Below are 72,089 nucleotides of genomic sequence, written 5' to 3'. Positions count from 1 at the left end.
TATCACCATGACTCAACAAAATTGCGCTGTGGGATTTCTTGATCATGTTCATCTTTTCTTTTTTCGTTAACGCAACGTCCATAGTTGTTACTCCCTTCAACGCTTCCAAATAAACCTGTTGTACCAGTAGGGCTTTCATCTTCAAGTGCCACAGACCGAATCGTTCACTCCGGTGAACTTTTCAATCTCATACTTTATTGAAGGCATGTTCTCCATGCTCACGCACAAATTTGTTGTGAAAAACAATACCAAGAACAGAGTACAATAAGGAACACAATGTGAAGCAAGAAGAACAACAATGATTGACTATAACTGCTATTCTTTACTTTCTCTTTGTTCAAGATTACAAGTTTTATAAGAATATCTCACATCTATCTTTCGTACTTGTTTATTTTCTTCGACCCAATAGAGTTCAATCTAATATCTCACATCTATCTTTCTTACTTGTTTATTTTCTTTTTCTATTATTTGTAGTTGCTCCATGAGAGGACTTGCTTAATGCTTTCATGTATTTAGTTTTTATCCCCTCCTTAAAGATGGTGGATTTATTAACATAAATGTCGTTATAGGTTCTAGTTTAACTATTTTATCTAATTGATTTACTTCTTTTAATCTAACAAATATTTCTTCCAAATCTTTTGTTGTTATGCTTCTATTATTTTCTTCATATTTTAAAAGAGTTTCTAATTGATAAAGAATTTTCCTAATTTTTTAAATATTTATATCTTTATCAATATCTTTATCTCTATTAATATCATCGAGTGTTTCTTGTATATTATTTGTTTCATTAAGGCCATTTTTTTATTTTATTAAATTTATAATCTACAATTATATTGATATTTTTATTAATAAATTAATATTCTTATTTATTACGTTCATCGTATTATTTAATTCTTTATATATCACATCAATTTCTTTCGATGATGTTATTATTTAAATTTTCGTGGCTATTTCAACTTTTTCTAGTAGTTAGATTTATCATTCCATTAATTAAATTCATTTTGAATTCTGTGTGAAAACTGAATTATGATAATGGTTGAATTGTTAGTTTAAATAATTTTGTCTTTTTCAATTGTTGTGATTTTTAATAATCTAAGTTAACTGTAGCATTAACTTAATTCAATTGTATCTTTCATAACACTTATGTTATCTTTCACTTTCATTTGTTATCAGTGCATTTGTTTGTAAAATTCTGACACTCATATTGGTTGTTTGTATAACCACGTGTTTTCATACAAAATATTCTACTCATCTACTATGAGTGTAACTACATGGTCCTCTCTCCCATCTTTCCTCTTAGATCAGTTGTATGTAATGCCGTTAATGTATCCAATAACTCTTTTATCATTTGCTTTGTATTGAATTCTCACACACACAACCAAATAAATCACAACCGTCCGTTATAATTTGATGGCTAAAATGAAAACCTTTCACTCTCACCATGTTATATATATTGCACATTATTAGAACTCACTGCTAAAGACAACAAAGTTCAACCTTTATCAAATAAAATGCATACAAGGACACTTTATTCTAGAGTAAATCATGCCTTTTGATCAAGTGTCTTAGCTCTTTTATATTATAAAGAAAAATGTCTTAGCTCCTTTTATATCATAAAAAAAATCATTCACTATCATAATCTTCAAAACACCACACTAATAAAAATAATTATATCAAGTTCAATCATTGGCCATCTAAAACATGAGCAAAATAAACAACTTAAAAGGGATGTGTATGTGTCCATATTAGTGGCAGCCGCCCTAATTAAAGGATTGGATGAAGTGACAAAATCTATCTACCCACCAAATTAGTTAGCTTTTGATGTGTGAATCTTCTATTCCTTTCATACAATTTGTTCATGTTCAAACAATGAAAAGGAAGTAAGTAAGACAAACTAGAATTCATTTAATATATCTCTATATTGGATTTTGATATACAGAAATAAAGATTGATTAGCTTATACACTAGTTGAATAGTCAAGTAAAGTTGTGTTAGAAAAAGAAAGGAGAGCTGATAAAGTGAAAGAAATTATATAATACCAACCATGGAGTATTATATAAAAATTAAAGCATTTTTTATAAGCTTTGGATTTTTATGAGATGTGTTTTCACATTGTAGTGGTGGGGTTCTTCTTTTGAACATCATAGATATCTTTTACGGAAATTTTTTAAATTTTCAAAAAGATAAACTTGGGATAATAAAAATTGTAGTATTTAGTAATTAAATAAGATAATTAATAAAAAATTGAAAATTAAAATGATAATATGTTTTAAAAACTGAAATTCTGGTAAGACAGAACCCGGATGTCATATACGATGTCGTGACATCTGGTCTGTCATCAGTTTAGCTGAGGCAGTACATACAGATCCCTCAATTATTTATTACTTCTAACATCCAGAAGTCTGGAAGTGTTGGAATCACAGAGATTCTGTGTTAGCACAGTCATTAAATAACACACTGATGTCAGGCACGATGTTATGACATCCAAACTGAACTTACAAATAAACAATGCAGAAACATAAACAACACAACAAGAATTGTTCACCCAGTTCGGTTCAATCAACCTACTCTGGGGGCATACCAAGCCAGGGATGAAGTCCACTATTAGCAGTATCAATTCAGAGCTAAACTCCCAGTTTACAACTCCTCACTTAATCACTACCCAATGACCCCTCTACCTAGGTTCTCCCTAGATATGGAATATCTCCATTCCACTCCCAATCATACCAATGATGTCTAGCAGTCAACACCTCAGCCACTGCATTGACGGCTTAATTACCAACATTCAAAACACACAAATAAACATATCTTAGAGTTGCTTCAAAGCTTCCTCCAAGCACACAACTCCACTCATTGCTTTACAACTTCTGAGTGAATAAAACAAACCTCTTACCTACAGGCTTCGAGGCACAAATCAGTGACCTTCCCACAAACCGGGAGGTTCACCTACACGGCTAACCCTAATAGTTACATCTTTCTAAACGCCGGCTAGCTCCCTAAACTAGGTTACAAAGTTTCCTATTTATAACCTATTCCCAACTGGACTTGGGCTTACAATCACAACATTATTTGCTGTTACAAATCACAGAAAACTTTCTGCTAAAAACAAGGTCTTCAATCATAAGTTTCCTAATTTATCTTCATAATTGGAAACTGCATAATTCTCCAATATTCTAATCTTGATTCTCTTGACCTTTAAACCTGCCACATAGGATTGCATAATATTCCAAAGAATATTCTGCATCTTTTAAAACCAAAACTGAATCTTTATATTCCAGCTCAGCAGGCGCGTGACAGCTAAATATAACAGTAACTGCTGTCAAATACTGATGTCACAGAGCATGTCGTGACATTCCATGTTCTGCATAAATTACAGCAAACAGTATTCTTCACTTCAATTCTCAGCTTCTCACATATCAGGGTGCCAAAAAGACAGCCCATGATTTGTTCTATTACTGATGTACAATCAGCACAATCTTTAGTTTCCCAAAATAAAGACTGAGATAAATAAGGAAACATCATAGAAATAGAATAGAAAATGTAGCAGCTACTGCTGTCAAACACTGATGTCATGACGTCGAGCATGACATCCAACTCACAGCATGTATTAGCTTACACAACCAGAACCTGCATAACCTTTAACACTACACACCACATGTCATGACCTTAGTCAAGACAACAGAATACACATGAATGTTTTACCACAAAATGCAGCCAATCAAAACATCTACAATCTCCCCCTTTGGCAAATTTTTGGCTAAAACATTCTGTCACCACAGCAGCACAAAAACAACTAGCAAACTACCAGTTATGCAGAATTGCTAAAGCACATCAAAACATCAGACCTGCTGAATAAGTTCCACAAGCTACACTATCACATAACATGAACAAAAACAACTTGTTCAATATGATTTGGGGTGACAATCTCTTCTCCCCCTGTTTGGCCATAAATGTTGCCAAAGCAACGTACAGCTCCCCCTTAAAAGTTACTCTGCATGACATGACCACGACACACACAAAAAAAACACCATCTGATAATCTTTAGATACCACTTCGCCACCAGCTCTGATACCAATTGAAATTCTGGTAAGACAGAACCCGGATGTCATATACGATGTCGTGACATCTGGTCTGTCATCAGTTTAGCTGAGGCAGTACATACAGATCCCTCAATTATTTATTACTTCTAACATCCAGAAGTCTGGAAGTGTTGGAATCACAGAGATTCTGTGTTAGCACAGTCATTAAATAACACACTGATGTCAGGCACGATGTTATGACATCCAAACTGAACTTACAAATAAACAATGCAGAAACATAAACAACACAACAAGAATTGTTCACCCAGTTCGGTTCAATCAACCTACTCTGGGGGCATACCAAGCCAGGGATGAAGTCCACTATTAGCAGTATCAATTCAGAGCTAAACTCCCAGTTTACAACTCCTCACTTAATCACTACCCAATGACCCCTCTACCTAGGTTCTCCCTAGATATGGAATATCTCCATTCCACTCCCAATCATACCAATGATGTCTAGCAGTCAACACCTCAGCCACTGCATTGACGGCTTAATTACCAACATTCAAAACTCACAAATAAACATATCTTAGAGTTGCTTCAAAGCTTCCTCCAAGCACACAACTCCACTCATTGCTTTACAACTTCTGAGTGAATAAAACAAACCTCTTACCTACAGGCTTCGAGGCACAAATCAGTGACCTTCCCACAAACCGGGAGGTTCACCTACACGGCTAACCCTAATAGTTACATCTTTCTAAACGCCGGCTAGCTCCCTAAACTAGGTTACAAAGTTTCCTATTTATAACCTATTCCCAACTGGACTTGGGCTTACAATCACAACATTATTTGCTGTTACAAATCACAGAAAACTTTCTGCTAAAAACAAGGTCTTCAATCATAAGTTTCCTAATTTATCTTCATAATTGGAAACTGCATAATTCTCCAATATTCTAATCTTGATTCTCTTGACCTTTAAACCTGCCACATAGGATTGCATAATATTCCAAAGAATATTCTGCATCTTTTAAAACCAAAACTGAATCTTTATATTCCAGCTCAGCAGGCGCGTGACAGCTAAATATAACAGTAACTGCTGTCAAATACTGATGTCACAGAGCATGTCGTGACATTCCATGTTCTGCATAAATTACAGCAAACAGTATTCTTCACTTCAATTCTCAGCTTCTCACATATCAGGGTGCCAAAAAGACAGCCCATGATTTGTTCTATTACTGATGTACAATCAGCACAATCTTTAGTTTCCCAAAATAAAGACTGAGATAAATAAGGAAACATCATAGAAATAGAATAGAAAATGTAGCAGCTACTGCTGTCAAACACTGATGTCATGACGTCGAGCATGACATCCAACTCACAGCATGTATTAGCTTACACAACCAGAACCTGCATAACCTTTAACACTACACACCACATGTCATGACCTTAGTCAAGACAACAGAATACACATGAATGTTTTACCACAAAATGCAGCCAATCAAAACATCTACAATCTCCCCCTTTGGCAAATTTTTGGCTAAAACATTCTGTCACCACAGCAGCACAAAAACAACTAGCAAACTACCAGTTATGCAGAATTGCTAAAGCACATCAAAACATCAGACCTGCTGAATAAGTTCCACAAGCTACACTATCACATAACATGAACAAAAACAACTTGTTCAATATGATTTGGGGTGACAATCTCTTCTCCCCCTGTTTGGCCATAAATGTTGCCAAAGCAACGTACAGCTCCCCCTTAAAAGTTACTCTGCATGACATGACCACGACACACACAAAAAAAACACCATCTGATAATCTTTAGATACCACTTCGCCACCAGCTTGATTAGAATACAATAAGTCACCCTCAATGGGAGATCTATATTACAAGATGCACTCTTTCATAGATAGCTCATAACTTCTACCACAAGCTCCAAGAGGTGAATAGAAAACACCTCCTTTTTGTCTTCAACTTATTACTCTTCTGCTCAAAAGTAATTTGTCTAAGACTATCCTCAAGAATAATCAGCTGCCATATGTTGATTATCTTGATCCTTCGAACCCACTTCTGAGATGAACCAAATGTCAACACATTGTGTTTTAACATCTAGCTGTTGAATTCAGCTCCTTCTTCTGCCACTTGAAAGAACTTCCTCCCTTTACAGAACCAGAGTTCAATGCTCTCATAGACCTGATTGTGAAACCAAGTTTGAGTACGCAACCTCCATCCTGCAGTTATGCAGTTATGTCATCCAAGCTCACACTTTTATGAATCCCTGCTTTTTTTCCAACAACATCAGACACTCTGATGCATGAGTCATCAGAAGGACTAGTTAGAGACTAATCCTCTAGCTGTACCAAGGATGCCACTTCCTTGAGCAAAGCTATTTCCATGATGTCAAGAATACTGCCACTTGTTCTTGACTTCACAGTGTGCATTAGCCAATGCACTTTCTTACCTAGATCAGAAATAAACTGATCCAAGTAACCACCATCAAGATTATGATGTCTTCTTCTTCTTGTGCACTCCAAAGCTGAACATGTTTCTTGCCAGGAAACCTTTTTCAGTGATCACATGCTTCTGCTGCCACCAAAGAGATAGATCTTAAAACAATTGCACTATCCTTCCTGTACATGGTCTTGAAGAAGAGATGTTCCAACATCTTTAAGAACATCAGTTATCTTGAACTTCCAAGGATAATCAATTAAATACTTGTACTTTGCACAAATATCAATTGATCTTAAATCCTTTCCCAGTTAGATTCACCCTTAGGAAAGAGAGAGATGAATCTTTCCTTACAAATGTGTCACACAACAACCAGAACCCATGTGACACCGTTCAATAGCCAATTAAACACAAGGCTGAATCAGACGTGGGGAGGTTAACCAAATCTCCCCCTCAAACAAGCAATCATGGAAACTCCACACAGCTTATCCATGCATTGTACATAAAAGTCTCATTATACAACATCCCTACTAGAGGCAACTAACTCCATGAGTTATACCTATACATACTTCATACACCAGTTGAGGATACTATACTTACATAAACCATGGTTAACAGAGATACCATGCAGCGGAAAACAACTAAAATTTATCCTCAATAAACCTCAGGCCTAAAACAATAACCTTTGCATCAGTCAGCTACACATCATTCATGATTAAATATATGCCATATCTCAACAAGGTTTCTGGAACAGATTCACTTATGACATAACTCCTGAAAATACCTCAGATTCCACACAGTAATCTGACTCCCTTGAATCATCACACAATATTCAAAACCATATTTCACTATGCACGATACACAGTATTCAGTTTTCAACACTAACTGTTCTATGGTTAAGAAAACAATTCACACATCTGGTTCCTTTGATCAAAAGGACATACCAGATACAAGCTCATCTTTGGATTTTCATAGAGGTCTTGAAAAGAAAACCTGAATGAATCCTTTCACTTACACTGAGCTCTTCTTCCAACTCCCATAAGCTTATGCCTGAAATAAACTAACATTTGGGATGGAAGGTTCAATTGATTGTATTCTGACCAATCAACACAAAAAGCAGATGTCTCCTCTTCCAGATCAGGAGTAGGTTCCAAACAAATGTACTCACACTACATAAGTTCAGCACCAGAACATCTGTTCTTCAACTGGTAGCTGCAAACCAGTATGCCATCAGTTCCTTCTTCTTGGAACACACAATTCTTGACAATCTTGAAGATCATCAAACAACTTTGCAGATGAATATGAGGAACACTGATCATTTGAACCTCTTCAACCTCAATAACCATGCCTTTATGAGTGGACTTGAGAAAAGATCTCAAGTATCTTTGACACTTGTACTAAAGTTGAGAACAATCTGCTACAAATTCTGTTGAAAACCATATAACCCTAGAGATCTTCTTTCAAAGATAGGATTATGCATCAGATGCTATGCAGCAGAAAATAGTCATATATCAACAGAGATTACACAATGCTTACTCCCAGAACCAGTTGTAAGCATGACATCCAAGAATTGCAGCTGAACAATCCAACGATATGCTTGCTTCTTCTTCAAGCAACACAACAAGACCTAACCAATATTCTGACCAGAAAGAAACAGATAAGCACAAAGAATACCTTATCATTAACTTCACTCCCGCATGAAGGTTTTGACAATATTCTTCTCTGTACCCTGCTATATGCTGAATAAAACGCCCCAAATTCTTCACTCCCGCATGAATCATTTGGATATCAGTAACACCATCTTCCCTTGCCAAGAGAATACACCTGTTATGGTCAGTTTGGTCCAGTCTTCCACACATAGGTCCATCCTCCACTTCTAGGGACCATTCAATATGAACATGAATGTTCAAACAATCAACTACCTCCAACAACCAGAAAGTATCTCCCATGGATCTCATCCAGAAACAGACAGGATGCCTGCTCTGATACCAATTGAAATTCTGGTAAGACAGAACCCGGATGTCATATACGATGTCGTGACATCTGGTCTGTCATCAGTTTAGCTGAGGCAGTACATACAGATCCCTCAATTATTTATTACTTCTAACATCCAGAAGTCTGGAAGTGTTGGAATCACAGAGATTCTGTGTTAGCACAGTCATTAAATAACACACTGATGTCAGGCACGATGTTATGACATCCAAACTGAACTTACAAATAAACAATGCAGAAACATAAACAACACAACAAGAATTGTTCACCCAGTTCGGTTCAATCAACCTACTCTGGGGGCATACCAAGCCAGGGATGAAGTCCACTATTAGCAGTATCAATTCAGAGCTAAACTCCCAGTTTACAACTCCTCACTTAATCACTACCCAATGACCCCTCTACCTAGGTTCTCCCTAGATATGGAATATCTCCATTCCACTCCCAATCATACCAATGATGTCTAGCAGTCAACACCTCAGCCACTGCATTGACGGCTTAATTACCAACATTCAAAACACACAAATAAACATATCTTAGAGTTGCTTCAAAGCTTCCTCCAAGCACACAACTCCACTCATTGCTTTACAACTTCTGAGTGAATAAAACAAACCTCTTACCTACAGGCTTCGAGGCACAAATCAGTGACCTTCCCACAAACCGGGAGGTTCACCTACACGGCTAACCCTAATAGTTACATCTTTCTAAACGCCGGCTAGCTCCCTAAACTAGGTTACAAAGTTTCCTATTTATAACCTATTCCCAACTGGACTTGGGCTTACAATCACAACATTATTTGCTGTTACAAATCACAGAAAACTTTCTGCTAAAAACAAGGTCTTCAATCATAAGTTTCCTAATTTATCTTCATAATTGGAAACTGCATAATTCTCCAATATTCTAATCTTGATTCTCTTGACCTTTAAACCTGCCACATAGGATTGCATAATATTCCAAAGAATATTCTGCATCTTTTAAAACCAAAACTGAATCTTTATATTCCAGCTCAGCAGGCGCGTGACAGCTAAATATAACAGTAACTGCTGTCAAATACTGATGTCACAGAGCATGTCGTGACATTCCATGTTCTGCATAAATTACAGCAAACAGTATTCTTCACTTCAATTCTCAGCTTCTCACATATCAGGGTGCCAAAAAGACAGCCCATGATTTGTTCTATTACTGATGTACAATCAGCACAATCTTTAGTTTCCCAAAATAAAGACTGAGATAAATAAGGAAACATCATAGAAATAGAATAGAAAATGTAGCAGCTACTGCTGTCAAACACTGATGTCATGACGTCGAGCATGACATCCAACTCACAGCATGTATTAGCTTACACAACCAGAACCTGCATAACCTTTAACACTACACACCACATGTCATGACCTTAGTCAAGACAACAGAATACACATGAATGTTTTACCACAAAATGCAGCCAATCAAAACATCTACAAAAACTATACTCCTCTAATCCTATTTATAAGAGAAAATTATTTTTTTAAATTATGTTTAAATTGTAATTTTAATTCCTTTATTTTATTTTTTTTAATTTTGATTTCTCTATTTTAAAAATTACTATTTTAGTCTATTTTTAAGTTTTTTGTGTAATTTTTCGTATCTCAATTTTTTTTCTGCAAAATTAACTCCTAATTTTGTCCATTTTTCAAAAAAAAACTCAAAAAAAACCAAAATTATAATTTTAAAAATGAGAAGACCAAATTAAAAAAAATAAAATATGAAAACTAAAACTGTAACTAATTAAGATAAAAAAAATTATAAATAAAATCGGATTGATGAGTACAAATATCTAAAGTTGTTGTTTACCTAAAAAAAGATATTGTGTACAGTAATGTTTTAGAGTGTAGTGATTGGATGTATTATTTTGTCAGTAGGAGCATTGGGATGGGTTATTGTGAGAGGTCCTTGTGAGTTTCTTTACACATAAAACTAAGTTTCAGAGTAACTATTTAGCCTTGACTGACAAGGCTTCTGTTTCATGCTGTCTTGCTTGCTTTGTGAAATTCCAAGGCATGTTCTGTTTCTACAGTCCCATAACAGGACATTAATCGATAAACACTTGTAAGCCCAAGAAATTTATATCCGTTGCAATAAAAGAAAAAAATAAATCATTTGATAATTTTTTTTAAAAGGCAAAAAGAAATACTTTCATAATTAAAAGACAAATTCTACTAGCATATTCTTAATTGAAAACTTTAAGGGCATATTTGATGCGCACAATAAAAAACAGGATATATTTGTATCATATTGTATTTCAATCCAGTACACAAAAGGATATGATAAGTTAATCATGAAACTTATCATATCCTGTCCCACTAGTTCAAATTGTTATATTGAATATGAGCTGAGTTAGCATCCGGTAGGATAGGATAAGAAAATGATTTACCAATTTATCTCTATAAAATATAATTTAAAATAAAAAGTTAAATATGATAAAATATAAATAAAAATTAATTTAATATTAAATTAAAATATTAATAATTAATTTAATAAAATAAAAAATTAGAGTATTTAAAAATAAAATAATTTTTAAAATTTTAAAAATATGAATACAAATTTTATATTTTATCAAATTAAATATATGTTATTGCAAGGGTAATTTTGTCATTTACATACTTTATATATATATATATATATATATATATATATATATATATATATATGTGAGATATTGGATCGAACTCTAGTATTGTCGAAGGGTAGCTTCTTGGTTCGACAGTTCGACAGAGTTAAGCATGAAGTCGAAGGATTGTTCACATGCTGGTGTCGAAGTGTGCATGCTGTAGTCGAAGATGGGTCTAGCATGCAGATGTCGAAGATGCTAGGGTTGTTAGCATGTTAAATTAGGTTTTAGTGTTTAAACCCTAATTTGTTAAGTTAGCTTGTTTATTAAGTTGGCTTGTGTAATGGGCCTTGCTGAAAAAGCCCATTAGTTAGTATGTTAGGTTTTATTATAAATAGCATACTAGTCTCTCATCATTGCTATGCTGCAAATCCTAATTAGGGTGAGAGAGGTTATTTGTTATTCTTGTAAACTTGTAATCTTGTTTTAAGAGAAAGTGAAAGAATAGCAGTTATAACCAATTCTTGTGTTCTTCTCCTATCTAATTCCCTATTATACTTTGTTATTGGTATCGTTTTTCACAACAAATTGGTGCGGTGAGCGTGGATAAGATGCCTTCAACAAAGTATGAGATTGAAAAGTTCACCGGAGTGAATGATTTCGGTCTGTGGCGCTTGAAGATGAAAGCCCTACTGGTTCAGCAGGGTTGTTTGGAAGCGTTGAAGGGAGAGGCAGCCATGAATGCAGAATTGACGGCAGCGGAGAAGACAAATATGATCGAGAAAGCACACAGCGCAATTTTGTTGAGCCTTGGTGATAAGGTTCTCCGGCAGGTATCAAAGGAGACGACGGCATCAGGGTTATGGGTGAAACTTGAAAGTTTGTATATGACCAAATCGCTGGTAAATCGACTCTACCTGAAGCAAGCTTTGTATTCATTCAAGATGATTGAAGACAAAGTATTGGCTGAGCAGTTGGATATGTTCAACAAGCTGATTCTTGATCTTGAAAATATTGATGTGAAGATCGATGATGAAGATCAAGCGCTGTTACTATTGTGTTCTTTGCCTCGATCACATGCTCACTTCAAAGAAACTCTCTTGTATGGAAGGGAGTCCCTGACGTTTGAAGAAGTTCAATCAGCCTTGTACTCTAAGGACTTGAATGAACGAAAGGAGCATAAACCTTCGACTGTTGGCGAAGGTTTGGCCGTTAAAGGAAAACTCTTACGAAAGGATGGTAAGTTCGACAAGAAGAAAGGCAAAAGCCAGTCGAAGACTTACAGTGGCGAAGCATCTGGCATTCGATGCTACCATTGTAAGAAGGAGGGTCACACAAGAAAGGTGTGCCCTGAACGCTTGAAATATCATGGAGGTAAGGATAATGGCAACGCTGCCATTGTTCAAGATGATTTCGAATCATCTGATGTTCTTGTGGTTTCAAGCAGTGACTCTAAGAAGGAGTGGATTATGGATTCAGGCTGCACTTGGCACATGACTCCAAACAAAGACTTGTTCGAGGAATTATGTGATCAAGATGGTGGATCAGTATTGCTGGGAAACAACAAGGCTTGCAAGATTGCAGGTGTTGGATCTGTGAGATTCAAGCTCCATGATGAGTCAATAAGGTTGTTGACTGAAGTCAGGTATGTTCCTGATTTGAAGAGAAATCTGCTTTCTCTTGGTGAATTCGACAAGAAAGGATATGTTTTCCAAGGAGAGAAAAGTATCCTAAGAGTCATGAAGGGTTCGAAGGAAGTCTTGAGAGGCGTGAAGAAACAAGGCTTGTATACCCTTGAGGCTGAAGTTGTAAGTGGTTCGACAAATGTTGCATCCATGAAACCTTTGTCGAAAACAGAAATCTGGCACATGAGATTGGGCCATGTCAGTGAAAGGGGTCTGGTCGAATTAGGGAAACAAAATCTGCTTGGTGGAGACAAAGTCGAAAAGCTGAAGTTTTGTGAACCCTGTGTACTTGGAAAATCTTGCAGAGTGAAGTTCAACAAAGGCAAACAAAGAACACATGGACCCATTGATTACATCCATGCTGATCTTTGGGGGCCTGCAAGGTGTCCATCACATTCAGGAGCAAGGTTTTTTCTATCCATAGTAGATGATTATTCCAGAAAATTATGGGTATTCATCCAGAAGACTAAGGATGAAACTTTTGAGAATTTCAAAAGTTGGAAGACTCTGGTTGAAAATCAGACTGGCAGAAAGGTCAAGAGGTTGAGAACCGATAATGGCCTTGAATTTTGCAATGAGGCATTCGACAGTTTTTGTGCTGCCTCTGGTATTGCAAGGCATAGAACTACTGCAGGTACTCCACAGCAAAATGGTTTGGCTGAAAGGTTTAATCGAACTATTTTGGAGAGAGTCAGATGCATGTTGACTAGTGCGGGGTTAACAAAGGTGTTTTGGGCTGAGGCTGTTTCGACAGCAACATATCTGATAAACAGATGTCCTTCGACAGCGTTAGATATGAAGACACCTGAAGAAGTTTGGTCGGGACACCCACCAGATCTCGACAAACTGAGAGTATTTGGCTGCGTAGCCTATGCTCACATTAGGCAAGACAAGGTCGAACCTAGAGCTCTGAAATGCATGTTCATGGGATACCCTGAAGGAGTCAAAGCTTACAGGCTATGGTGCCTAGAGCCAGGTCACAGGAGGTGTATCACCAGTCGAGATGTAGTTTTCAATGAAGCTGAAATGGCTTTTAAGAAAACTGATGATGTTGGTCGAAGTACAGAAACATCTGACGAAGAGCTGGAACAGGTAGAGATTCCTGTTGAGGTGGAGCATGTTGATGCTGAATTGCATATCCCAGATGAAGTCGAAGAAGAAGCAGAAGATGCTGAAGTTGAGGAAACTGACGATGACTACCTATTATCGAGAGATAGGTCGAGAAGAGTCATCAAGCCACCTCAGAGACTTGGATATGCAGATCTTATAGCTTATGCCTTAATCTCTGCAAGTGAGGTTCTAGACGAAGAACCTAGAGACTATAAGGAAGTTATGAGGAGTCGAAATAAGACTGAATGGCTGAAGGCCATGGATGATGAGATGAAATCTCTTCATGATAATCATACTTGGGAACTGATCAAGAAACCTGCTGGGGCAAGGTTAGTCAGCTGTAAATGGATTTTCAAAGTTAAGGAAGGAATTGAAGGAGTGACGTCGAAGAGATACAAGGCAAGGTTAGTTGCAAGGGGTTTCACTCAGAAAGAAGGTGTCGACTTCAATGATGTGTTTTCTCCTGTTGTGAAGCATAGGTCCATTCGAATGTTGCTTGCCATGGTGGCACAGTTCGATCTTGAACTGGAACAGATGGATGTGAAGACTGCGTTCTTGTATGGTGATCTAGATGAAACGATCCTGATGAGGCAACCTGAAGGGTATGTCGAAAAGGGGAAGGAAGATTATGTGTGCAAGTTAAAGAGATCTTTGTATGGGCTGAAACAATCTCCTCGACAGTGGAATAGGAGATTCGACAAGTTCATGGCACACATAAGTTTCATTAGAAGTCAGTTCGACCACTGCGTTTACTTCAGATTTCGACCTGGTAATTCATTTGTTATTTTGTTGCTTTATGTGGATGATATTCTCATAGCAAGTAACAGTGTCGAAGATGTGATGAGGGTGAAGGCTGAACTCAATAAGGAGTTCGATATGAAGGATCTGGGAGCTGCTTCCAGGATTCTTGGAATTGACATTCGAAGAGATAGAAAGAAGTCGAAGTTATGCATATCTCAAGAGGCATATCTACGGAAGATTCTTGAAAAGTTTGGTATGTCGAATTCGAAGCCAGTTGTGACTCCAACAAACCCTCAATTCAAGCTGAGTATTGATCAGTGTCCCAGTACTGATGTCGAAAGAGCCTATATGAATAGCATCCCATATGCTAATATAGTTGGTTCTTTGATGTATGCTATGGTCTGTACTAGACCCGACATAGCATACGCAGTAAGTCTTGTAAGCAGGTACATGGCGAATCCTGGAAAGGCTCACTGGCAAGCATTGAAGTGGATTTTAAGGTACATAAATGGGTCTCTGAATAGAGTCCTAATTTATGGTGGAGCCTTGGGTGAAGATAGTAAAGCAGTAATAGAAGGATATGTCGACTCTGATTATGCAGGTTGTATGGATTCCAGAAAATCTATTTCTGGATATGTTTTCACTATGTTTGGCACAGCAATTAGTTGGAAAGCAACACTTCAGAAGGTTGTTGCTCTATCAACCACTGAAGCGGAGTATATTGCCCTAACTGAAGCTGTGAAAGAAGCATTGTGGCTTGAAGGTTTTGCGAAGGAGCTGAAACTTCAAGGTCGAGGTATCACTGTTAAATGTGATAGTCAAAGTGCAATACACCTGTCGAAGAATTCAGCCTATCATGAGCGAACTAAGCACATTGATGTGAGGCTGCATTTCGTCAGAGGAGTAATCGAGCGTGGAGAAGTCCAAGTGCTGAAGGTTTCGACTGAAGACAATGCTGCTGATATGATCACCAAGACATTGCCGAGTTGCAAGTTTTTCCACTGTATGCAGTTGATAAAGCTGCATGAAGAAAGCTAGTCTGTTCCTTGACGCTGTAGAGTTAGGTCCAAGGTGGAGATTTGTGAGATATTGGATCGAACTCTAGTATTGTCGAAGGGTAGCTTCTTGGTTCGACAGTTCGACAGAGTTAAGCATGAAGTCGAAGGATTGTTCACATGCTGGTGTCGAAGTGTGCATGCTGTAGTCGAAGATGGGTCTAGCATGCAGATGTCGAAGATGCTAGGGTTGTTAGCATGTTAAATTAGGTTTTAGTGTTTAAACCCTAATTTGTTAAGTTAGCTTGTTTATTAAGTTGGCTTGTGTAATGGGCCTTGCTGAAAAAGCCCATTAGTTAGTATGTTAGGTTTTATTATAAATAGCATACTAGTCTCTCATCATTGCTATGCTGCAAATCCTAATTAGGGTGAGAGAGGTTATTTGTTATTCTTGTAAACTTGTAATCTTGTTTTAAGAGAAAGTGAAAGAATAGCAGTTATAACCAATTCTTGTGTTCTTCTCCTATCTAATTCCCTATTATACTTTGTTATTGGTATCGTTTTTCACAACAATATATATATATATATATATATATATAAACAAATTAAAAATATTCATGATCTTTTTTAAGAAAATTGAAATTATTTATTTAATAGTGTCAATGAATTTTTTTTAATTGTAAAAAAATATTTTTTTTACCAATTTATAAATTTTAAAATATTTTATAAAATAATTTTTAAAAATTTAATTATTTTACAAGGGTATATATAAAAATTATATATATATATATTATTTAAAATTATATATATATATATATATATATATATATATATATATATATATATATATATATATATATTTATATTACTTGAAATTATTTATTCACTAGTATCAATGAGTTTTTTTTAATTATTAAAAAATATTATTATTTTTTTTACCAATTTATTAATTTTAAAATATTTTATAAAATAATTTTAAAAAAATAGTTATTATATATATATATATATATATATATATATATATATATATATATATACACTATCTCGTATCTTGTGTGAACCAAACACATGATATAATAAGTTTTATCATGTCTTTATAATATCCTATCATTATCCTGCTTGATATCGTATTATGTCTCTATTATATCCTACGCACAAAACAAATCCTAAAAAGTATGATTTAAGGTTAAATATCAATGTCATAATAAATACATGCAAAAAAGTATATAAAAGATTCTATTAAATAAAAAAAGTAGGGTAATGCTAACGAGTGCCCCGGGGCACTGGTTAAGAGATTAAAAAGGTAAGTTGAACATTGTTTAATAAAGTAAAAATATATAATTTTACCTAAAATATATGTATTCAATGCATTGAAAACATAAATAATTAAGTTTTTTAAAAAATATTGTGTGTATTTAATAGATTGAATCTAGAATATTTCTTTTATTTGAAATGCTTAACCAGTGCCCTAGGGCACTCGTTAGCATCACCAAAAAAGTATATAGAAAAGTATATAATAGATAGCTTCATAAATAGACATAAATCATCCCCAATAGCATAAACACTTAAAAATAGTTTCAATTCTATAATAATACATCGCTTTGAATAATTTTATACTTTCAAATGTTTCAATTTTTAAAAATGTGAGTTTTGATCATCTATCTTTTAAAATTAAAAAAAAAAAATTAAAATCACATTTAAAAATTTAAAGAGTGAATCTATATTAGTCTTTCTTTAATATTTTTGTCAAACTAATTTTTTTTCTTGTTTTAAACCGTGACTGGACTACTACGTTGAATTTTATTTATTTTTATTTTTTAAATATTTAATTGATTATTATTTTTAATTTAATTTGTAATAATGAATTAATAATATAAAAAAAGCAAAAATTGTTTATGAAATTATGAATTAATAATATAAAAAATACCAAAATTATTTCTTATAAGGAGTTGAACTCAATCCCTTTAAACCACGTCTTATATCTTTACTACTAGACCATCGTACATACAAAATTTGTACCAATATGGTCTCGAACCCAAGTCCCTTCAGATTAAATAAAAGTCAATTTAAAACAATAGAAATTGATTTATCTATTTCTAATTAACAGTCACTTTATAAACAATATAAATTAATTTGTCTAGTTGTTATTGATAGTCACCTTACTAGATACAACTACATCATCGCTACATCCTCCCTCGTGAAAGAACCTTTATCACACATACCTTATCCATTCACTACTAAATACATCCACCTGAAAATCCGAATGACTCATTATGTTATAATCCACACCCTCTTTCCCAAAAAAGGTAACTTCCGTCTCCTAATCCAAGTAGATGTGGAGACTGTACGGCTGATAGAAAACAAGGTAAAGGTAAATTGGGCAAACAAGTAATTAAATACATGATAGAGAGCAAGGAAAAAGGATCACACCTACCATATAGAAACCTAGTCACAAAGACTCTAGAAGAAATATGGTTCAGTTCTGAAGATGAAAAGTTCAGGTAATAAACAACCATGATAGGAATCTTAGTCCTACAATCAATGCAGTATGAGCTAAAAGATAGAAAGATCACTAAAAAGGCACTATCATATGAGAAGAAAAGAAAAACCAAAATCGAGGAGATACCCATAGAGGTAGAGAGCTCAGAAAACTCCCCTCATATACTAACAACCAAAGACATCCTAAAAATCATAAGTCGGAAATTAGATGTTATCAATGACAAGATCGACTTCATAGTTCGCCACTCCCTCCCAAACTAATTCAAACTACCTCATGACATGTTCTTTTATGATGATCTTGATGCAGAGTAGTCTCCCTTAAGTGTTTTCGCTGGGTCCTACAAAAAAAATTATTACTTCCTTCATATGATTAAAATTCATCAAAATTCCCTTGTGTATTTTGAATTCTTCAGAATAATACGAGTGTGATGTTTTAATTTTCTAAATTGACTTAAATGCCCTTGTTTTGCATATTTATTTCTCTCAATACATCTTTACCTGCCTTTTTGATTTTGACAAAGAGGGAGAAGTATACTTTCAGGAGGGGTGGTATAATTTCTATCTAACTCAGGAGGAGATGAATCACTCAAAATATATCTATAGTGTCTCTTTTACCACTTCCTCAGAGAAATTTGTTGTCATCATCAAAAAAGGGGAGAATGTGGAACCTTGTTTTGTAGGTAATACAATCCAAACAAAAACATCTACTTTTGACGATGACAAATACTACAATGATAACACTGATGAGAACTATGATTTTATTATTTTAGTTCATTTGTTTGGTTGTCATTGTTCTTTTCCCCCACATATCAAAAGTATTGATTTGAATTAAACCTTATAATTATCACAACAAGTAGCGCCCACTATGGGGCAAAGGATTTAAGTCTACAATTGAGCACCATGGGTTCTAAATGGGACATCGAGAAGTTTTTTGGAGACAATGATTTCGGATTTTGGAAGGTGAAGATGAAAGCAATACAATTTCAACAAAAGTTTGTAGAAGTACTCATATATCATGGAACTGATTGCTCATGCTGGTCTGCTGAAGACTGTAACTCGATTAGGGAAGTGTTATGAGAATCTTGTGAAAGAGTTTATTGTTAACATTTTTATAGACTATGATGACCCCAGAAGCAAGGAATTCAGAAAAGTGTTTGTGAGAGGGAGATGTGTGGAGTTTTCACCTGCTGTGATCAACAGGTATCTGGACAGGGATGAAGAGGAACAAGGTGAATTGGAAGCAACCGATAATTAAATTTGTCAAACTATTACTGCAAATCAAGTAACAGATTGGCTAGTGAAACACAAGCTTCCAGCAAGTAAATGATAAGTGCCAAATTGTAGTTATTTTGCGTATAATTTTGTTGCACTTATCTTCTCTTTTTCCTCAATTTAGACGCGTTTTAGTGTATATTACATACAATACGTATACTTTGCGTTTAATCGAGTTTTTGATTCATTTATGTACCGACTAATAGTTTTCTATTCTTTTTGTAGGTATTTGAGCATGTTTGGAGCATTGAGTAATAAAGCTTCAAGGATGCAATTTTGTATCAATAAAAAGAGAAGCAATTGAAGAAATAAAAAGTGCAGACTGGTGTGAGTCGCCCGGCGGAGCAATTGGCTCGCCGGGCGAGCGTTGGAAAATTTTGGTCTTGCTTCTGCTTGGGGTCGCCTCATGGTCGCCGGGCGGAAGAATAAGGATTCGCCGGGCGAAGCATTCGTTCGCCGGGCGAAAGAAGATATTTTGCCCACTTGATGACGTGGCGCAGGCTGTGTGGCCAGAATAAAAGGTTTCGCCGGGCGGAGCAATTGGCTCGCCGGGCGAAAGTCGCGTAGCAGATCTGTGTATATAGTTTCATATCATTTCATTTTTAGGGTTATGGTTTTGGGGTATTTGTTCCCAACTCCATCACCCTTCATTTCTTGTTAGATTAGGAGTAGATAACAACATTGGATCTTGCAATTGGTGGATTGGGGTGTAGTCTTCATCAATTGGTGTTGACAAACCAAGACATGTTTGCTTTCTCTTTCTCTCTTCTCTTTGTAATTTCCATTGTTGGGTTGTTTGTATGTATCCCCTTTGAACCATGTATATTTGTTGATCATTATGTTGTATAAAGCTTGCTTTCATATCTTTGTGGATTATTATCTTGGATTTTTGCCTTGTTGCTTATGTGTTTGAGTCGCTATGGAGACGTAGGGCTCTAATGCTTATCTAGGATAATTATCTATTAACTTAATTGCAGAGATGGATTAGGTTGATAATCACTTAGTGTCAGTGCTTAATGCGTCCGTATGGTCGTGTTTGTCTGAGAGATCGGCATCTACGGGAAGTTCGGATATCTCATGTGTTGTTTAGGTGGTTGAGAGATCGTCACTTAGATAATATTGTGGGGAGTATTGTTGACATGTGATAACATTGATAGGTTACAAGTTGAGTATATTCGGTCAATAAGTTTAAGTGTGTGATAAGTAGATTATATAACTGCTTGACAATTCTATTCTATTAAGGAATGAGTATTTTTCATTGTTTTATAGATTACTTCATTCTTTATACAATTTTAAACCAAACTCAAGACGAATTAATTGATCGAATGGCACACATCTCTGTGGACTACGATACGATATAACTATATCACCCGGGAATAATATCCTACTTACTTTTGCTTGCCGCTTTACCGCATCCAGCAAAATGGCGCCGTTGCCGGGGATGTGTTTTGCATTGCGATTGTTTCTTTGTTGTTGAGTTTTGTAAATATTCTTGTTTTTTTTTTATGTTTGTTGAGTTTTTGTTAGGACACTTTCTTAGGTTGCGCGGTGAATCCTCACCATGGCATGATGGAGGAAGTTACTAACCGAGCTCAATAAAGGCGTCGAGCTAACGACGTAAAACAAGCGCTTGTTGGGAGGCACCCCAACGGTTGTAAAATTTTGTATAATTTTTCTTTTGTTTTTGATTGTTTGTGTTCAAAGTTTGGCTCGATAGCTTGAGGTCGCAATTGGTGATTTATCAAGTTTGATCGTTGCGACTTGCGGATGTATGGTAATGATAGAGTTTTAAAATTTTGTACACGTTCGAGGTATGTGTTTATCGCTTTCTAGATTGTAGCATATTCATGATACTTAGGCTTTTTGCAACTTGTATGCCATTCATTCTTTTGTATTCTTGTTCATTTGTGAATCACTTTAGTTCCCAACCTTTTTGTGAGGAAGCTTTCCATTGTTTACATATGCAGGTGACCGACATTCTTGTTTTAACTAGATGTTATTATGTTTAATCTATTGTTTGTATTGACTTTGTGAAAGCATGAAAATGATCAAGGCATTTTGTTTGATTTTGAGCACAACTACCTTAGCCATATATTCATTTCACCTTGTGAGTGTGTGATCTTTTGTTAACCCCTTTGAGCTTTTTGTCATTATCCATTTCGCTTTTTGAACTTGAGAATTAGTTCGTTTTTTGGTGGATTTTGATTGTTGTTTTTTCTTGAACCCTCAACCTCTTGTTGTTGTATGATTTTTTACCTTGCCTTAGAAAGTAGGGAGTATTCATATTATGATGTGGTTGAATTCAAGTTGGGGAGAGCATTGATTATGTGCTTATTTGGTTAGTTGAGTATGTGTTGAGGAAAGAAAAAAAAAAGAAAGAAAAAGAAAAAGAAAGAAAAAAGAGGAAAAGCTTTGAAAAATAGTAAGACAAAAAGAGTCTGGAATAAATTGTGTTAATAAGTGGTGTGTTTGGTGTAACACTTGGTGTGAAAGAAGAAGTGGATTGAAATTGTATTGTTTGAAACTTTGTGGAAGTTATATCTCCCTTAGAATTAGGCAAATTTTTGTTTCAATTAGCTTTAGGAGTCATCCCTTTTTGTTTTCCCGACCACATTACAACCTTGAAAAGCCCTTGTGATTTATGTTTTCATGTGTCAATGTGAATTTTTGAGATAAATGCATAATTTTGTCTATTGTTTGCAAGATTGTTGGATGAGTGAAAATTCCTCATTTTGTGTTTTTCATCTACCGATGATTCTTTTTGCTAGGTGTGATTCATTTCTGAACTTGCATTGTTTTAGAATGTTTGGCATAAATTTTGTATTTAGCATTGGTTTCATGTTTTTATGTTATCATCATAGTTAGTGGTAAGTATGTTTCTTTGTGTGTACCGTTTTTCACTTGAGCCATACATTTTTTTCCTTCTTTAAAACTTGTCGTATCGTGATTCTTTGATTGATCGTTTTTGTCATTTCGAGTTGTTTAGTTTTGTTTGAGGACAAACAAGTTTAAGTTGGGGAGAGTTTGATAAGTGCCAAATTGTAGTTATTTTGCGTATAATTTTGTTGCACTTATCTTCTCTTTTTCCTCAATTTAGACGCGTTTTAGTGTATATTACATACAATACGTATACTTTGCGTTTAATCGAGTTTTTGATTCATTTATGTACCGACTAATAGTTTTCTATTCTTTTTGTAGGTATTTGATCATGTTTGGAGCATTGAGTAATAAAGCTTCAAGGATGCAATTTTGTATCAATAAAAAGAGAAGCAATTGAAGAAATAAAAAGTGCAGACTGGTGTGAGTCGCCTGGCGGAGCAATTGGCTCGCCGGGCGAGCGTTGGAAAATTTTGGTCTTGCTTCTGCTTGGGGTCGCCTCATGGTCGCCGGGCGGAAGAATAAGGATTCGCCGGGCGAAGCATTCGTTCGCCGGGCGAAAGAAGATATTTTGCCCACTTGATGACGTGGCGCAGACTGTGTGGCCAGAATAAAAGGTTTCGCCGGGCGGAGCAATTGGCTCACCGGGCGAAAGTCGCGTAGCAGATTTGTGTATATAGTTTCATATCATTTCATTTTTAGGGTTATGGTTTTGGGGTATTTGTTCCCAACTCCATCACCCTTCATTTCTTGTTAGATTAGGAGTAGATAACAACATTGGATCTTGCAATTGGTGGATTGGGGTGTAGTCTTCATCAATTGGTGTTGACAAACCAAGACATGTTTGCTTTCTCTTTCTCTCTTCTCTTTGTAATTTCCATTGTTGGGTTGTTTGTATGTATCCCCTTTGAACCATGTATATTTGTTGATCATTATGTTGTATAAAGCTTGCTTTCATATCTTTGTGGATTATTATCTTGGATTTTTGCTTTGTTGCTTATGTGTTTGAGTCGCTATGGAGACGTAGGGCTCTAATGCTTATCTAGGATAATTATCTATTAACTTAATTGCAGAGATGGATTAGGTTGATAATCACTTAGTGTCAGTGCTTAATGCGTCCGTATGGTCGTGTTTGTCTGAGAGATCGGCATCTACGGGAAGTTCGGATATCTCATGTGTTGTTTAGGTGGTTGAGAGATCGTCACTTAGATAATATTGTGGGGAGTATTGTTGACATGTGATAACATTGATAGGTTACAAGTTGAGTATATTCGGTCAATAAGTTTAAGTGTGTGATAAGTAGATTATATAACTGCTTGACAATTCTATTCTATTAAGGAATGAGTATTTTTCATTGTTTTATAGATTACTTCATTCTTTATACAATTTTAAACCAAACTCAAGAACGAATTAATTGATCGAATGGCACACATCTCTGTGGACTACGATACGATATAACTATATCACCCGGGAATAATATCCTACTTACTTTTGCTTGCCGCTTTACCGCATCCAGCAGTAAACTCATTGTCAAGTATGCTATTTTGCACATAATTGGAGCAGCAAACTGGGTTCCAACTAATAACTCCTTAGTAATCTCTTTGAGTTTAAGAAAAATAATCTATGTTGTGGGAAACAAGAAGGTGCTTGATTAGGGTTATCTCATACTTGATCAGACTGTGAGGCATTCTAGCACTCAAGCTGTGAAACTGCCTATTGCCTTTCCTACTCTCATATGTGGAATTATCCTCAACCAGCATCCTGGGATCCTGCTTAGTACTGATGAGATATCTAAGAGAGAATCTGTTCTTTCCCTTCACTCCAAACTGTTCACTGGGAAGCATGTCCCAGACATTGGAATCACATTTGTGCCTACTATGAGCGTGCCCCCAATAAAGGAAGGAATGATCTCTGAGCTCGTGAATGCCTGTAAAGAGCTTGATGAGGTGATACAGGTGAGTTCAGTAAGAAAACTTAAGTTTGAGTAAATGATTAAGGACTTGAAGCAGTATGGTAATGCTGATGCAGAGCAAGTCCTAGAGAAGGATATTCTAAAGACAAGGAAGGTAGCCCTGAAGCAGCGGAGACTACTGAGTTTGAAGACAATTAATTTCCATGATGGTTCTGTTTATGTTATTTATGTTTTTTCTTGTTTTTTTTTCACATGCGTGTGCTTGTTTCATGGATGTTTCGTATCTTCTTCTTCCTTAACTTTTTATTGGCTCATTATGGCTAAAAAGGGGGAGAGTTTTAGTATTTAATGATTAAAGTGGCGGCTTTCCTGAGGGGGAGTTGTGAGAAAGAGTTTTCTTACTTGAGGGGGGAGTGGTGTTAAGGAGAATCTGTTTTAACAGATTTTGTGCACTTGTGAGCACTTGTTTTGTGTTCTGCTTCTGTTGTAGGTTGCTCTAATGCTTGTTCTTGTTGCCTTGTTGTGATGTTGTTTTAGCCAAAATTTTCCAAAGGGGGAGTTTGTTGGTTCTTTGTTGGCTACAATTTTGGTAAAACAAACCCTCTGGTTGGATGTTCTGTGAAGATGTCAAGACAGATGTCTTGACATTATTTTTAGCAGAGTGACAGTTTCTAAGGTTTTATGTGATGGCTTAATATCAGATTTTATCTCTGTTTCTTTTGATTTTGTAGCAGCCTTCTCTACACAGTTTTCTACCAGAAATTGGCCCAAGCCCATGTGAGTAGCTTTTTTTATTGCTGCCACACTATAAAAGTTTTGTCAATCTTCTTTGGAGGCTCGGGTTTTTTTACATGGGATTAGGGTTTAGGGATCCTTATTTTATGTGTGTTCCATATTTGATCTCCAAAGCTTTTAAGCAAGGAGAGTATTTGCATCCTCGTAAGCTCTTAAGCATCGAGGAGTAGTTTGTTCTGGAAGAGTATCTTCTAGTTGTTTTCTTTTTAGTTTTTATTTTGTCACAGGGATTGTGATTGGAAGAGATTAAAGGACGGCCTCATACCTAGGTGGGAATTAGGTAAAAATCATAGGAAGGGTAGTGATTAAGTGAGAAGGGTAAACTGGCACTGTTTAACTTCGAATTGATACTATCGGATATTGATTTCATTCTGCAAGATTATTGTTGCTGTTGTTATACTTGTTCATAATTCAGATATTGTGTCGTGACATCTTATTCGACATCTTATATCTGACACCAAAATTTCACATAAAATGTAGTCGGGAGAGAATCTAGTTGATATGTTCACTAAATCATTGCCAATATCAAGGTTCAAGTATTGCTTGAACTTGATCAAATTTATTGAAGAGTAATTCAAGTTTTGGAGAGATCAACCAGTTGGTTGGTAGTTAAATTGACATTACCATCGTCTTAAAGTCAAGGTGGAAAGTTGTTGTAATATGCCTTAAAACCTCAAGTGATAAAAGAGAAAGAAAAGAGACATATTTTGATACTGACAGTTTTGGGATTGTTTGTGGATCTGTTTGTTAATGTATCATATCTAGGACCCGTTAATATTTTGTTAGTTATAAATGTGGATTTTCTCTCATTTGTAAGGTGGAGTTGCATTATGTAGGAATCCTATTGAGAAAGCAAAGAGTAAAATTCTTATAGTTATATTTTAGGGACTTGGTAGCCTTTTGGGGTTATCATAGGGATTGGAGAATACTTCTAAAACCTTGAGCTTATGTGATTCATATATTGAGAGTTGCAGAGGTTAAGAAACACTTGGGTAAAAAATAGGAATTTGTTCTTGGGATTCTTTAGGAATTTTTCTTGGGAGTTCTGAAGGCGAAGACTATTTTCTTGTAACTCATTTGTAACATCTCGTAATAAATTCCTAAATATAGTGAATTGGAGAGTTGCTCTCTTACCTAGACGTAGATTATTTGATCGAACTAGGTATATAATTTTCCTCTGTTATCGCCTACTATTATTTTTATTGCTTGAGATCATTTGCTTAGTTGTCATTGTTCTTTTTCCCCCACATATCCAAAGTGTTGACTTGAATTGAACTTTTTCATTATCACAACAAGTGGCGCTTACTCTAGGGCAAAGAGGTTAAGCCTACAAGCGAGCACCATGGGTTCCAAATGGAACATCGAGAAGTTATTTGGAGACAATAATTTCGAATTGTGGAAGGTGAAGATGCAAGTAATACTAATTCAACAAAATTGTATAGAATCAATAAAGGGAGAGGCATTGATGTCTGCAACCCTTGTACAAGCTAAGAAGACCGAGATTGAGTATAAGGCCAAAAATGCCATTATCTTGGGCTTGGAGGGCAATATTAATATTGCTTTTATACCTTCCCCTTTTCCTTTAGACCCCTTTTTGTAAAAAATCATTTTACAACAAATAATTAGTAGAAAAATAAATTAATATGAAAGGTGTAATATTTCAGCACTTATTAGAAGAATAATCAGATATTTATGAGTTTATTCTCAACCAAGTGGCTTACCTGTTTTGCTAGACAAATAATGAAATTGAAGAGGACTTTCTTACCTTTTAGTTCCACAAGGAATCAAACTTAATTCTCTTTCTTTGGCATCTCTCTGAGTCATTTGATACGAGAGGCGATTTTAGAATACATTTCTTCTTTAGTGAGATTTCGTCAAAAAAAAATACCTATCCAAGGAGCAACTTTACAAAAACTCTTTAAACATTTGATCTTTTTTCTTTGAGAATACTTTGGGCATATGCCTTGTACATATTCTTTTGATTTGACAGTTATTTAGTGATAGTGCAGAGCATTCCTGCAAAATTAGATTAGGTTTATACTTTAGGTACCCAAATCTTTTTTTAATCCTTTAGCGTTAGTAGATTTAAGGATTAAATCTTTTATACCACTTTAAATCATTCATCTTGTTAAAACAACAAGGTTCAAGATGATCATATTTTTGACGATTACACTTATAAACAATAGATATCTTTTTCTTTTTAACATGACATGTAAATTTTATCATTATGACATACAAAGGAGTCAACATTATTATTTAGTTTCTGTTCTGGACCGGCCAATTGGGCCAACCCACTCTTTGGCCCAAGGCACGTTGGTCCACACACGCGACAACCTTCCCCGGCCCGCTCTGGGCAAACATAAGACATAACCGAGCACGCTGAAGTCTCGTGCTCGGAAACAGCCAACTCGCGTGTTTCCTGGCCCGGCGCTTCGCATGGGTCCTCAAAAAGTGGAGTCCTTTCCGCATACAACAACCCTATAAATGGCCCTCAGACCCTAGAGGGCAAGGTAATCCCTTTCTTACCCAAAATCTCTCACTTTGTTGTACCTTGTTGTCCGAACACTTACTTTGGCATCGGAGTGCCTCGCAGGTACAACCACATTTTTCCTCCTCCAACTGTTCTGAATTTCAAGCTTCACCGTTGCTGGCCACCTGCTCGGAAAGATCAGTTTCCATTTTTTAATCATATATCCTACTAATTTCTAATCAATACTAATTTTAAATATTTTATTTAAAAAACATAGATAAAATATATTTTAAAATAAATTTACCATCTTTCATTCGGTGTTCAAATCAAAATTGATTCAAATAAAAACTTCAAACCTATTCAAAAATTTGAAAAAATCATTAAAAAATAATTTTTTTTATACTTGTTTATTTTTTATTAATAAGTATAATATATTGTGTTAATTTATTATTTAATAATATTTTAATGCGACTTATTAGTTTGATTTAATCTACTTATTTTTACCATTTCATTTGTTTTAACCATAATTCTTATTTTATAATATTAACTTTTAATATATTATTTGTATATATTATATTAAATTTATTATTTATTAGTATTTTAATAATTATAATAAAAATTATAATAAAAAATTAATTCAAAACTAAATCGCATAAAATATTATCAGATCAAATAAATTTTTTAACTAATAATTTAAAATTAAATCAAATTAAAAATAAATTTATCTTCAAATCAGATGAGTTATTATCTTAAAACCAATCTAATATAAATTTAAAAAAAAAAAAACACTCATATTGAATAGAATTAAATTGTTGCTTGCGAAATAGAAAAATATAAAACAATTTTTTAGAGAAACAAAACAAGGATGTGAAACATGGCAACAAGTCAGAGGCTCCCACCCTCCATAATTCACGTGAAAATTAAATGACAAAACAAAACAAAGCTCTTGAAGAATTGAATTGTTAACGTGATAATCTTTTTTATTCTCGTGTTGTTGAGTGGTCTAGCAAGGAATATTAAACACAAAACAGCCCAAGTTATCACTTGCAAGAATTGTACTTATCAAGTAGTTACTTGACTCACACATTCGAACTGTGCCCACAATAACGACGAACAAGAGTTGTGCTATGCTTCCAAGCAAGACTTTGACCACTCAACAACACATGCATAACAAATTATTTTTAAGCAAATACTACGTATGTCATTAGAATACGTACTAAAACTCAATATAAAAATTATTCATTTTAAAATAATTCAAATTATTTTAGTGAATTTATAATTAAGATTAAGTGTATGATTATAAAAACTACATTGATTTCAAGTTTTTTTTAAAACTTTGATATCTGGTCTTGCGACCGACTAATTCAAGAGGGACCAATCTCACTGTCCACTAGCAGGGGACAAGAGACCATATCACAGTTCCACTAAGGGGGGCAAGGGATCAATCCCACCGTTCTATTAGCGGAAGTCCCGTTTAAAGAAAAAGCACACTCTCAACATCCGAGTCTCCGCTAGACCAACCCTTTATTGATTTTAAGTTTAACATTTATATCTATACTCTAGACTATGAAGTGTAAGAATATCTAAATCCAACACTTACAAATTCCGCTATCATATCACGTCTTAAGTCTTGTCAATTAGTTATTTAGCGATATGATTAAGCAAATAAAAGCATAAAGAATAGATATTCGATAAAGAACAATATAAATTTAATTCATAAAGATAATTTTGTAAAGAATGTGATAGACTTAGTTTAGATTCTCTCCTTCCCACCTTCCTTCTTCTTCACTAAGTAAGTGTAAAATAAAATTGATGATTAATAAAAAATTATAAATTAAATAAGAGAGATGAAATATAAGAGAGAGATAGAGAGAAATTAGTGAAGGAGAAAAGTGAAGAGAAAAATTGAAAGGAGAGAATCCAAGTCCGGGATAGACCAGTGTCTAAGTCTTATCATTGGATTTAGATCTTCTCCTACTCATTTGCTGCTGCTTCCATTCATTCGGCACCTATCTCAGCCATTCATCTAAATTTTTCTCTCATTTCAATGCACAACTTTTTCATTTGTTTATTTTTTAATGATTCTGAGCCACTAGATTAAAAGCAGGAGGGATGGCTGTTGAGAAAAGACGGCAGACAATCCGTTTCCCTTATCATTAAATATTTGTTATTATATATATATATATATATATATATATATATATATATATATATATATATATATATATATATATATATATATATATATATATATATATATATATATATGATTTATACTTAATTGCTCAAAATATTTATATATTTTTAAGTAAAAATATGAGAAGTGATTTATTTTATAACTCAAATAATATAAAAGTGAAATTAAAGTGTGATCAAATTTAAAAAAGTGTGTTTGATATTAGATTTCATCAGTTAATCATTTCAACTAAACTTTTGATTAACTATTTTATTTCGAGTTTCTTAAATATAACTTTATCTAATATTTAACGTAGGCTTTTGTTTGTAAAAAATAATTTGAGATCAATTGATTTTGTTGATATCTCATTTCTTGTTCAAACTAGTAACAAACCCGTGCGTTCGCACGGGTTCTCATACGGGACGTGCATTTATTTTAGATGTATATTTTTTAATAGAAAAGTATTTGGTACTTAAAAAATAATAATTGAATTTATAGAAAAATGTCTGATACCCGTGAAAAAATAATAATTGAATGTATAGAAAAATGTGTGGTATCCGTGAAAAATAATCATTCAATGTATAGAAAAATGTCTGGTATCTGTGAAAAAATAATAATTGAATGCATAGAAAAAATTTCGGTGCCTGTGAAAAAATATTAATTGAATGTTTAGAAAAATGTCGGATACCCGTGAAAAAAATGTTTAAAAAATTGTCTAGTACCCGTGAAAAAATAATAATGAATTTTTTGTCCCTCTAAATATTCTAAATTTCGTTTTTAATCACTTAAAATATTTTCTTTAAAGAATGGTCCCTCTTAAATTTTTTATCCACTTTTCATCTCTCCTACTAACGTCTGTTAATAGAGCTGACGTGGCAGTGCTATGTGGCAATGTCAGTGTGGCAGAGCTGCTGACATGGATGCCATGTGGCATTTGGTCTCCATTTTATATTTTTTATATAATTTTTATTTATAGCGACAAATATTTTGTCGCAAAATTTGTCACTAACATGAACATCATATAAAAGTCCATAATCTATAGCTAATTTATAGCAAATTTACAGTGAATTCGTAGCTAGTTTGTTAGCGACAGATTTTGCGACGAAATATATGTCGCTATAAATAAAATTTATATATAAAATATTAAATGAGGACGAAATGCCATGTGGCATCCATGTCTGCATCTTTGTCACACTGGATTGCCACATGGCACTGCCACATCAGCTCTATTAACAGACGTTAGCAGGACTAGTGACCAAAATTGAGGATAAAATTTTTTAGAGGAACCATTCTTTGAAGAGAATATTTAGAAGGAATAAAAACAAAATCTGAAATATTTAGAGGGACCAAAAAGTTCATTAACCCAATAATAAATTCGGTAACATTACAATTCAATAGTGATTTAGTAGATGTAAACTTAACCTTATTCCTAGCATTAACAATTATAAACATTGTTATTATAGATCCTTTAAGTAAAAAATTTATATTCCTAACATTTTTTAAATTAAAGGATCAATTTCAGAGTACAAACATTACAATATCGATATACCAAAAATAAATTTTTATATTTGTCAGACCAAAAATATTTATAAGAAAATCATAATAAGTAATGACTAAGAATTTTTCTTTACCCACCTCCCTATGGGGGAAACCCCCAGCGAAATCCCAAAACTGCCCCTGCTTCGGAGATGCATCTCCGAAGTTATTTTTTTTTTGTTTTTTTTTTAGTTCGGAAATGAATCTCCGAAAACATCAAAAATTTGATGTTTTCGGAGATTCATTTCCGAACTAAAAAAAATTCAAAATCCGTGCATATTTTCGGAAGTTCATTTCCGAAACTGTTGCTGCATATACAAATTTCCCTCCTTCACTTTTTCATCATTTTTCTCCAAAAACTTATCAAAACCCTCTCTAAACCCTATCAATCTCCATCAATTTTTCGCCCTAAAAGCAAGTTTCAAACCGTTGATCACGTTAAACGGGGCATAGAAAACTACAATTTCAGGTAAACATCTCTCATTTCATCCCCTATTTCACTACATTGATTCAACAAATTTATGCTGAAAACTGATATGGTTCGGAAGTTCATTTCCGAAATATATTACCTAACAAATTTCGGAAATGAACTTCCGAAATATGCCCTGGCAGTTTAAAAAAAAAAACAGTTTTGGCCAATTTTGCTAATTTTTGCATTTGCTAGGTATGGTGCATCCGGACAACATTGTGCAAGACGATGGAGTATTAAATCCGGAAATTGTCAACGTTAATAACGATCCGGTTATTGACGCTACTCCTATGATCAATGCGGTCGATGTTAGGCAACATTTTACAAATGATCGGAGCTTCGTTAGTCGAGAACAATTGATTGATTGGGTTCGAAACGAAGCTAGTAAACTTGGATTTGGAATTGTCATTTTAAGGTCGGACAACGGAAATAGTAGGCGGAAAGCTTTCGTTGTTTTGAATTGCGAACGTGGTGGTAGTTATGTGCAATCAAACCGTGTGCTAAAACACGAGGACACGTGATCGAGAAAGTGCGGGTGTCCTTTTAAGTTGCGTGCCAATCGGAGGGTCGATGATTTGTGGCGGTTAACCGTAATTTGTGGAATGCATAATCATGCCTTGGATGTCAAGTTACACGGGCATCCAATGGCGTGTCGTTTGTCCCGCAAAGAGAGGAATGTGATATCGGACCTAACGATAGTCAAAGTGGCGCCTCGCAACATACTTGCCGATTTGAAGCGTAAGAAACCGGATAGCGTTTCAAATATCAAGCAAGTTTACAATGAACGGCACAATCTCAAGGTTTTGAATATGGACCCTCGGTCGGAAATGCAACAACTTTTGAAACTTCTAGGCGATAACAATTACGTTTCAAGCTTCCGAACCTCCGAGGACAAAGTTACCGTGCGTGATATTTTTTGGACTCATCCCGAAAGTATCAAATTGTTCAACACATTTCCAACCGTTCTAGTCATGGATTCGACGTACAAGACAAACAAGTATAGGCTTCCTCTTCTAGAGATCGTCGGTGTGACCTCGACGGACAAGACTTATTCGGTGGGGTTTGCTTTTTTGGAGTGTGAAAAAGAAGAAAACTTTACGTGGGCCTTGGGAATTTTCAAGTCTTTGTTAGTTGATCAAGAGGTTATGCCAAACGTCGTTGTCACCGATCGGGACAATGCTTTGATGAATGCGGTCGATACCGTCTTCCCGACATCTACCGCTTTACTTTGCCGGTATCACATAACTTGCAACGTGATAAGCAAGTTGAAACCCGCGGTTGGGACAAAAGATAGGTTGGATGAAAATGGTAAATTTGTCAAAGCCGGTGTTGTGGTTGATAGGATAATGGCGGCATGAAGGGGAATTTTGGATGCATACTCCGAAGAGGATTATACCGAGAAATTGGTACACTTTAGGTCTTTGTGTGGTTCCATTAGGACATTTTGTCATTACGTCGAATCCACCATTCTTGACAAATTTAGAGAAAAAGTCGTGTGCGCTTGGACAAATCGGGTTAGACATCTTGGTTGCACCACGACTAACCGAGTTGAATCCGCACATGCGGTCTTCAAGAGGTGGTTGGGTGATAGTAAGGGAGATTTGTGTCGCGGGTGGGACACCGTGAATCAAATGCTTGAAAATCAACACAATGAAATTCAAACATCGTTCGGTCGGAGCAAGACGGTCATGGAACACCGGTATAAGGGCCAAATTCTATTCTCCCAATTGATTTACAACATATCTCGAACGGGTTTGAATTTTTTGTTTCATGAAGCTAAGCGGTCGGAGACCACGGGGGCGGATAGTTCTTTATGTGGGTGCACCATTAGAACTACATACGGCCTTCCGTGTGCTTGTATAATTTCAAAAAAATAAGGAGTTGAATTCACCAATACGCATGGATGAGGTAGCCGACCATTGGAAGAAACTTTGTTTTGATGATTTTGACCCGCCGAAGGAAAATGACTCCAAAATCACCATCTCCGACGAGTTGGAAGTGATAATGGAGAAGTTTGCTAAGGCGGACGACACAACAAAATTGCACATAAAAGAACAATTGCGAAAGATCGCGTTTCCGGAGACCACCGATTTGAAACCGCCATCTCAACCGGTTAAGACGAAAGGTGCACCGAAAAAGTCAAAAATTACACAAGATGACAATTCAACAAAACGATCTCCTTCCTACTTTGAACATGTTGATTCATCGTTGCCGGAAATTCAAGAGACACCGAAGTCCACGTGTAGTGGTAACAAAGGAGCCCGTATTTCGAAGCCACCTCACACACCGCCGATCAAAAAATCACCGATTGTCTACATTGATGAGATGCCACTTTTCATGCACAAATATATCGATAACATCGTTGATGTTGGAGGCGACGGTAATTGTGGATATCGGGCCGTTGCGGGTTTGCTCGGTAAAGGGGAAAATAATCACACTTTAGTCCGACGGGAGCTCATTGCGGAGTTGACTTCGTATCGGAATATCTACGGTCGACTATATGAAAATCAAGAAAAGTTTGCAAAAATTCATGATGCACTTGTTCCATCACTTACCGGTATCGCTCCGGTTTCGAAGTGGATGTCATTCCCCGAGATGGGTCATCTAATAGCAAGTGCATATGATATGGTGTGCGTCGATTTGACGAGGTTCGGATTATGCGAGACTTTCTTTCCACTTCATAGTCGACCGCCGTTGGACGCGTCGGGCCGCGTCATATGCATCGGGTATCTACGATCGCGGCACTTCGTTCAAGTGTTTTTGAAACCGGGTTGTCCTATACCGGCTACTTCTTGTCAATGGACGGCACATCATTCAAATGAGGCGGAGACTTGGCCGGATCCGTTCGTTGCGAGGATGGCGGAGTTTGAAGAAATGATGAGCAAGGAGCACGAGCAAAATAGAGAGCGTTCGAAGAACGTGCCTATTTTCGACTTAGGATCCACCGATTGGTTCGGTGAATTTTAGTTCGTTCCGGATCGTTTTTTGTTTGTAACGATCATTTTTTGTATGTATTGTTGTTTATCATGTAAAATCGGACCGATTCAATACATATATAATATAAGTATGTTTTATGTCATCAATGTCTAATTTATGTCTATTTTGAATTCCTTTGGTATTGTTTACACAAAACACTAAGCAATCAACAAAATGCAAAATTTAAGTCTGTTTTCTGCATAATTCGGAAATGAACTTCCGAAATATACATGTCTGGAGCCTATTTTCGGAAGTTCATTTCCGAAATGTCCCCTGAGGCAGGATAAGGTTTGTTGGGCCATCAATGCTCCAATAAGTCTATAAATACCACACACTCTTCTTCATCCTCTTCACACCACAAAACACAAATGACACAAACCTACCCTCACCTAGCATTCGTCTACTTTGAAACCGGCTACCCGATGTCGTTCCAATTTCGCTTCTCGCGCGACACGCCGTTTGCGGAATTGATACCGTTGCTCAACACGCTTTTGCGCTATCCCGAGAATCGAAAGGTTGTCAAGCTCGAGTACCGCTCTCCATCGCTTAACGACGAGGGAGACATTAAGTTCACACCTTTTGAGATCAAGAACGACGAAGACTTAGCGGTTATGTGGACAACGTTCGACCGATTTTCTTCGAAAGGCCCGATCGAGTTGGACGCCAAACTTCAAAGATCGGCGGACGACGTTATCAAAATGTTGACTCATCCCCACCTACCCGTGTTTAACAATATGTAACTTTGATTTTCAGTAATATTATCGTTGTAATCTTCACCCGATTAAATAAAGCGAATCGTTGTTATTTTTCATTTTGCTTCTGTCCAGACATAACTTCGGAAGTGCATTTCCGAATTCCATCATGGGGGGTGCGCTCGGAGATGAACTTCCGAAACACCACATTTTCTGAAAATTTAACTTTATTTCGGAGATGCATCTCCGAAATCAATTTTTTATATTAAAAAAAACACTTTTTCGGAAGTTCATTTCCGAAAACACCTTTTTTGCAAAAAAAAGTACCGTTTCGGAAATCAACTTCCGAAACAAGGGGTAGTGTGGTAAATTCACTAGGGGTGGGCAAGAAGGTTAGGAGGTGGCTAAAGAAATTCTCATGACTAATCCAATCCTAAAACTGTTTACGGTGATTTCCGGTAAACAACCGCTAGTCCTCCAAACTATAATAAATATGATTTGGTTACTCGCAGGATCGACTAGATTGATCCTAGGACACATAGTCGATTAGATTGTTATCAACATTCTTTAGAACCATGTTCACGATTCGTTGTCTTCGACAAATGTTATTCGATTAAAAACATACACTTTTTAGTGATGACTTGATTATATGCGATTATGACTTTAAAATGTAGACAACGCATATAACATAACATGCAATTCTGTTTAAAAGAATCTTAAAACATAAAACTGTTAAAGATCTTGAAAGTAAGTAACATGAAGATAAATAACATGAAAGTAAATAACATGAAAGTAAATAACATGAAAGTAAATAACATGAAAGTAAATAACATGAAAGTAAATAACATGAAAGTAAATAACATGAAAGTAAAAGATACAGTAACGTAAATGATAAGAAGTAAATTGAATGCAAGAATTTAAAGATATTCGAAGACGAAAAGCAATAAAAGATAATACTCATGTATTAAGATGGTGGTGTCATACGTACATTTTCTCAGCGAACTCGTTCTCGTTAACGCTTGATACTTGAGTAAATATGTGAGTGATTTGTACAAAATGAACACACGGAATTCTATCATAAAAACTCCTATTTATACTAGTTTCGACCATAACGGCCCTACGCTAATCTGCTGCCACGTTTCTCATAAGAACTTCCAGCGATGACATCTGTGAATAAGCAGTTACGTGACTATCTTCGAATTTCAAATCTTCCCGCCTGAGTCCATCTTCGACGCGTGGCAGTATGCTAATAAACACTTACTAACAAAACACGCTAAATAATAATACTTAAGTAAATTTATAAATTTTGTCTAAGTCTTCGAGGATATATCCTTCCAATAGCCTTCAGTAGCCATCACCTTCATAAGAAACTTAGACATTTCCTGCTATCGAAACATGGCCATCAGTAGCCATTTTATACTTCTCAGAGATGGTCATCAGTAACCACCTTGCCTTCGATTATGCACTTCTTCGAAGCACATATATTTGTTTAACGAAATCTTCAGCTAACAAATTGCCCCCAATAAATGCCTGTTTCGAAGATCAACAGAAATAGGCGTTTTTTGCCATCATAAGATTTCGTCTCTTATTAAGTTTTGATAGTTCCAAGACTACTGACTAAACGTCATAATCATTGATAATCTCTGTTTCCGAAACGTCTTGTCATTCTCAAAATGTCTTCTCATAACTTCCATTCCCACGTCCTTGACCTTACTTCCTGATTATTACTCCTATATACTAGGAGTAAAGCTGAATCTCTCGACCGCCATTGGATTAAATCATCATTCGCCGCGTGTCCTTTGGGTTTTACCCAAAAGATTTTAAAAAAGGGTTTCCGTTAAACCTTTAAATACTTTGGACTTGCACTCTTTTTACAACTTCTCATTCCTATTTCTCCGTCTTCTTCATCAAACAAAGGAAACAACATCTTCAAACTTTCCAAATCTGAATTTCTCAAAACTCATCCGATGGCTTCATCTTCCAACGTTCTTCAACCTGCTCTAAAGCTCCAATCCACCACACGGTCTGGTGAAAGCGAACATATTCCAAACCCTAATGTTGAAGAAGTTCGTGCTATTTATGCTTCCCAGGTAATCATACCCTTTGAACTTTCTGGAAAAACTTTTGCTTTTATGGGTCCATTGCCGGGTGAAGATAATCAAACCCTAAGTAAGTTCTTCCCTGCTTATTATAAAACTAGGCCATTAGTGAGCAAAGCTAACACAAATGAAGAGGGTTGCTCTCCTTCAGGAGAATCTGCTAATGTTGAAGAAACCTCAACCGTAGCCCCTTTGGCTTTGCCAAAAATTAGGTTAAATTATATGACCAACTTTGTAAAAGTGTTCAGGTCACTCCCTTTAGCCAAAGATCCTGACTTATACTTTGCCTGGTTAGAAAAAGTAGAGAAAAAGAAAGAATCTGACTGGAAATCGTTAGGAATCTACGATTTGATCCAACTATCAAAAACAGGCTTAACATATAACCAACCCATGTTAGTAGCAGCGGTCCATTTCTGGGATGCTTCCCACAACACTTTCCACCTCCCATGTGGAATGGTCACCCCTACTCTCTTTGATGTAGCTGCGATTACAGGACTTCGACCAACTGGGGAAGACTTTGATCCCACTGAGATGGATGATGACACGATTGGCTTTAATAATTCGACAGTTACTTATACTGCTTTTATCCAACGACATCATGTTACCGCGAACGAAGAGGTCTCTGATAATGAGCATATTGCTTTCTTGGCGCTATGGCTTTCACGGTGTGCTTTCTGCTCAAGATCCATACAAGTTGCAAAGAGATATCTTTGCATGGCTAACCAATTGCATAATGGAAAAAGGCTCAATCTTGGCCAACTACTTCTGGGATTTCTTTATGAAAACCTCAGCGAAGCTGCAAACCTTACCAAGAATTTCCAATCTGGTACCTTACTTTATGCTGGACCTTTCTGGCTTTTGCAACTGTGGTTAAATGCTACGTTCGAAGCTCATCTTCCGTTTCGAGGGAAAATCAAGGAGGAAGACGACAAAATCAGGAATCGAACCATTGAAGGAACTAGGTTGGCTTACCTGACTCCACAAGAAGAGCCTAAGAAACTTCAAGAATGCTTCTTAGCGTACATGATGATGTTTGCCCAACGTCGTCAATTTGATCCGTCTATGGCTCCGTTTGTACATAGAACCAAGGGTCCTGAATGGTTTACTCAGAAATTCCCACCAACATCTCAGGACCAACAAACTGAGCTTATGGAAATTTGGGAATCTTTTCTGACTCCAAGATTGTTCCTCTATCGTCTTCGACCATCGAAAGGGCAATGCACTCTTGTGTGCTATCAACCAAATTTGGTTTCACGACAGTTTGGATTGGTCCAAATAAAACCAAAATGCTTATATGAGAAAAGGAGTCATATATGCTTCCACACCTTATACTTGTCAGAAGAAGAATGTGAAAAGAAAGTTAACAGATATGCTGGCGTCACCAACCTTTCCCCTATTCCTTTCGAACCTTCCTTTTACTGTACACCAGACTTCCATCAATGGTGGACGGATTATTATACTTCTCAAATCCTTGATGCTGATAGTTTGACGCAGGAACTAACTGCAGCTTTTGCTGATGTGCAGGAGCATTTTCGTAAAGGTACTACAACTCATATTAAAGAAATACAAGCTTTCCAAAATTTTTTTGAAACTATCTATAGGCCTGATGATCTTAGTCGGACCGTCCGTGAGGCTGCAATTACTTTGCGCGAAAAGTTTTCCGCCAAACTGGATAAGTTGAAATTGCCCTCGTATGTTCGACCAGAACTACGTTATGAAGTGGCTTTCAAACTTAATCCTCCAAAATTTCCTCCGCTGCCAAGCGCGGATTTTGGTGTGGCTTTGAGCCCTCCTTTTCCAGATTGGTTTGTGTGTGGCAACGTTTTAAAAGATCTTCAAAATAGTAGTAAAAAACGCGCTGAACGGGTGGTTCCGACTAAGCATACCTTGGATACTTTCAAAGGACATCTCCATATAGATCTCAAACACGTCCGTGTCTTGACTCCAATACCTGAAGGTTTGGATTCAGACAATCTTTTCGACTGACTTTTCCTTTTTTGGCTGGTATACTAATTTTAGTTTCGACTACAGCTGTTGCTCACAGGAGGAAGATCAAAGAGACTCCTGCCCAAAAGAATCCTGGGACATCCCAAAGCGACAAACCCAGTGAAAGTGGCTCTCTCAATCCTGATAAAAAGCCTACGGTACGCACCTTTTGCGTTCTTAATCTTATATAATCCGTAATCAATAGTCCCTTTGCTTATCATCTGTCTTTTCAGAGTTCGAAGCCTCCAACTGGTCCGAAACGGAAAGTTTCTTCGCCCACTGCTTCAGATGATGGGGATAAATCTCCTCCTAACACTAGACAAGGACTTAGGAAAAGACAGAAATCTGCTACTCCTTCGAAAAAAGGAAAGGGAGCGAGTCCCTCCAAAACTGCTTCTCCTACTGATAAAGCGTCCTCTGAAGATTCTCCTTTGAAAACAACTAGCAACATACTTGTTGTCGAAAGTCACAATTCAAGTCCAGATAATATCCAAACCAAGGTCTTTCAGGTTTTTTTTTTCGCATATTAACTTGTGACTTTATCTAAATAATGGGATTAACTTTTCTACCTTGTTATTGCAGGATGATGCTGGTACTGCTACTTCAGACTTCAAAGATCCTGGTCTTACCGTTGATGTCCCCAAACTTTATGGTAATAATAATCTTTTGCTTCGTTGAACAAACTTGTTACAGGTTTATTCTTATGACTAACTCTGCTTTATTCGACACAGATACTTCTCGAGACAAAGCTCCCGCTCTTTCACCCGTGGTCGAAGATGCTCAGCCCATCAACACTATGCTGCCTGATGAACCCGTTGAAGAAAGTCATTCTACTGATGAGTCTCCAGCTACCCATCAAGACAAAAGTTTGGAAGGCGAAGATCACGCCCTCTCAGGTAGTGACAATGTGAATCTGCATCCTCATCACAGTGACGACACCGTGTCTGAATCAGATGCTACGGAGGAAACTTCCAAACTAGAAAAGCAAAATTTTCAAGAAGCTTCGACTCTTGACACAAAAGCTGATCCTGGGACCACTTCAATGCCTGCCCCTACGCCTTCGGAGTTGGAACAATTAAAGCATGCTGATCCTCTTAGTTTCTTGAAGATTATCATGAATGTGGATGCTTCTTCGTCTCCAAGTCCTGACGCTATTCCAGTTGCGACTGTGGAGTCTGGCAATCAAGAAGACACTTCTAGCGTGCTTCGACAAATCAAAGAGCGGTTCTTCGATGTCAATCTTGTGGATCTCCTCATTCGGGATCCTCTTAAGAGTCATGGTTTACATCAGCTTTTGAGAAAAGTAGATTTACTTCAAGTCTCCACAACAGTCTCAGATGTACTTGTTCTGTTAGGCTCCTTGGTTGAGCAACTTCAAGCTGATATCCTTCGAAAACGAAATATCGAAAGAGAGTTATCTGAAGCAATAGCCTCCCGTGATTCTTCATGGAATTCTGCAGTAGATGCAACCCAACGAGGCGAGGTCCTCAAACTTAAGCAATCAGAAGACCAGAAGGCCTTTGATGATCATGCAAAAAATATCAAGATCTGGAAACAAGAGATAAAGGCACTTGAGGAGAAAATCGAGGAAGCTGAACGCAGCCAGGCAACCATCCAACAATCCAATCAAAAGGAGTTGGTCGAAATAGTACAATCAGGGATCACACATTTCGAGGCTGCTCAAAAATTAATTCCTGAGATCAAAAGGTTGAAGAAGCAACGATCGGTGATCGAACTCCGTATGACTTCTTGGGAGTCACAATATTCAAAGATCAAGAATAACCTCCCTGAGGGTTTCAACTAGCTGCTTCGAACCTTATTATCTGTTGCGTTCTCATTTGTAATCGAAACCTCATATGTTTTGTACAAGCACTTATTTATATGCTTAACTTCTCCCTTAATATAATATTTATCAGCACTATTTCTTAGCAAATCTTTTCAATCTCTTGTCAAAATATATTTTCAGATCCTCCACAGTATTCTTCATTAATGCAACATGTAAATTCCGAATACTCTTCGCGACCTCTTAGCCTTTGGACTTGACGTTTCTACTTCTTTAGCCCTAATCATGACTGACAGTAACGTTACTTTTTCAAAACGTCATTTTAAGACGTGCGTGAATCAGTTTCATGATTGCTGCTCAACTTCCAAGGGCGGGAAACGGCGGATGTAATAACTCCTTTCTTTGAAAAGACCAACTGCAGTCTAATCAATTATTAAGAAACTAAACCAACCTTTAGTATTCCCCTTCTATATTAAGGTCCAATATCACCCTTATTTTCTTCATTCACTCATTCTCTTCTTTCCTAAACTCAGAAAAGAGAAACCACTTTCTTCCTCCAAAACCTTCTTCTCTTTTTCATAATGGCCGAAATCCTCTCACTCAATGAAATCAAAACCCTTATCCGGAGCGAGTTCAGACTTTCTGAGGATGAACTCCTTCGCCACTTTGTCACTTTTGAATCTTTGTTTGCCAATCAGGAGTTGGACTTCTACTTTGAGGAAGTCTTGGAAGGTGCTGTTTATCCAAACATGTTGGCTGAATTTTGGATGAATGCTACCGTACGCATAGATCCTGAAGGTAGGACCACCATAGATTCTGAGATTCGGCATGCACGTTTCAGTATTACTCCTGCCACCATTGCTCACTTAATCAAGTGTAGTAACTCTGGGGAACGCTTTGATGATGATGCCTTTAACATGACCACGCATCTCATGCTGAGGTCCGTCATGGAAAATGATCCTTTCAGCGCCAGAGTTGTTAGGATCTGGCATCAGATGCTCGTAGGCAACTTCCAGCCTCGGAGGGTCAACGAAAACAACATCTTGGTTGAAGATTTGGAGTTCATCTTCTGTGGTCTTCGAGGGAAGAAGATCAACATTCCTTTGATGATATTCAAAGGTCTTGTGAAAGCTGTCTCTATTGGTACTGAACGGCAGAGGAACGTGACTTGCCTCCCTTACGGAAGACTTCTTTCTTTCATCTTTCAAAGAAAGGGTGTAGTGAGACGCATGCGTGAGGGCGGAGCCATCGACATGTTCGAAGCCGAACCTTCACCCGTGTTGTCCTTGGAGGGTTTAAACCAAAGGATTAACTAACAATTTTCCTTTTTCCTTTGTCTTAGGGTTTTTATATTTTCTTTCCTTTTTGTTGTACTTTCAGATCCTGTTTGGATCTTTTTGTAATGCATGCAAAACCCAAGTTATGAATGACAAATATTTTGAAATTTCTTTAGACTTTTCCTTTTTTAAGTCTGTTATTCTGCATGTAAAGCCATTTTGATCAATATGGCTCATGTGTTTTGACACATGGCTAACCATTTTGGCTTTTCGTGACACCTCAAGTGTCTACGTTTTTGCAATCTTAACTTCGAACATGCTGGGCTTATATTTCTTCAAATACTTCCCATTTACTCTTAAGATCCTACGATCTTCTGCTAATTCTTCAATTTCATAAGCATTGTTCGAAAATGTGTTTAAGATTCGAAAAGGTCCTTCCCAATGTGGGGACCATTTACCAAACGCCTGATTTTTTCGGTCTATAGGTAAAATAACTTTCCAGACTAAATCATTATTAACAAAAGTTTTACCTTTCACCTTTTTATTGTATGCTCTGGATACTCTTTCTTTCTGTCTTTTAATCATTTCCAATGCTCGAAGCCTGTCTTCGTCTAGATCTACCAACTCATTCATCATTAACTCCCAGTAAACGTTGGGAGAAATGTCTGCTTGTCTTTGTATTCTTACCGACTGCAAAAATATTTCGATTGGTAGTACCGCATCATGTCCAAACGTCAACTGGAAAGGAGTTGTATTTGTAGCTTCTTTTGGAGAGGTTCGACAAGCCCAAAGTGCTTGATCTAAAGTCTTATGCCAATTCTTGGGTTTCTTCCCCACATGCTTCTTAATAAGACCAATTATAATTTTATTTGCTGCTTCGACTTGTCCATTTGCTTGAGCATAATAAGGTGTGGATGTTAGCAACTTGAATCCTATTTCCTTGGCAAAGTCCTGCATTTTTCGTCCAGTGAAGACTGATCCCTGATCAGTTGTTATGCTTTCTGGGATTCCGAACCTATATATAATATATTTTTGAATAAACTCAATCACCGCTTCTTGGTCCACATTTGCCAATGGTATTGCTTCGACCCATTTTGTGAAATAATCTATTCCTACCAAAATGTACCTTTGACCTCTGGATGATTTAGGGTGAATTTCTCCAATTAAATCTAAAGCCCATCCTCTGAAAGGCCAAGGTTTCACTATTGTACTGAGTTCATTTGCTGGAGCATGTTGTATACCTGCGTGTTCTTGGCATTCTTGGCACCCCTTGGCAAATTCTATGCAATCTTTCAACATTGAAGGCCAATACATCCCATAACGAAACAAAAGCCATTTCATCTTATGTCCTGCTTGATGTGCACCACATGCCCCACTGTGTACGTTGGATAGAGCCAAGTATGTTTCTGCTTCGCCCAAGCATTTCAGCAATACCCCTTCAGGAGTTTTCTTGAACAGTTCGTTCCCCATTAGAAAATATGACAAGGCTCTATATTTGATTTTTCTATCTGTCTCCGTCGAAGGATTCTTCAAATAGTTGATTATTGGGCTCCTCCAATCCGTGTCTTCCAAAGAGTCAATATTTAGGACTTCGAACTCTTCTTTGTTGGCATAACCCAATTGTGAATTCTCTAGATCGCTCGGAGAAAGTTTAGTAGACATTGCTCTTCCTCTTACTTTGATCAATTCTTCCAATTTTTCTTTCGATACTTTGTATCCTGAAGCCAACTGTGCCAAGTCGTTTGCTTCTTGGTTATTCACCCTTGATACATGTTTCAATTCTACGTATTCGAATTTCTTGAGTAGCCTATTTGCAATGACAAAGTACATGATTAGATTCTCTTTGATGCACTTGTATTCTTTTGTTAATTGTTTGATGACCAATTCGGAGTCTCCTTTAATTTCGACTCTGGTTGCCCCCAATTCTAACAAAGTCTCAAGTCCAGCGATTAACGCTTCGTACTCAGCTTCATTGTTGGAGCATAATGGTCCTTCGAGTTTGTACTTGAGCTTTGTTGGAATTCCATCAGGAGAAATTATCAACACTCCAACTCCAGAACCTTCTCTATGTGTCGACCCATCGAAGTACAACTTCCAAGGTTTTAGGTCCACGAAATGCTGATGATTCTCGACCACTGCGTGATCGACAATGAAGTCTGACACAATTTGGCCTTTCATTGCCTTGAGAGGTTGGAATATTAGCGAATATTCCGTTAGGGCTAAAGCCCACTTGCCAATTCGACTATGTAATATTGGCTTGGATAACATATGCTTAATAACATCACAATGAGACGAAACGTAAACATCAACTGGCTTTATATAATACTTAAGTTTAATACAAGAGAAATACAAACAAAGGCAGAGTTTTTCTATAGCAGTATATCTAGTCTCTGCATCATTGAGTACTCTACTTAAGTAGTAAATGGCTCTTTCGATGCCATTTTCATCTTCTTGTGCCAGCATGCTGCCTATTGTTTTGTCTGATGCTGAAATGTACAGGCGCATGTGTTTCTTCCCATTTGGGGGAGATAAGATTGGTGGACAAGTCAAGTATTGCTTTATCTGATCGAAAGCTCTTTGATGTTCAGCACGCCATTCGAACTTTCCTTGCTTAAGCCGTAGTAAAGGCGAGAAGGCTTGCGTGCGTCCACTCAAATTAGAGATAAATCTTCTTAAAAAATTTATCTTTCCCAATAATGATTGTAACTCTTTCTTCGTGGATGGAGATTTGGTTTCCATGATGGCTTTTGTCTTGTTCTGGTTGATCTCTATTCCCTTTTTATGGACTACGAAACCCAAGAAATCTCCTGCTTGTACAAAGAAAGCACATTTAAGGGGGTTCATCTTCAATCCGTGTTTCCTCATTCTTTCGAATGATTGGTTTAAATGATCGAGATGACTCATTCCCGAAGTAGATTTCACCACAATGTCGTCTATATATACTTGCATGAATGTTTCTATGAAGTCATGGAATATAGAGTTCATTGCTCTTTGGTAAGTTGCCCCAGCGTTTTTTAAACCAAAAGGCATTACAACCCATTCGTAAGTGCCTATTGCCCCTGGGCAACGAAACGCTGTCTTGGATACATCATCTTCTGCAATAAAGATCTGATTATATCCTGAGTATCCATCCAACATACTTAGATACTCAAAACCTGCGGCTGAGTCTACCAGCATTTCTGCTACAGGCATGGGATATTCGTCTTTAGGAGTGGCTGCATTAAGATCACGAAAGTCTATGCATACTCGTAAAGAGCCATTCTTTTTAATTACAGGCACTATATTGGCAATCCATTCGACATACCTTGTAGTTTGGATGAACTTGCAACGTAAAAGCCTTTCGACCTCTGCTTTAATCTTCGAATGGATCTCTGGCGCGAATCTTCTAGGAGTTTGCTTCACAGGTTTCTTCCCTTCTTGTATCGGAAGCTTCAATTCGACTAGATCCCTTCCTAGACCAGGCATCTCATCATAGTCCCAAGCAAAGCAATCTCTATTTTCTTTCAGCATTTTGATGACCGTTGCTTTTAATTCTGGCTCTAATTTCGCGCTGATATATGTTATCCTCTTTTGATCCCTGTCTCCGAGGTTTACTTCTTCGAGTGGATCTTGGGCTAACATCTTTATATTAGAAGCCATTGGGTCTTTTTCGAACCCTAAAGGTTCTTCGTCGTATATTGCATCTAATCTTAGGTTTGATCCTTCGTCCATAATCTCTTCGTCTAGGATCGTATCTTTGGAGTGTTTGAAATCTGTATGCACCTCCAATTCTGCTATCTCTTCTTTGATTTGGATGGTATCTACCTTTACATCTGATAATTCGGCTTCGAGAGCCGCCTTTTGTTTGTTCTCGGCCACATAGGCCGAAATCCTTTCGAAGAATGAAGACTCAGACATGATTAATGTCATCGTCCCAGCCTGTTGGCCGTATTGCTGCATGATCTTCTAAAGGTGCTGTATCCGTTGGACCATCCATAATCTCTCTATCCCATTGGAATCCGTTTGGGTGCAAAGTAAGATAATATAATGCATTCTTATTTGGGGTGTACATCTCTTCTGCAGTATGACAAGGTCCTATATTTGCCAGATTCCTATCGAAGTTGGATTTATTTACCTGGTTAACTTCAGCCATATAGTAACTCTGATCACCTTCGATGTTCTCTACTATGCCATCTTCTCTCCAGATTGTCACCCTTTGATGCATTGTGGAAGGTACAGCTGCTACCCCATGAATCCATTCCCTTCCGAGCAACAGGTTATAGTTTGCTTTTGCTGGTATAACCATGAACATAGTGGGTCTGGTAACTGAGCCTACTGTCAAATTGACTTGAACAACTCCCAGTGTCTGTCCTATCTTACCTTCATAGTTAGACAGGACCATGTTATGTGGTCTTATGTCCGTATCGAACATGCCAATTCTCTTTATCATATACTGGGGCATCAAATTTACTGCTGCTCCCCCATCGACTAGGACTTTATTGATGCCAACATTCTCAATCTTAGCCCTAATGTAGAGTGGTTTCAAATGATTTCTCATACCCTCATCAGGCCTCTCGAAGAAAGCATTCTGCTCTTCAACTGCACCATTATTTAGCACATAGTAACACACAGGTCTGTGTTTTGCCATTTCTTCGATATCAGCCTCCTCACAGTCTTCTACCTCAGTTTCTTGGTTAAACTCGTGAGGGAGTACGGACACAACATTGCAATTTAAATTTATAGACGAGACTCCATCAGAATCAAAATCATTTGTCATTTTGTCCTCTTCGTTCCAGGAATTTGACCGCATCTTATCTTCTTCATCCAAGAGCTTTTCAGCTTCGAACAATGCACGTTCCACCGGTGGTTTGTTTGACTTTGCTCCCTGGTATGGGACTTGGTTGCTGCTAGTTTCTCCAGTTTCTCTTGGTCTATATTCCTTCTGGGCCTTTTTCATCCTCTGGTGCCTCCTCCATTGGGACCGAGACATAGGGTTTTTTCCCTTATAGTTCTCCAATCGATATGTCTCTCGATTTGGCCTTTGAAATTGTCTCCTATATGCCATTGCGGTTCTTCCTCCTTGGTCCCAACTACGCCATTTGTTGGTTCTTGCATCAACTTGTACCCATCTATCCCTAGGTGGATCTGCAGGGATTTTGAACGTTACCCTTCGAACTCTAGGATGTGGACTATCTGGTCTCTTCGTTGGGGTCCATACATCGAAACCATACAGGTCAGGACGTAGCCCCTGAGTTTCTTGATTCATGGAGCAGTGCACACGTTCAAATGATCGTGCTAGCATCTCATCATAGGCTGCCCCACATCTGGGGCAGAGTGCAACTTCAGAGTTCCCCTTGTGGCATCTGATCAAAAATCCTAATAAGCTTTCATCCATCCTTGGGTACACTTGTAGTAAAGGGTTTGGTTCTCTCCCTGGGTGTTCCCATCTTTCACGTCGACTCCTTTCGAAATTGGTTTCGATTCTTCGATTCAGCATGATCGAACACCTTGGGCACATCCATTGTTTTCCGCCATTTCTCTCATGGCAATTCCATAGGTAGTCTTTGAGGCTTTCAGCTCTTAGAGGAACTTTAATACCCCCATTCTGCCTTGTCAGCCGTGTCTCTAGTTCGCCAAACTCAGATGTTGGGTGTCTGGCGCTAACCATGTTGACCACCGCTGGAGCAACTTCAGAGATTTGGATTTTCTGGAGTTTCATCCTGAGGTCTTCAGTGGCCTCATTGCTCTCTTCTTTTGGTGCTTCAGTCATCTCTATTTGGGAAGCTTCTTCAATCTCAGTATTGAAGATTATTTCATCATTCAGGCTTTCAGTAGCCTGCTTTCCGTTGAGCATTGCCTTAGTTTCCGCCACTTCGATCTCCGATACCTCCACCATGTTGATATCTTCTACCTCACAGAGGCTAGCGTCAGCAATGTTTAGTGGATTGGTATCGACCCTCATGTGACTCTTGGTCTTGTCAGCAAATCTCAACCTTCCATCATTGATAGCATTTTGAATTAGATCCCTGAAAAGAAAACATTGTGAAGTTTTATGGCCTAAAAACCCATGATATTTACAGAAACCTCTTTTCTTCCGTTGTTCCAACGGAGGAATTTTGGAATTAGGAGGTAGTATCATTTGGCCATCTTTTACTAATAGATCAAATATTTCATCACACTTAGTAATATCAAATGTATAAGTTTTCTTAGGAAACCTATCATTCTTATCATTTTCTACAGGGTTCTTTCCATTTGCAGGATTTAATAGTTTGCAGGCATAAGGTGGTGCCTCTTTTAATTCTGCTAAGTCTATCTCGACTTCCTCCAGGCTATATGAGTCATCGCAAGACTCACCATCAGCGTCTTCGACTTCGACGTACGCTATCCTTTCCTTCTTATGACTTTTGTTAGCCCTAGCCTTTTCTGCTTTCAAGCGTTCGACCTGTCGAACTCTATCCGCTAACTGGGCCATGTCCCTAAGGTATTGGGTATCTAATTTCTTTCTTATTGAGTAGTCTAGACCACCTGCTGCCATTTCGACAAGTTCGTGCTCAGGAACTGTCGTAAAACACCTAGATTTCAACAGACGGAACCTATTCAAATAATCATCAATAGTCTCCGTGAATTTCCTCTTAACACTGGCCAATTCCTTCAAACTTATCTTAGTTTGACCCATGTAAAATTGCTCATGGAACAATCTTTCTAGGTATGCCCACGCATCTATCGAATTGGGTGGCAAAGTAGTAAACCAGATAAAGGCATTCTTTGTCAGCGAACTAGGGAAATATTTGATCCTTAAGTCCTCGTTTCCTGCCAAGTCTCCTGCTTCTGTTAGATACCTAGCGATGTGTTCCACTGTCGATTCGTTAGTTTCGCCTGAAAATTTTGTAAATTTGGGTACCTTAGTGCCCCTAGGTAATTCTGTCTGCATAATATAGTCTGATATAGGGGATGTATAATTTGGACGTCTGAGTCCAGTACTTAGGCCATTAGTGGCCATCACCCTTTCTATCATAGCAGTCAGGTTATTCTCCGTGGCCAGATTTTCCCTTCTGACTCTTTGAACAACCCCATCTGGATGTTCATTTCTACCTACAATTCTTACTCTGGGTTGTTCTTCCTCCGTTTCTTGTCGAACGGGGACGGTTCTTTGACTTGAAGTCTCTAAATTAATTACTGGAGTTTCTTCCGTCCAATTCGTCCTCCGCAAGGAGCTTATATCTCGGATGGGTGGTCTCGAGGATGGGCCCTCATCTTGTATGCGTTCTAAAATGGGCATTTCCTCTTGGTATGCGGGCTGTTTATCTTTCCTTTTTGGTTGTGTCACACCCATGAACTCCGACATCCGATTCATTTGAGATGACATCTTTCGGAAAGTTTCTACATTTTCCCTATTTGTGCAAGTAATGTTTGTCAACAATGGGGCAAAGATTGAAGTCAATTCTTTGGCTAAGGCCCCTAGCATATCATGATTGCTTGCATCCATTTCTTGTCGAAGTGCTGCTTGGCTGTTTGTGGTATAAAGAGGCACCTGGGTAGAAAAACCACCGTTGTATGTACTTCGACTTGCAGATCCCACATTTGGTGAAAATGTCGCATTATTAGTTGGGGCATAAGTAGGTCCGGCCCCTCGTACGCCTGATCCAAAAGGAAATGGCATCCCGAATGAAGAATTTGGCCTCCATTCGAAAGTTGAATTCGTGCCTTGACTAGACAAGTTATTCGCAGCATTTGTTGAGGGAAACGGTAATACTTCATCTGCACTCGTGGTCGAAGGTGCAGCTGTTGATACTGAAACTGGCAAAGTCCCTGAAAGTCCTGTATTATTCTCAGGCACCGACTGGGAATTATCTGCAGGTCTCGATCCATTTGGACCCGTTGTATCCCTTGTTCCTTGAGTGGAATTCGAATTTGCCGCTCCTGATCCTGTGCCTTGTGAGGGATCCTGATTACCCCCTGCACTGGCTGTAACAGCCATTTTCTTGTTGTATCTTCGTTTGGGAACCGGTTGTGCACTGTTTGTTAATTTACCGTTCCTAAGGTTCATACAAGGTCTTGATATTGTCTAGACAAAACAAAGCAATTGATTAAAACAATCTGTTCGACACCGTCCCACCGGGTGTGCCAATTTGTTTACGGTGATTTCCGGTAAACAACCGCTAGTCCTCCAAACTATAATAAATATGATTTGGTTACTCGCAGGATCGACTAGATTGATCCTAGGACACATAGTCGATTAGATTGTTATCAACATTCTTTAGAACCATGTTCACGATTCGTTGTCTTCGACAAATGTTATTCGATTAAAAACATACACTTTTTAGTGATGACTTGATTATATGCGATTATGACTTTAAAATGTAGACAACGCATATAACATAACATGCAATTCTGTTTAAAAGAATCTTAAAACATAAAACTGTTAAAGATCTTGAAAGTAAGTAACATGAAGATAAATAACATGAAAGTAAATAACATGAAAGTAAATAACATGAAAGTAAATAACATGAAAGTAAATAACATGAAAGTAAATAACATGAAAGTAAATAACATGAAAGTAAAAGATACAGTAACGTAAATGATAAGAAGTAAATTGAATGCAAGAATTTAAAGATATTCGAAGACGAAAAGCAATAAAAGATAATACTCATGTATTAAGATGGTGGTGTCATACGTACATTTTCTCAGCGAACTCGTTCTCGTTAACGCTTGATACTTGAGTAAATATGTGAGTGATTTGTACAAAATGAACACACGGAATTCTATCATAAAAACTCCTATTTATACTAGTTTCGACCATAACGGCCCTACGCTAATCTGCTGCCACGTTTCTCATAAGAACTTCCAGCGATGACATCTGTGAATAAGCAGTTACGTGACTATCTTCGAATTTCAAATCTTCCCGCCTGAGTCCATCTTCGACGCGTGGCAGTATGCTAATAAACACTTACTAACAAAACACGCTAAATAATAATACTTAAGTAAATTTATAAATTTTGTCTAAGTCTTCGAGGATATATCCTTCCAATAGCCTTCAGTAGCCATCACCTTCATAAGAAACTTAGACATTTCCTGCTATCGAAACATGGCCATCAGTAGCCATTTTATACTTCTCAGAGATGGTCATCAGTAACCACCTTGCCTTCGATTATGCACTTCTTCGAAGCACATATATTTGTTTAACGAAATCTTCAGCTAACAAAAACACAAGAAGAACTGAAGTACTCATGCTACTCATGGTTGGTGTTGTTTTACACAAATTAGAAGATGAAAAGAACATTCAAGATTGATTCCTCAAAGTTGGATTCCTTCACCTTGCCTCTAATAAGCCATTTCTTTTTATGTGTTTTTATATGACTTTTTTTATGTATAATAATAACTTGAAACTGATTTAAGTCCATATTTTTATAGTTTATGTCATTGAGATTTGTCCATATATTTATAGTTTATGTCACAGTTTTGCATAGCGAATGTGTGACTCATCTGTAAAGTTAACGTTTCTCCCAACTTTAGTATGTATTTTGTTCTTCCATGTGGGTGTCAGAGTCGTTCATTTTCACTTCACAAGTTGTATAGTCCACACGATTTTATCTTTTTATCGATATTTGTGGGATACTCGTGCGTTCGCACGAGTACTAATATGGTACGCGCATTTGTTTTTAAAATGTAATAAAAATGAAATTAAAGAAAGAAAAAAATTATTTAACCAGCAAAGGTTATTATTAAAAAAAACAATAAAATGGTGCCTACAATTTTTGTAGATATACAAATATTTAAATCAACGGTATTTTTTTTTTGGTATAAATATTATTTTTGTTTTGGCATTATTTATAAAAATATTGGTCTCTAATTTCATGTTCATGTTATTATTAACTATTAGAATACAATTGATCTGGAGGGTGATCAGAATCAGAAAATGGGCCAGAGATGTCTGCACGGTGCCGATGAAGAGGAGGAAGGGGTGTACCTGCAAGGCACTCTGACGAGCAAGTAAGTAGGGGTACAGATACGTGAGAGTGTTTCAAGGGTTTAAAATTGTGTTACCTGACCCTCAAATGAGAGCGCTTTTAAATTATCCCCCATCGCTTTGCCATTAGTCTATGTTTTGGGCTAGATCGTGGATTTAGGCCCAAAACGCGTGACTGTTAGGATTCTAGGGGCATGTCTACGAATTCTGGGAGGTTTCCCGAAACTAGACGTTGGTCGGGCATATGGGTGGTTCCTAGTCAACACAATCGTTTGTCGGACATAGGTAGTTCCGCCCCTGATGGGAGTATGGCGTGTGCCTTACTATTAGGATGGAAGTTGTTCGATCGAGAGGACAGTCCTCGACCAGAGGGGAGCGAACCTGGTGACAGGCAGAGGAAATGGCGTCTCCCCTGCCCTCAGGTGATTGGGCCAACGTCATTGGGCCGTTATGGGAGTAGGATTGAGTTGGGTCTGAAGGATAGAAAAACACTTAGAAAGGGGGGGTTTGAATAAGTGTAGCTTTAAAAACTTGACAGATAAAAATAAATTGCACAGTTATTTTTATCCTGGTTCGTTGTTAACTAAACTACTCCAGTCCACCCCCGCAGAGATGATTTACCTCAACTGAGGATTTAATCCACTAATCGCACGGATTACAATGGTTCTCCACTTAGTCAGCAACTAAGTCTTCCAGAGTCTTCTGATCACACACTGATCACTCCAGGAACAACTGCTTAGATACCCTCTAAGACTTTTCTAGAGTATTCTGATCCACACGATCACTCTAGTTACAACCTGCTTAGATAACCTCTAAGACTTCCTAGAGTATTCTGATCCACACGATCACTCTAGTTCCTTACAAATTAATGTAATCAATTCTAAGAGTATTACAATTGCTTCTTAAAAGCTATAATCACAAACTGTGATATTTCTCTTAACGTTTAAGCTTAATCTCACTAATATATTACAACAGCAATGTAGTGAGCTTTGATGAAGATGAAGATTCTGAGCTTTGAGTAGAACAGAGTTTCAGCAAGTTAATATTCACAGAGTCGTTAAGAATTGGTTGTTGAAAAATTAACCTTGCTTCTCATCAGAACTTCATATTTATAGGCGTTTGGAGAAGATGACCGTTGAGTGCATTTAATGCTTTGCGTGTTCCGTACAGCATCGCATTTAATGTTATACGCTTTTGTCAACTACCTCGAGCCTTGTTCACGCTGTGTCTACTGACATAGCCTTTAATAGCTTTTAACGTTCCTTTTGTCAGTCAGCGTAGCCTGCCACTTGTACTTCCTTCTGATCTGATGTTTGTGAATACAACGTTTGAATATCATCAGAGTCAAACAGCTTGGTGCAAAGCATCTTCTGATCTTCTGACCTTGAAGTGCTTCTGTGCGTGATACCATCAGAACTTCAGTGCTTCTGATCTCATGTTCTTCTGATGCTTCCATAGACCCATGTTCTGATTCTGCTTCGACCATCTTCTGATGTCTTGCCAGACCATGTTCTGATGTTGCATGCTGAACCCTTTGAGACAAAGCTTCTGAGCGCTGAATTATGCATACTCTTTATATATTTCCTGAAAAGGAAATTGCATTGGATTAGAGTACCATATTATCTTAAGCAAAATTCATATTATTGTTATCATCAAAGCTAAGATAATTGATCAGAACAAATCTTGTTCTAACAATCTCCCCCTTTTTGATGATGACAAAAACATATATAAATGATATGAATTTGCGATCAGAAAGAGCAGACGGCAAAAGACAAATTACACAGCTATAGTATAAGCATATGAATATGTCTCCCCCTGAGATTAACAATCTCCCCCTGAGATAAATAATCTCCCCCTGAAATAAATACTCGAAGAACTTTAATAAAAGACTTCCCTGATTATTTCGGTAGAGACGATCACATAAGCTTCTGTCTTCAGAGAATTCATAGCTTCTGACTTCTGCTTCCATTGGACAGCTTCAGAACTAGAATTTCTTTAGATCCCTAGAACACTCACAGCTTCTGATTCCTGCTTCCATCTAGGACAGCTTCAGAACTTGAATTTCTTTGATCTTCAGAACATTCACAGCTTCTGATTTCTGCTTCCATTTAGGACAACTTCAGAACTTGAATTTCTTTGATCTTCAGAGCATTCACAGCTTCTGATTTCTGCTTCCATTTAGGACAGCTTCAGAACTTGAGTTTTCTGGATCTTTAGAACATTCACAGCTTCTGATTTCTGCTTCCCTCGGATAGCTTCAGAGCTTTGAATTTCTACCAATCATCACTTCATGCTAGATTTGTATCAGAACATTGTTGAATGTACCAGAGCATCATCAGAGCATCTCTACATCCTGAAATGTTACAGAACAAAACTAAACGACAAACGTCAGCATGAACGAGTCAGAACATAAAATGTATATTAGAACACATGATATGTATCGGAGCCATATAGGCTAAAATAATGTATCAGAGCAAATAGAATTTTGTCAGAGCAAATAGACAAATATGGATCAAATTCTATTATCAGTGCTTCTGATTCATTCTTCTTTCTTGCTTCTGATTTCTGAAGCTTGACAGCACTCAGCTTGCTTCAGTTTCCATGAGCTTATTCTTTTTACAGAATAACACTTCTTATGGTTTTGCTTCTTGTGTTTGCTTTGAAGATTTTCTTCACTTCTTTATACCTGCAAAACACTTAAACCATATAGAACTTGCAGTTCTTGTTAGTAAATGTGTGGGAGCTTTATCCAGCAACTGATAGATTAATCAAATCATTTATCATTTATCTTCTCCCCCTTTTTGTCATAACATCAAAAAGAATATTTCAAAAGATTCAGATGAAATGCAGGAGACAAAAGGAAAGAAACATAAATAACTTTTCATTGATTTCAACAAGAAAGATTACAAGAGAGGAATGCAAGAAAACAGATGCAACAAGGAAAGAAAACTGCAAAGACCAAAGGACTAAGATCCTAGCCTACGCAAAATCCGCGCCAGAACATCATGAATCCCGTCAGTGCTTGTAGCTTGCCTTGCCATGAAGGAGCGAAACTCAGCATTGGCTACTTCTTGCGCGTCCAAACGAGAAGCCAGCATAGCTTGATTCTGATGAAGAGCTTCCAAGGTCTCCATCAGAGCTGAGGTTTCACCAGAAGAAGAGGCACCTGAATTTCTGCCAAAAGGGACAGCAATCTCAGCAGGATGATCTTCTGGGAGATCTTCAGCTTGTGCATCTTCCATTTCCTCATCTGAGTCTGACTCAGAAGTAGCCTTAGCATATTCTGGTTCAGGCAGCTCAGAAGTTCCAACTTCCAACGCTTGAAGAATAGCTGCTAGGTTTGTTGGAGGAGTAGGACCAGCAACTTCAGCAGGATAAACCACTACTGGAAAGACCATGTGAGGTGCTTTTTCAGAAGGGTTCATTCTGAACCAGTTGAACAGCCACTGAAAGTCTCCAGTCAGCACAGGAAACCATGGTCTCCACACCACGATGTCTCTGCAGAGATTTTCTTCTTCCAACTCATCTGCAGGTATCTTCTTCTCAAGAACACTTCTGTTCCTGATGAGATGGTGATAGCTGCTTTCACCAGCTTCCAACCGAAGACCACGAATACCAGGAGCTTCAGACATGATCCTTCTCTGAGTGTCTGTAGCCCTAACCAGAAAATCCTGACGAAAGGTATCCCAAAGGTTGCTTGTAGCATACTCATCCAGATGGTTAAGGTGAGCAGCACCCATAATCTCCAACCAGCCATTTACATCAGAATGTAAAAGCTCCAGATATGATTGAGTGGTAGGGGTTGGAGGGTTGACAGTGAACCTGGAGTCGGGAAGAACAACACTATAGGGGTTAGGTGTTCTGGTGGGAAAAGGGTGTGAGAGAGATGAAGAAATATCTGATGGATGGGTTGAAGGAGAGGAGATATCAGATGGTGAAGAAGGTGGTTCCGAGAGGATGAATGAGGAGGAAGAGGTGGTGGAGGTCTGTGAAGAGAGAGGTGATTGAGGGGTACCGTCAAGGGGTTGATACACACGTCTAGAGTAATTTCCAGACATCATAGCTTCAAACGGGTTCACTTTGAGAGGGTCATAGGTGATCCTTAATCTTTTTGGTTTGGTTTCTGGTTCAGCAGTTGCCTTCCTCTTTTGTTTCCGATCATTATCTTGATTCCCAGAGCTTGACGATGGATTCATGATGAAGTTGCAGATATTGGAAACTGCTAGGGTTTATGATATGAATGCAAAGAGAGAGAACGAAAAAGAAACTGGATGCAAAGTGAGAGAAATATAAGAGGGAAAAGAAACGTTTGAAGAATATAAAAAGAAAACTGAAAGAGAGTAAATGATGAAAAGCATTTAATGTTACGTGACGTGAGGCGAGATAATAATGACAAAAGACGTGATTTGCACAGTTACCTAAGTAGACGTCCCCTCAACTGCACGCACGCTTGTCCAGGAATAGTGAACACGTGTTTACCATCTGGATAGCCAGTTACAGCTGTTTTGCTTTTGAAGAGATTCTGAATTAACTTAGACAATGAAACGTTAGTAATAACTGAATCACAATTTCTAATTGATTTCAATCAGAACTTCTTAAAACAAATTTCATTTCAGAAGATACCCATACATGAGAACTTCTTATCTTCTCATTCTGGGCTTGTTTCTGAAGACCCATTTTGTACCTATTATATTGAATCCATCTGGTCTAGGAACAAGATCCCAAACATCATTCCTTGTAAACTGATTCAGTTCTTCTTGCATAGCAATTATCCAGTCTGGATCTTCTAGAGCATGATCAACAGAAGTTGGCTCGATCAAAGATACAAGACCTAATTGACAGTCTGCATTGTTCTTAAGGAATGCTCTTGTTCTGATTGGATCATCCTTCTTTCCAAGAATGACATCTTCTGAATGACCAGAGATGAGTCTGGATGATCTTCTGACAGATGGTTCTTCAGAAATGCTTAGATTCTCCAGAGAAGCTGATACTTGATCTTCAGATTCTTTGCTTCTGAGAAGCTCTGCTTCTGATGCGTTGCTTCTTGGCTCAACAACTTCTGATATATCAATATCACAATCTGCAAAATTATCAAACTGCTTTGGTTTTTCAGAACCAAGCTTATCATCAAACCTGATATTGATTGATTCTTCTACAATCAATGTTTCAGTATTGTATACTCTGTAGCCTTTTGAGCGTTCAGAATATCCAAGAAGGAAACATTTTTGTGCTTTGGAATCAAACTTACCAAGATGATCTTTAGTGTTGAGAATAAAACATACACATCCAAAAGGATGGAAATATGAAATGTTGGGCTTTTTATTCTTCCACAATTCATAAGGAGTCTTATTTAGAATAGGTCTGATAGAGATTCTGTTCTGAATATAGCATGCAGTGTTTATTGCCTCTGCCCAGAAATGCTTAGCCATATTGGTTTCATTGATCATGGTTCTGGCCATTTCTTGCAGAGTCCTATTCTTTCGTTCTACAACTCCATTTTGCTGTGGAGTTCTAGGACAAGAGGAATCATGGGCAATACCATTTTCTTTGAAGAATTCTTCAAAGAATCTGTTCTCAAATTCACCACCATGATCACTTCTGACCTTTATGATTTTACACTCTTTTTCAGATTGAATCTGAATGCAGAAATCAAAGAACACTGAATGAGACTCATCCTTGTGTTTCAAGAATTTTACCCACGTCCAGCGGCTATAATCATCTACGATGACTAATCCATATTTCTTCCCTCTGACAGATGCTGTTTTGACTGGGCCAAACAGATCAATGTGCAAGAGTTCTAATGGCCTTGAGGTAGAAACAACATTCTTGGACTTGAATGCAGGTTTGGAGAACTTGCCCTTCTGACATGCTTCACAAAGAGCATCTGATTTGAATTTCAGATTAGGGAGTCCTCTGACAAGATCCAGTTTGTTAATCTGAGAAATCTTTCTCAAACTAGCATGACCTAATCTTCTGTGCCAGACCCACTGCTCTTCAGAAACAGACATAAGACAAGTCACCTTCTGACTCATAAGATCTTGCAGATCTGTCTTATAAATGTTGTTCTTCCTCTTGCCTGTAAATAGGATTGAGCCATCCTTCTGATTTACAGCCTTGCAAGACTTTTGATTAAAGATTATATCATAACCATTGTCACTCAATTGACTGATAGATAAGAGGTTATGTGATAATCCTTCTACAAGAAGTACATTAGAAATGGAAGGAGAGTTACCAGACTTTATAGTTCCAGAGCCAATTATCTTGCCCTTCTGATCTCCTCCAAACTTGACTTCTCCTCCAGATTTAAGCACCAGGTCTTGGAACATAGACCTTCTTCCTGTCATGTGTCGTGAGCATCCAGAGTCCAGGTACCATGACATGTTGTGCTTTGTCCTTTTTGCAGCCAAGGATATCTCTTCAGAATCTGATTCTGATGTAGATTCTGATCCGTCATCTTCTGTCGCCATCAGTGCACAGTTAGCCTGCTCATCTTCAGAGTCTGAGTCATCTTCTGACTCATCCCAGGTTGCCATAAGACCTTTCTTCTTATGAAACTTCTTCTTGGGATTTTCCTTCTGAAGTTTTGGACATTCATTCTTGAAGTGTCCAGGCTCATTGCATTCATAGCACATGACCTTCTTCTTGTCAAATCTTCTGTCATCAGAAGATTCTCCACGTTCAAATTTCTTTGAACTTCTGACGCCTCTGAACTTCCTTTGCTTGTTCTTCCAGAGTTTATTTAGCCTTCTGGAGATCAGGGACAGTTCATCTTCTTCTTCAGATTCTGATTCTTTAGGATCTTCTTCACTAGCCTGAAAAGCGTTAGTGCATTTCTTGATATTGGATTTTAATGCAATAGACTTACCTTTCTTTTGAGGCTCATTTGCGTCCAGCTCTATTTCATGGCTTCTCAAGGCACTGATAAGCTCTTCCAGAGAAACTTCATTCAGATTCTTTGCAATCTTGAATGCAGTCACCATAGGACCCCATCTTCTGGGTAAGCTTCTGATGATCTTCTTTACGTGATCAGCCTTGGTGTATCCCTTGTCAAGAACTCTCAATCCAGCAGTAAGAGTTTGAAATCTTGAAAACATCTTTTCAATGTCTTCATCATCCTCCATCTTGAAGGCTTCATACTTCTGAATTAAAGCGAGAGCTTTAGTCTCCTTGACTTGAGCATTTCCTTCATGAGTCATTTTCAAGGACTCATATATGTCATAGGCTGTTTCCCTGTTAGATATCTTCTCATACTCAGCATGAGAGATAGCATTCAGCAAAACAGTTCTGCATTTATGATGATTCCTGAAAAGCTTCTTCTGATCATCGTTCATTTCTTGCCTTGTCAGCTTTACGCCACTGGCATTTACCGGATGTTTGTAACCATCCATCAGAAGATCCCATAGATCACCATCTAGACCAAGAAAGTAACTTTCCAGTTTATCTTTCCAGTATTCAAAGTTTTCACCATCAAATACCGGCGGTCTAGTATAACCATTGTTACCGTTGTGTTGCTCAGCAGAGCCAGATGTAGATGTAGACTTTGGAGTTTCATCAGCCATCTTTTACTGAAGCGTTTTTCTCTTCCTGAATCTTTTCTAAACACGGTTAAGTGCTTGCACCTTAGAACCGGCGCTCTGATGCCAATTGAAGGATAGAAAAACACTTAGAAATGGGGGGTTTGAATAAGTGTAGCTTTAAAAACTTGACAGATAAAAATAAATTGCACAGTTATTTTTATCCTGGTTCGTTGTTAACTAAACTACTCCAGTCCATTCCCGCAGAGATGATTTACCTCAACTGAGGATTTAATCCACTAATCGCACGGATTACAATGGTTCTCCACTTAGTCAGCAACTAAGTCTTCCAGAGTCTTCTGATCACACACTGATCACTCCAGGAACAACTGCTTAGATACCCTCTAAGACTTTTCTAGAGTATTCTGATCCACACGATCACTCTAGTTACAACCTGCTTAGATAACCTCTAAGACTTCCTAGAGTATTCTGATCCACACGATCACTCTAGTTCCTTACAAATTAATGTAATCAATTCTAAGAGTATTACAATTGCTTCTTAAAAGCTATAATCACAAACTGTGATATTTCTCTTAACGTTTAAGCTTAATCTCACTAATATATTACAACAGCAATGTAGTGAGCTTTGATGAAGATGAAGATTCTGAGCTTTGAGTAGAACAGAGTTTCAGCAAGTTAATATTCACAGAGTCGTTAAGAATTGGTTGTTGAAAAATTAACCTTGCTTCTCATCAGAACTTCATATTTATAGGCGTTTGGAGAAGATGACCGTTGAGTGCATTTAATGCTTTGCGTGTTCCGTACAGCATCGCATTTAATGTTATACGCTTTTGTCAACTACCTCGAGCCTTGTTCACGCTGTGTCTACTGACGTAGCCTTTAATAGCTTTTAACGTTCCTTTTGTCAGTCAGCGTAGCCTGCCACTTGTACTTCCTTCTGATCTGATGTTTGTGAATACAACGTTTGAATATCATCAGAGTCAAACAGCTTGGTGCAAAGCATCTTCTGATCTTCTGACCTTGAAGTGCTTCTGTGCGTGATACCATCAGAACTTCAGTGCTTCTGATCTCATGTTCTTCTGATGCTTCCATAGACCCATGTTCTGATTCTGCTTCGACCATCTTCTGATGTCTTGCCAGACCATGTTCTGATGTTGCATGCTGAACCCTTTGAGACAAAGCTTCTGAGCGCTGAATTATGCATACTCTTTATATATTTCCTGAAAAGGAAATTGCATTGGATTAGAGTACCATATTATCTTAAGCAAAATTCATATTATTGTTATCATCAAAACTAAGATAATTGATCAGAACAAATCTTGTTCTAACAGGGTCATGCCTGGTCATCGGACCAGTCCAGAACAACAATGAAAAACTCAGTGTGTATTAGTTACATAGACAATGGAAAAACACATTTATGTAGTTGATATGTGTCATACCCCAATTTTTGACCCTAAGATCCTACATCACTTACAAATTTGTCTTTGCATCTTTTTAAAGTAAAAAATAACCTAAAATCGCAGTTCATTGCATTTCATGCATTTTTAGCGCCTCAAGCGTCTTTTTGAACTATTTTGATCATTTGCAGTCTTTTTATTGATCTTTGTTGCATGTAGTTTGTTTATATATATATATATATATATATATATATATATATATATATATATATATATATATATATATATATATATATATATATATATATATATATATATATATATATATATATATATATATTCTTTTTCCGATTAATTAGGAGTCTATTTTTATCGTTATTTCCTGTCCCATTTTTTATTCAGAAAAAATTAAAATTAAAACATTTTCTTCTTGATTTTATTTTATTCTTTTAGTTTGTATTATTTTCATCATTTATACTAACTATTTATTATTATTATTAGTTGTATTTATCATTATAGAAGAAATGCATGTTTTATGCCTTACTTTGAGGCCATTTTCTATCAAACTCCTTTGAGAATTTGAGAAAAACACTAAACATGAAAGTTGGAGAGCATGTTTAGGGATTTCCAAAAAGTAAAAGAACTCCTCCATAGCATTTGTGAACTAGGAGATTTGAATTTATGAAGATGGCACCATGAAGTTGTTTTTTCCATGAACAACCAAGTTGCAAAACTCAAGTCATTCCTCTACAAATCTTTTTTTAGCCTATATTGCTTCTAAACCTCTCCATAATATAATATTTACACCATCAATTGAAGCATTATCCAAGTGGTTAAAAGTTTGTCCATTAAATCATTACATTTTTGTACTAAAGGCACCATTGTCATTTTGGAAAAGTCACTTTAATCACAAAACTTTATGCATTGAGTCCATTCTTGGTTGCTTCTAACTTTGAAACATCACAAAACCAACAAGAAACCATCTAATAGTATAGGAGCCACCCTATTGTTCTTGATTAAAACTTGCCAAAGTTCATGGGTACCATAACTTCCACTTTTCTTCATAAAAAGCAATCTAACACCATTTGAATTTGATACACTTTTTTATTATATTTTTCCCTCCACCAACCACAAAATTTCCCTATAAATAGAGGCCCTTGCCTCTTGTTTCAAACACACACAAAAATCTTCAAACTCACTCCCTCACTTGAAAGCTCCAAAATTCCACTTTGCATAAACTTGTGATTTTTGAGTTCCAAACAATTTCTATGTAAACTATGCCAAAACTCTTCATTTTTTTCTCCTGATTATTTTATTTCAAGTTATTAAATAGGTAGACTCTTATGTTTATTTTTTATTTAATTCTATTGCATTTTTACTCTTGTTTTGTTTATTTAGTACCTTAATCATCACCATTTTTTATGAAAAACTCAATTGATTTTAAATCAAGAGTTGAAAAGTGTTCTTGAACTACCATCTTCCTCTTTTTCTTTTTTGGATCAATTGAACTTTGATGATTCATCTTGTTCAATTAAGTATGAATTAAGGCTTGATGAACTTTCATCATTTCAAATCTACTTTAAGGTGATCATGAGATTACTTTAAGTACTTTGGGATGGTGATAAGTTTGTCCTAAGATCTTGAGAAATACTTGATTGATGTAATGATCTCATAAGTTTCCTTGACTCAGGTCTTGATCCGCCCATATTTTCACTTGTATAATATGATCCTAAATATTGATTATTAACACTAACCTTATTTTGTACTAACTTTTACTTTTAACACAATTTATATTTCCGCAATTTATATTTTTCGTTCTTTATATATCCGCACTTTATAATTTCGCAATTTATATTTCTGCTTTTTATATTTTTGCATTTTATATTATGCTCATTACATTCAATTGCATTTTATCTTTATGTCATTTGTCTTTTGAGCTCTTATTTTGTTTCTATTTTCTTTTTGTCTTTTCATTTTTCTTTTTGGTTTACTTTATTTATTTATTTTATCATTTATGATTTTATTTAATTTTAATACAATAAAAAATCCAAAAATATTTTATTTATTTATGCATTAAATAAAAAACCAAAAATATGTTTGTTGTTTAAATCATTTAGGTCTTATTGAAAGTTTGTGTGACCAAATTTTTTGATAAACTCTTGATGTCATGATACCATAATTAACTTGCTTATTTGAGCATGACTTTAGTTTCTTTGGGGTTTATACCATGTTTAAGTAAAGATTAATACAATGAATATGTTTGACTCAAATTGTTTTATGTTTAGTAAATGATTAATATTTATATATTTATATTTAATATATTCAAAAATCATTAAAAATATGTTTTCTTTAAATTAATTTGTATAAATTTTTAATATTTGTTTAATATAATCTTTTGATGGAATGTTGATATTAGTGCCATGCCATTTAGATGCCTTTGTCTTTTGTTGTTCATACCATAAATTAATTAAACTTTATTCTTTTTCAAATGACTAAAGCATGATTAGAATGTGAAACTTTTGTCTTGAAAACCCTAATTTCATAAACCCTAATCCATGTAATATTTTATTGACTTGATATCATGCCTTGATGTTTGCACTTGTTCATCTTTGTGTTTATACCATGATAATCCTTTGGGGTTTCTCATTTGATATTGCCATTTTTTTTTATTAACCTTGTATGCTTAAGGTGATTACCACGAGTAATGTTTGTCTTGATCTTACCATGTTTATATGTTTGATATGATCCTTTTGCTTGATGATTATCCATACTTGTTGTTCGATATTCATACCTTGATTGTGTCCATAATACATATATCATGTCTCACACACCACTTGAAATATTCAGCCTTAATGTTTTCTTGAGATATATGATTCCTCATTGTTGCTGAAACTCCAAAGGAATGAGAATGGTATTGACTAAATTGTCAAGGTACTCAATCTCTTTTACCTTTGTGCTTAGTATTGTTAAAGCTTTGCGCCCACTTGTTTTAAAAACCCGTTGGGTATTGTTAAAGCTCAACATCCAAAAAGATTTTGCCACTTGGCTCTTTATTTTCCTTTTAAGAGGAACTACAAAAGCTTTGACTTCCCTATTGCACTTAAGGGGTATGTAGGCCTAAGATACGATATCTTATCGAAGTCACTTTTAAAACCTTTTTTTCTCATCCTCCCACTCAATTTAAACAAAAATCCATAAAGACAAAAACAGTTTTAATAACAACAACAACAATAATAATAGTATTTTCAAAGATGTTCCTATGGAGTACCATAGATGTCAAGGGTGTTTAAAACTTTCCCCTTGCATAACAAACCCCCTTACCCAAATCTCTGATAAGTTTATTAGTTTTGATTTAAAAAACTTTTGTGGGTTTTATTCGCTCTTTCTCCTATTTCCTTTGGAAACAATAAAGCGTGGTGACGACTCTGTTTAAAATATGAGTTAAGTCAATCAATGATTTTAGTCTCACAAATTTCACCGCTACAATAGGTAGTTGTAATCTAATATGTCATATCTAATTTATTAATAATATTAATTATGATTTATGTCTCTTTATAATAAATACATTAATACGATCGATAATTTTTTATTTCTCAATAATTGAATTAGGGAAGACAATAGGTGGGTACTAATGTACCCGTACCTACGCCTATACCTTTTTACTTTCGTGGATAAATTATTTGTGCCAATGCCCGTATCTAGGGATGTCAATTTGCATCTGTTAACGGAAATCCCTGTGGGGATTATCTGTTCGGAACTCCGAAGTTGGGGATTTTTTCCTCCGTGGGAACGGGGATGAAGGGATTGGAAAAGTATCCTCCGCCCCGCGAATTTCCTGACCCCGAACATATTATTTAAATTTTATATTTTATATATTATTTAATATATAATCATATATATAATTTAACATGTTTTTTTTTATAAAAAAATATATTAATGTATTAGAAAATGAAGAGTCATTAGTGGCTGGATCACTTTTGTTTTATTTTATTGTATAATGTATTATTTCACTACTATAATTACCAAACCCCAGAAAAGTGCATCCAATACATACAGTGTACAAGTTGTTTCCTCATTTTATTTTCTGAACTCTATGTCTCCTCATTCATCATCTCCTAAGGGTTTTTTGTTGTTTTTTGCTTATGTATTGTGGCGTTATATTATGGTTGTACAAGGGCATGCTTTGCAGCAACAAATTCAGTTGAATATTTATTTTTTTTATAGAAAAAAAATTAGAAACAGCCAGTGCTTTTGCATTTTTTTAATTTTATAAAAGGAAAAAAAATAATGAAATATTAGTGTTATAGTTTTGATCAAAAAGTAAAGAAATTTTTTTAAGATTTGATATTTGTAGGAATTCGTGGGGATGGGAATGAGGGAAAATATTCCCCCATGGCAGGGAGTGAGGATGGGGAAGATAGTTTTATTTCAAAATAAATATAACTCTAATTTGGATAATCAACCTTGAGTAAATATTATAGAAAATAAAAGTAAATAATTGTAATCATTATTATATATATATATATATATATATATATATATATATATATATATATATATATATATATATATATATATATATATATATATATATAGTATAAGTTATACAAAATAATACTAATATTTTTATTATAAACTTTGAGATTTCATCAAAATTTATTTTTAATATAGATGTGTTTTCTGGCTTACAAAAATTAGTAAAAAAATTAATTATTGTGGTAATTTATTGGATCTAAATAGTACAATAAAAGTTACTATTTTTTAAATGTCTTAACTTAAAGGGAAGCTAATGATCTTATTATATAAGATTTTTTCTTTAAAATAGTGTAATAAAATATGGAAAAAATAGCCAAGCACTTGAGCTCCAGTGGTAAAGGAGCTTTTGCTAAGGACGTAATCTAAAAAATATCGGGTTCGATTCTTAGGTGAGAACAATGTTTGGCCAGTGTTCATACCTCTCAGCACAAACTCTAAATTACTAGGGCCCCTTTTCCCGAATAATGCGTATTTATTAATTGACATTTACAGAAATTAATAGAAAAGACAACTAATGAAATTTTTTGTAATGAAAATAATAATATAAAAAATCATGATTTGATTGCTTAAGATTCTCATTTGCTGTCAAATATATGATAATAAATTCTTACTAAAAATATGATAATAATTTTTTATTAAAAATATTTATTAATATTAAATACATCGTTTTCAGATATATTAATTTCACCCGTAAATTTTATTTTTGAATAAAAATTAGGGGTGCTAAAACAGACCGTCCACCTCCGCCCCGTCCATCTCCACCTTAAGCCCGCAAAAAAAGAGCAGGGCGAGTATGTCTGCCAAGTAGTAATGGGCCTAAAAGTCAAATCTGCAGAAAATTAAACCCTGTACCCCTACGTTTATCCCAATACCCCTACAAAAAAAAATTTCGGACAAATTTACCCCTGTATAAATAGTAAAAATTACAAAAATTTTCACTTTTTCACTCATTTTCACGGTTACACAGCGTTTGAGAAGAGGGAATTTTTTTTAGCCAAAACCGGATAACCCAGCCTCGTCAGTTCCGGTTCACATTTCATTTAAAAAGTAAGTTTTTCAAAAAAAATTCTCAGCCGGATAACCCAGCCATGGGGTTTCCGGTTCTGTTCGTTTTCTTCCGTTACCAGCCGGATAACCCAATGATGGGGTTTCCGGTTCCTTTTTTCTCAGCCGGATAACGAGATATTTTGCCTCACAAGTATCCAAATCTCTCACTCAAAATTCGGTCCTCTATATCCTCTTCTTTCTCTCAAACACGCTCTGCTTCAGAAACCACAACAATGGCAACTCTCCACCTCTCAAAAAACGGCCCTCTCACGATTTCTCTCCTTGATTCCGTTCTCTCGGCTTCAAAACCGAATTCCTCCCTCTGCCACTTAAATCTCTCACGCTCCTGTTTCAATAACAACAATGGCAGCTCACATCTCTCTCTCTTCTAAATCTATTTCTCTACTCCTATGAACCGAACAACAACAAACAATTCAAAACCTCGGTTTTGCGAAAAGCGCAAAAACAACGACAACAAAACTCGTTTCATCTCTCTCAAATCAGTTCGGTATGTTTACAGCAACAACAACCACGATGTTTACAACAACAATAACAGTTAATGGCATGATAAATTGCAACACAACAATGGGAAATGAATATAGTTATGAAATCATCAAGCAACAATAACAAATACTAGAAGAACAAGTGCAAACAACAACAACAACAAATCGATAATAATTAAAAAGGAGAAAGAGGTTTTGAGGTATTATAAAACATGGATCTAACCGCAAACCGGAACACCCACCCCTGGGATATCCAGTTGCGCAAAATTGAAAAAAACGAACCGGAACACCCAATCCTGGGTTGTCCGGTTTTGGATTTTACTAACCGGAAATCTGCATTTTCGGATATCCGATTTAGGCAACGTCACAGTCTTCGTACAAACAGTAAAAATGAAAAAATAAAAAAAATAAAAAAGTTAAAAGTAAAAAAAAAAAAGGATAAAATTGGAATTTTTTTAAAATTGTAGGGGTATTGGGATAAACGTTGGGGTACGGGGTATAATTTTCAAATCTGCATCGTCAAGGTGGCGGGTTGGCGGGCTTGCCCTCTTATATTTTATTAATTTTTTTCTTTCATTTTTTAATAGATTAATAGACTTGATTTACATTTCAATTAAAATTTTCATTTATTTTTTAGAATAATTTTTTATAAAGCATCTTTTTAACAAATTTAACTTAAAAAAAATATTGCATATATTCATAAATAAATATATAAATTAAACCATAAAAAAATTAGAATTACTAGAATTAACTAAAAAAATGGTAGCCTTAAGTCGAGATAGGCTGAACAAAAAGGCGAGACGGGCTTTGGTGGACGGCGGATTTTGGTGGGACGAACAATGTCAGGCGGCAGATTTTAGGGGGACAGACTTTAGTGGACGACGGGCCCAAAATCTCAATTCAACCCGCGATTTTATAACGAGTGCGCGGGTCAGACCGGCGGGCCACAACCCGTTTTGCCTTCCATAATAACGACACATATGTTATACCGTTTTTCTTGGTTTATTTTCCTTGTTCTCACTTTTCATCTTTCTAAATAAATTTTGAAAATAATAATTTTTATTATTTTATTTAGTTAAAACACCTATTTAAGTTCTTATTCTTATTAAAAAAATATTTTGAGATTAGAAAAATATATAATTTGTTAATGATTTTATTGTGATTATATTTTCTTTGTAATTTGCAATTCATATTAAAAAAATCAAAAGTCATTAAATATAATAGATTCAATTTAATTTATATTCTCTATTCTTATTCTTGTTTTTTATTCTTTAAATTTTATTTAATTATATTAAAAAATAGATAAACAAACATGCATTTTTTCCTGTTTTGTCATTTATGCAATTTTAAGTTTTTTATTAAAATAAGTAGATTTTTGAAAACAAACTAAAATGATTTTTTTTATCCCACAATATATAAAAACTATACCTCACAGTGAGCCTGAAATATGAATAGTACAATTGATCCTTCATAACCATAATAATACGTTGTTGTTTCATAGAGAACCACTGCAAAAATTCTCGATTTTAAACACAATACAAAAAATCACAATTTTAGTACAAATAAATCAATTCAAACATGTTGTTGATGCAAAAATCAGAGAAACTAAAACCTGCTAATATAGTAAGTTATTAGAAAATAATTAACATGAATCAACAAAAATATAATTATAAGTTATTAAGTAAGTTATTGTATCTGGCAAAAAAAAGTAAGTTATTGTAAAAACCTTATAAAAGTACCCTCATTAAACATAATATTGGTTAAACACACCATTATATTTGCAACTAAACTTCATTTTTTTACTAAGAACATATACATATCAATTGTATGAAAGTGATGAGCGGTTACTTCAAAACCCAAAATAATACTTGTGTGAAATGAAATTAACAAAACCATGAATCAACAAAAATAAACATCATAACTCACCTAACTTTCAATTACCAAGAAAAACATTGAATACACACATCGAGTACTTTATACCACATAAACAACATATTGATCAACCAAACTTCTTTGATCAAGATCATTTTTATTCAAGACTACAGAGCAGTTATATTCAAAAGAAAGAAATATGAGAACTATTGAATAAAGACTGAATTTATACCTGGATCGACATGACTTTCTTGTTTGTTTCAAGTTGGCTTCCTGCACATACAAAAAATTGTTCAAATCAACAACAATACCACCAGATCTAATATGTAAGCTATGATTAATCCTTATTTTTTCAAAACCGAATTTATTCCTGGATCGACATAGCTTTCTAGTTTGTTTCCAGTTGGCTTCCCGGACATACAAAAGAATTATTCAAATAAAAAACAATACCACCAGATCTAATATGTAAGCTACAATTAATCCTAATTTTTTCGAACAACGTTAGGGAGAAGACGAAGAAAGACGAGGAAGAAGATATGATTTTCAAAAAAAATTTAAACAACATTGCAGAGAAGATGAAGAAAGATGAGGAAGAAGGAGAAAGAATACGAAGAAGTATGAGAAATAAACAAATAGAAGAAGGAGAAAAAACATATCTTAGGACGAAGGAAAGAAAACAAGTAATCTTCCATAGCTCTTTGATGTTGTTAATGTTAACAATCTTCTTAAAGGGTCTGACCATGGTTATAGCAAACTGAAGAAGAGAAAAAGTGTTTTGAAATAGGTGAAGAAAATGGAGTTTGAGGGAGAACAAAAGTTTGGTCGGACTATGATAGGGTCTAGATGTGGGTAAAAATATGAGCAAAGCAAATCAGATGATTTGACAACACAATATGGGAAAGGCATTGGAATAAGGGAGAAGCAGAAAAAGGCAGTCTGCACTAAAGGTGTTCACGGTGCGGTTTGGGTGGTTTTGACGCTAAAAATCATCCGAACCGCAAGAGAAAAAATGTGCGGGTCGGTTTGGTTCGATTGGCTTTTAAAAATAAAACCGAACCAAACCAAACTAAACTAATGCGGTCTGGGTTGGTTCAATTTTTTACAAAAAAAAATATTGAATCATACATACACATATAGAGGAAAATATAATTTTGTGTTTCATCATTCATCCGACATCATGAAAAAGTTTATAATTGTCAAAATAAGTTTAAATTTTGATACATAAAATTGCGTCTTACACGTTTATCTTAAGTCTAAAAAATGTTATACATGAAATTGCATTCTTAAATAAATATCAAACAAAGAATACGATAAAATTTATTTTATCAAAATAGTATTTATAAATGAATAATATTTTATTTTTTGTTAGATATGTAAATTAAAATAAATATCATATAAAGAATACGATAAAATATACATACAATACCTGTTGATTTCTCTAAAGAATTAAAGTAATATATATTGGTTAGTTAGATTTTGTAACATAATGCGATTTGGTTTTGTTTGGTTCAGTTTGCAAAATACAAACCGCAAACCAAACTGAACCGCGCATTTCTGTTGGAAAATGACCCAAATACATCCGAGCCAAATGCGTTTTTTTGCGGTTTCGGTTTGGTTCGGTTTGTTTTGTGGTTTTCAATTGGGCTGGTTTGGTTTTGAACACCCCTATTCTGCACCATACTCCCAATATCAATTACATTTCAAGAATATATGGAAAAGACAATATGGAAAAGAAATTGGAAAACGTGAACCTGAAAGAACTTTTGGAAGATTAAAAAGCATATACATTAATTGTTTAGGGCTTATTGTAATAATGGATATGCATGTAGTATTGAATAATAATATTAAGAAATCAACAAATGAAACGTTGAAAGGAAATGGACGAAATTGGTAAGAGAAAGGTAGCATATGAGACATTTTGAAACATACAGACATGGCTAATTATAAAAGCACCAAGAGCAGTTAGGTCTTCTTCAGAACATACTACCTTTTATATTATAGATTAAGCCTTTTCTAATTAAGCCAAATGGGTGTATTCCTTGAATTTCCTAATAAAGAGTCAACCTTTCTTTGTTGAAACCATAGGCGAAATTGGGTCCACTACCGCCAAAGTGGACGGAGCATCTACATGATGATCCACCTCGAGCATAGAGTGAGGGAAGAAGAAGAAATTCTAGTATTAACCACAGTCCAAATGCCTTGAGCATCGACTATGTTATAGAACATGCTCATCTTGCGTATTTTATCCATGCTATCTGTAAAACGTCATCACACGTGTTAAAAAAATAACGTGAAGACGCCACTCTCACCAAAGATCATCCTCTCCTCTTCAAGGTAAGCTGCACTCAAAATAGTGTGGATATTAATTCAACTCTTCCTTACTTCGATAGGGGGCACCTCATTGGGATCGAACCTGTCCTTATAGCCAAGTCCTTGAAATTAAGAGCATATTTCATCGACACCTTGTCTAGGGAAAGAAAACCTGATTGGGTACAATAGGAGCCAACACACTATTTATAGTGGATCTTAGACCTGTACTTCAAATACAAAACTCGACAATATTGAGGAAAGTTCCCTCAATATCCAATTCTTCCTAAAGCAACAATGAATGAACAATCCAGGTCAGTAGGGAAGAGGAGTTACAAGATCAACTGCCGAATTTCTCCTTGAAAATACAAGCAATCTCAAGTGCACTATAAGCAGTGACATGCCCTAGCTAGTCACGTCAGCCCATGTCAGAAGGAAACAATGAAACATTTTAGTGATGGGAATGCATTTAATGCTCTTGCTCCCCACTACTTTTTCAACTGATTTCAAATGTTTTAGTTCTAGTTCACATCAGACAACTTTGATAGAGGCT

Source organism: Vicia villosa, linkage group LG1 (genome assembly GCF_029867415.1).
Source record: "Vicia villosa cultivar HV-30 ecotype Madison, WI linkage group LG1, Vvil1.0, whole genome shotgun sequence".
Taxonomy (NCBI): domain Eukaryota; kingdom Viridiplantae; phylum Streptophyta; class Magnoliopsida; order Fabales; family Fabaceae; genus Vicia; species Vicia villosa.
Note: the sequence above shows the minus strand (reverse complement) of the source record.